General features: G+C 40.9%; 3 protein-coding genes across 5 annotated transcripts in view; 2 read left to right on the top strand and 1 right to left on the bottom strand.

The window, feature by feature from the left end:
* The first annotated feature begins 9,667 nt into the window (after positions 1-9,667).
* Positions 9,668-19,282, top strand: prep (prolyl endopeptidase). Of its 2 annotated transcripts, none has more exons than XM_029425999.1 (14): positions 9,668-9,903; positions 10,260-10,334; positions 13,596-13,729; positions 13,809-13,939; positions 14,537-14,746; positions 15,090-15,211; positions 15,296-15,401; positions 15,736-15,927; positions 16,047-16,244; positions 16,553-16,656; positions 17,266-17,497; positions 17,596-17,727; positions 17,898-18,054; positions 18,187-19,282. In XM_029425999.1, exons 1-14 carry the CDS (start codon positions 9,766-9,768, stop codon positions 18,479-18,481), a joined length of 2,226 nt encoding a protein of 741 aa, XP_029281859.1. In that variant the 5' UTR covers positions 9,668-9,765; the 3' UTR covers positions 18,482-19,282. The 2 variants fall into 2 exon arrangements, with proteins under 2 accessions (XP_029281859.1, XP_029281858.1); XM_029425998.1 differs by lacking the exons at positions 9,668-9,903; positions 10,260-10,334 and adding exons at positions 12,529-12,764; positions 13,121-13,195.
* A 9,428-nt stretch (positions 19,283-28,710) lies between these two features.
* On the top strand, positions 28,711-43,309 carry lin28b (lin-28 homolog B (C. elegans)). The gene is made up of 4 exons (XM_029425610.1): positions 28,711-28,822; positions 29,541-29,731; positions 40,206-40,393; positions 42,974-43,309. Exons 1-4 carry the CDS (start codon positions 28,813-28,815, stop codon positions 43,284-43,286), a joined length of 702 nt encoding a protein of 233 aa, XP_029281470.1. The 5' UTR covers positions 28,711-28,812; the 3' UTR covers positions 43,287-43,309.
* Positions 43,310-54,921: 11,612 nt separating this feature from the next.
* LOC115028855 (glutamate receptor ionotropic, kainate 2-like) overlaps positions 54,922-69,626 on the bottom strand; it is a 54,171-nt gene continuing 39,466 nt past the window's right edge. For both annotated transcript variants that reach the window (XM_029462737.1, XM_029462739.1), the window contains exons 12-16: positions 66,005-66,123; positions 64,984-65,201; positions 63,912-64,137; positions 60,292-60,542; positions 54,922-57,724 (exon numbers count right to left, since the gene is read on the bottom strand). In XM_029462737.1, coding sequence (XP_029318597.1) covers positions 57,560-57,724; positions 60,292-60,542; positions 63,912-64,137; positions 64,984-65,201; positions 66,005-66,123 — 979 coding nt within the window. In that variant the 3' untranslated portion in view covers positions 54,922-57,559. The remainder of the gene's footprint in view (positions 57,725-60,291; positions 60,543-63,911; positions 64,138-64,983; positions 65,202-66,004; positions 66,124-69,626) is intronic.

Raw genomic sequence — 69,626 nt, 5'->3', positions numbered from 1 at the left:
GACTTGTGTCCAGCTGTCCCTCTGTACTGCTCCGTGGGGGTGAGATTCAGATTATGTTGATACTTGTGTCATGCTGTAAGTTTATCTGCAGCCCCGGCTTTCACTCCGATCTGCTCCCCCTTGTTCTTTTCTCCAAAAGCAACATTTAACTTGGCAAGCCGCCAAACCACCGGCTTAAGAATTGTCAGAATTTTCAGACTCGTCATCCACGCGCTTGACACGCGACACACTGCAAACGACTCATAAGTGCATTCGCCATACACTCATACACTTTTGATTTACTTTACCCCCTTAAGGAAAGTTCATGCTTTACCATGTGTCAAGTGGATTCTGTTGCTCATAGACTCTCCTTCGTCTCTGTGCTGTTTTGTCCTTCCTTTCATGCTTCCTGTCCCACTCATCACACCTGACCAAGCTGCTAATTACGGCTGCCGACATGAGCCACCATGTAATTTAAAATCCACTTCTCTCTCGCTGTTTCGCTGTTTCTCTTTGCCTTGAGTCATCTCATTCATCACCTTCTATTCACCTCTCCTCTCCTTCATCTCCTCCTCTTCCTCTGTCATGCCTCTTTATCTGAACCTTCTCTGTACCACATATATTACTCATATACTCTGTGAATGATTTGAATAAGAACGTGAACTTTTCCTTATGAGTCGAGCAGAGACCGAGATTGCGCTCAGAATTCTGTTTGTGTGTAGGCGGATGCTTTTGAGCGTGGGTATATATTAGTTGGTAGTTGGCTTGGACCACCTGATATTTCACATGACATTCTTAGAATGACAAGATAATGAACGTATTGAGACATGAAAATGACCGCCCAAAAAGAAGAGTATAAGGAAATGTGACCGACTATGTGGGACAAAAAAACATTAAGACATTAAGTGTTTCAGGTAGCATTGTAGAAAATGAAAGAAAAGAAAGTTGCAACACAGGATGTGCGACACGAGCAACACCCAGATCTTTCTGAAAATGTGGAGATTACAGTGTCACATTGACAGCTACAGATATTAGCTGTATGCTTGATAGCAGCAGATGCACATTTGTACCAGTCACACAAATACTTTTAGTTTGTCCAGTTTTTGATTTACCGGCCTTCACAGATACTTATGTGGCGCTCACGACATTAAAAAAAAACGACATTTATTTAAGTATTTAGACGATGTGCCTGAATGATCCACAGATCTCACCCACAACAGGTTTCGGTGGAACTTCTTTCTACCCAAGAAATAGTCCCTCAGAAAACTGTAATCCACAGTGTGCTCTTTGGAATATTAATGGCAGAGGGAGCAATATTTATAGCTATATATATATATATAGTTATAGAATAAATGTGGTTGCTGTAAACGCCATGAATTAAATTCCACATTCCTCCATTGTGCTGAGATGAAGGGATATCTCAGAAATTGTGCAAATAAAACTAAAGCGATCTGTATGGTTGGGCATCACTAAAGGAAAGTAAGAATGTGCTGTTTGTATGTTGGGTGAACGTTTGCTTTAATAATAACTTATAACGAAAGGAAAGTCAGCATTTTATAGTTGGCAGAAGATACAGTTAGTCAACAGTAAATGTCAATAAACCAGAATACAGAGAGGTGCTTTCACACAGACTAGCGCTGCCTTAGGGGCCTCTGTAAACGGCCTTGCTGTCTTAAACCCTATAATTTTGATGCTTGAGTATGTACCTGCCTAGGGTCATTTCTCACAGCGGGACTAAAGGCGACCACTCCTTCCCAGTGGTTGAGGACAATGATCTTCGGCAAAGATGGCTGACGCTGAGCCCATTTTATAACCCATTACAGCTGAAATGTTTGACGCCGCCTCTGCCTCTTCTTTCCTGAAAGGATTTATGGCTGAGTGGAAATATTTCGCATTCTAACACGACTTTATGTCACAGCCCCCTAATCTCAAGCATGTCACCCTCACTTGTTCCCTGCCACGCTGCGCTGTTATCAACCTGTCAGCCCCGTCAGCCTCCCCGTCCATTTCATATGACTTTAACCGATATCCTTTACCCTGCACTCTGTTCAGCTTGTGGTTGGAGAAATCACCCAAACACATGTTTATTGACATGACAGGAGACATATGAACTTAACGAATGTGGTTTGAACAGAAAAACAGTGACGTAACTTTTCTCTCTCCATCTTTTTATCCCTCCTGTTTTCCACTTTAGGTGTCAATGTGAAAAAATGTCAGCGGCGCATCACAGCCACCACCCACCGTGCCTACCAACCATCGTCCCTCAACCGATGGATGATCTCCTGTTGACAGGCCAAGGGTTATTATCGTGGTTTCAGGGCTAAGAGGAATGCTACTACACTTCACAACAGATGTCTTTTTAAATCCCGACAAAACCACCCACAGAGATGAGGAGAAAACGCTATCACTGTACTCAGCTGACCCACAGTGCAGACTGTCTGTAACCTGTGAATGAGAGGTAATGTCCAACGCAGACACACATGGATTTACAAAGACAACACCTGCACAGGCAGTTTTTCCATGGAGCCAAGAAAGGATTGGATTCCCAAGAAAAGATTTACATTTATATTTCCAAACGGTATAATGCTAATCTGATCCCAACGAATGTAATCAAGTCATTCTCCTTGAGTATCGCTTTTTCATAGTTTCATTTGAGACCTACGCCACCTCTTCAGGTTTAAAATGAGATGAAACAAAAATCCAGCATTAGACCCTTTTATTGACTTGTGTGCACAGAATCTGAAAGCTTAAATCCTGTTTATTTCCTCCCTAATTTTGCGAAAAATGAAATACATCATCATACAACTACATATACTATAAGCATAATATGTGATCAATATCAATATCATACACTAAAACACTAAAACTGCATATTCATATTTAAAACACATGTAAGAAAGTACACACATTAGATTGCCTGATAATTGGAACCACCGCCCTGAACTCAACCCACTGTGGTTGATTTCATCATATCGTAAAAAAACAAAAACATAACTTCTAGGTATTTGGTCTCATGTGAAGTGCTTCCTTTTCCCCCACACACTTGCTTTCAGTTCTAGCAACACTGATGTAAACGTTCTACTATTCCTTTTAACTGACCTTAACAAATACTGCTGAGAATCGCATACAACACATGCAGGATGTGTCTCCTTTTTATCAGCTGGACTTTTCTCAAATATATGAAGGTTGTTCCCGCTAAAAGAAAACCAGATTGACTGACTTCTAAAGGAGGACGTGTCAGAACCCCAGGAGCCACACCTGACTGTATTAAAAGGCTCCTCGCATTGTTTTGCCTTCCTCTTGATTACTAAGGCAGACTGTAATAATGACCAGCAGTGAGACGCACCATCCGGGAAGGATGCACACAAACTCTTACTCACACAAACACACTCTCTTGCATGTCCTGCAAAGCTTAAGACGCTTAACGCAAGTGAATGATTTTATGTGTTTCTTCCTTTGAGAATTCCTGTGTTTAAGTATCTGTCTGTCTGTGTCTCTGTCCATTTGTCTCTCGGGAGCAGCTAGCTGATTCAGCTCAGTCAGCCTTGGGTAGCTTTCTGTTCTCAGATTCCTGCCATATTTCTGGATGGACAACCGAACAAACAGAGGTGAACCTGATCCATGCTGTCACACTGTGGCATGGGGTAGAGTTTCCGCGTGTTAACCTAAGAGTTACTGCCAGATGAAGAAAGGAGCTCTCTTGAGAATCTCTTCTTCTAGGAACTTCTCTCTGGGGTCTTCAGCATCTTTATAGTCTCCTGGAGTAGAGCTCTTCTTCGACTAGTCTCTCCGAGGATAGGAGAGGGGGGAGAAGGGTAAGGCGCTGGCGAGCGAGAGAGAGAAAGCGTAGGCTGTCTCCTCTCTCTCTCTCTCTCTCTCTCCTCTCTCTCTCTCTCTCTCTCTCTCTCTCTCTCTCGCTCACACGCACACACGCTCACACACACACACACACACACACACACACACACACACACACACACACACACACACACACACACAAGCTCCTCCCTGATATCCGAAAAAAAAGACACAGACAGAAAGACATGCAATATGCTTGCATATTTAATTTTTACTGAAATGGATCACCCGGATAGTTCTTTCTTCGTGTTCTTTAAATAAATCATTTCAGAAAAGAAATGAAGTAAAAACCTGTTGAGAAAAGCAGCATCACTGCATCAATCACGATGGCAAATGCTATCAGCATCACGTACGAGTGTGAAGTTTACTCTATGAGTAGGCCTACTTTAAATGCTCAAAAGAAGTAGTTGGGATTTTGGGGACTTTTTCTTGCAGGTTGCTACTGCTCACATGATCTGTAGGCTACTGTAGATACAGCTTAGTTTAGCATGAAGACTGGAAGCTTAGCTTTCCCCCTGCTTTCAGTCTTTATGCTAAGCTAAGCTAGCTGTCCCCTGGCTGCAGCTTCCTAAGAAATGGACAAATATGAGAGTGTAGTACATTTACTATGTACCGTAGCACATTTCCCAAATGTTCTAACTATTCCTTCAATATATAGACGCTGCATTAATGGACGTGTCACGTGCAATATTGCAATTTCCTCATTGAGTACGAGCACAATAGGAGCACAATGCAGTGTGTTTATATGGTTTGAGTCGACTCCTCAGGAATGGAGTCCATTATAAAAGGGGAACTTTACTACCACTCAGTGACAACATCAATGACATAACCAGGTGCCACTGTGTCTGTCTGCACGTCCCAGTCTGTGTCTAATACTCTTACACACTCATGCACAGACGCACACTCTCTCTATTTAAGGACCAGTCAGACAGCACTGTCCTCCACCTGTCTCCAGAGTTACCTGCCCCAGTCATTAGCAGGGTCCCAGATACCCACTGTAAGTGCACATGTCAACAGTAAAATGATAGGGCATTCACACACACATATTTGTTTTGCTTTTAAAAGGGTAATATCCGTCTGCACGCAAGCGATAAGTTCATTTTCTCCGCCTTCTGTTCTTTTATTTTTTTTGACAAACCCAGAAAACAAAGCAGGTGAGGTTCAAAGACACAGCAGAGAAAAAGACATGAAGAGAGGAGATGTGTAGGGATGATGGACACACATTGGTGTCTTTGTGTAATGACAAGGGGAAACTCCTGTTTTTCAGCCCTGTTTCTCGTGTCAGTGCGGACTTCACCTGATTACAACCCAGTGTCATTAGATCTCAGCTTTGTTCTCATACTTAGCTCGCTCTTGCCTAACTAATCAAGACAAGAAAGTCTGTTTCTATGTGACAGTCTTTTGGCAAGACTTGAGATTAGAGCTTAGCGGGAAGAAGTGTCCGGACAAGTTTGACGAGGAGGAAGTCTAAGTCTAAATTGCTTCGACCGAAAGATAAAGATCTATTTTTCAGACAATAGCTTTTATGTGTGTTGAAATTACCATAGGTTTACTATCAGTATGAATATGTCACGGTGCATGCGCAAGTAATCAAATACGCTCTACACCTGAAAGTTGTGTTTTTGTAAAACTCTCCTTTTATCCTCGCATCTTTCACCAAGTTGTCTTAGTGTAACCTGAGTGCTTTCTTTCCCTTTTCAACATGATCAGCACAAACAATGACAAACTTCCCTTCTCCTCAGGGGGATTGACTCGGTCTTATTGACGCTCTTATCATATGTTTTTTCTGCTGAAAGAACTTATGACTGTACGTCTGAATAGATACTGACAGAACCTTATTAGTTGTGGAATCGCTGCCATCCTGAAACGGACAGAAATGAAGTCACAGGTGGACAACATTGGACTTGTTTGCACAAATTAATGGCTGTTCTTTTGTCAATGATCAGCACATGATATTAGTCACCGTGTTTTTCCTTTCAATGCAACTGGCACGGCCTCAAACATGAAGCGACTTTACCTTAGTGAGCAAACGTGCTTTATGCCTGATGACAAACGCATTTAGCATTTCCTATAATTTGTTCACCAATCACATCCGTCTTCCGTGCGTGCTGTAATTTCCCTGACTGGATCCTCAATAACATCCTGTTGTCTGAGGACATCTGAGGGGGCAGGTTGGACTGACCCTCCACCACATCACACACAGGACAGAGCAGAGACTATTATCCTGGCCCCGGCTAATGACAGCCGAATGAGAGAAACAGGCAGGAAGCTGTCCCCTGTGATCTCTGTATTTAAAAGCGTCCTTATTATTGCTTGTGTATTGTTTTGTCGCGTTGGGATCCCTTTGGACTACTATTATTAAGTTCAAGGACCGTGACTGTGACAGTAGACTTTTTGCTGGTGAGATATCGTAAAGGAGCATAGACATCCTTTATTGCTGATTATGCCGTTTGTGATGAAAAATAAAATCGATATAACCCGTTGCACATTATTATAAGAATTTGTCACATTAACTTGCACTGAGCAGGCTTGTGTCCGCATTATATGAGACCCAGTCTCCCTGTTACTATAAACAAACAAACCAATATTGCAGGAGGTTCAATCAGTCATTATCTCATAATTCATCGTAATGTTAACCAGAGTAACCCTAGGTTGTACCCACACAGAGATTTGGCCAAAAGGTAGAACAAGAACAGTTGTTACCCAAGTCATAAATAACATTTATAACACAAATCACCCTACGGCGCACGACACACAATTTAGTTTGCTAGCTAACTACGTTATCTGGTAATGTTAGCTAAGTAGGCTATAGATGCTACCTAACTATCTGTGTTTGTAAGCACTGCGTTTACATAAAAAAATCACTCCAGCAAATGACATCGCTGCATGTTAAGGCGGGACCAAAGCCAACAAACACCGATATAAACTTTATTTCTTATCAAGTTGGAACATGAGGGATCATGTATAGACATGCTAGAGAGAGAAGTAGCAGTAGTGTAAAATATGGAAACAGAGAATGATATTATTTACCATATAACATGAAGTAAGTATCAAGTGTAATATAAGTTATACTGCTTCTAAGGTGTGTGCATTTGTAGGTTGACATTGGATTAAACTCAAAGAGGAAATAAATAATTATCAAAAGTGAAGGTGCTGCTCGCCACCATGATTTACTTTTGATTATTATTAGATTGATTTCCTGGTTGAGTCTGAACAGCGAAACCAGAAGTGAAGGTATTAAGAAGCTGATGTGTCACAAAAGTCTGATGGATATAAGAATGTGATAAAGTGAACGTGCGCGGCTTTGCAAGAAAGAAATTCTCTGTGCATGTAAAAGATGCTATTGATTGACCAGCAGAGCATATCGGTTCATCTTTGCACGTAGTTATTCAAATCTCGTGATGTTAGAATTTGAATGATTTGTCTACTAATCATCAACGGTTAACATGATCAACATTTTCCTTTTTGCTTTATACACCTCTAACAAAATGCACTGGTTCACAGGAGCCGCTCAGAGCAAGGCCATAGAGATTTATGAATGAGTTAACCTTGTGGTAACCCTGTGCAGTGAAACACAACAGGTGGTCATCCTCCTTTGTCCCCGGCAACATAGACAGGTGCTTCCGACTATGGTGGAAGGATCACTGTTGACTCTGGACAAAGGAGGAAAACAGAGGAACAAGAAGGTCGAATTCATGCATGGCCACTTCCAGACTAGTCCAGCTCTATGTCAAACACACAAATGCATAAACCCACCCACTCTATGAGAATAAAAAGTCCATATTTCAATACAAACACAAACACGCTCATTCAAACTGTCAGGGGTTTTTTTTTCTCTCCCCGGTTTGTTCGGGAAACAGAGGCGTCAGAGGACAATAGTTCTGTGACCCATATCTGAGCCTGACTTAGGCAAACAGGAAGAGATCCCCTTTGCAAAGAGGGGTATTCCTGACTCCAGCTTAAGGAAGGGAAGAAGAATGGAGTAGTGGGGGAAGGAGAGACTATCCGTTGACCCAAAACATACACCTACAAACATTTCTGATACCAAAAGACCATTAAATGTACAGATGCAACTAACGATTATTTTCATTATTGTGTTGATGTTTCCTTTTTTAGATTAATCAATTAAAAGTCCAAAACACAAAGATATTTAGTTTAATATGTTATATAACATAGAAAGAAGCAGGAAACTCCATATTTGAGAGGCTGAACACAGCATTTTCTGCCATTTTTAATTTTATTTATATAGTTGGGGCGATTATTTGTCTGTCGATTGACTAATCGATTAATCGACAGTTTTTTGCAACTTTAATCGGATGAGACCAAAATCTCTAATTCCCCAGCGCAGAAGAAAAACATATATCGACCTGAGTTCAGCAATGACGCACACGTCCCTCTAAACTATTGTCTTCACAAAGAAAAACATAGCACACGTTTCCGGTTTTTCGTCTACCTGCACGTAGCTCGTCTATTACTCCACTTTCACTGTGCATTCACCCATGGGAGGTGATAACCGTCGCGTCTTCCTCTGAAATCTAGCTCAGCGGCGTGACGCCTCTGACACGCTTCAAGTCCTCAAATCTGAAAGTAACAACACTGATTGTATCATTGGATCATCTGACTGTATGATCAGTCGTGGCATCCAAACAATGTGTTTCCTCTTTGACTGAAACACTGCTGTGTAATTAAACCTGCCTCAAGACTCTTATCTGCATAGCTGTAGAATGACTTACAGTCACAATGCGATGTCACAGATGATTAAAACACATTTAACAAGATGTCTGTATGTAAATATTTAATAATATATACTGGAAACATATTTTAAAAAGAAGATAACATTAAACAAATACAACTAAAGATCACAGATATCCATTTTTGGAGAAACTCATCTCTTAAAATAATACATTCACTTGGATCCACTCATTTCCTCGAGTTACACGTTACCTCAGTGGGCTTTATCTCATGCTATCAGTCATTGTGTAAGAGTAGGTGCCAGTGATAATGATGGTCAAATCAGGACTGATTGATTAAGTAAGAAGAGGAAGGAAGGGAGGGAGGGGAGGATGATGAGCAGAAAGAAAGAAGAGTGAAGGGTTGACCCCTAAACTCCTCTGTCACGTAGATAAGAGTGGTGATGGAGATTCCCAGTGGACCCAGATAACCTTTAACTAAAGGTGCAACGTCACCATTTGCAACTTCACTATATTCTCTGTATGATTAGATTTCTTGGGGGGAAAATAGGGTCATCGTTGTGTCACACAAACGTTTGCTTTATTGTCTTGATACAGCTATATTATAATTGTTCTAAGAAAAACTAAAAACAAACTGTAAAAAAGAGAAAAAAGTGTCATTCTGACCTTTAGTTAATTATACCAATTTTGTTTTCCAAAGAAATGTCAACCTCCAGTTTGGCTTGGATTAACCGAAGTACCATAAAGTTATCCTGCACACAACGATATAAACTGCGGCAACATCATGCAAAACCGTCATTTTAATAACTTATTTATAATTGTATTATAGACTAATTGAATGTGTGACTTATTGCAACAAGCCTGTATACATATTAACAAAAGAATGCTAAATGAGTTTAATATTACAGCAGTGCTCGTCGCTTATTTTAGCTTCAACTCAGAGTACTTTAAAACTTTTAATTCTTTTTATGAAACTCATCTTAACTGTGATGCACAGGTTAAATTAAATTATCCAGATTAATTTAAAAGTTTTAGCCTCATTTCCACATAGTTGATCAATTTAGTCAATGCAAATGTGCATTATTCAGCCATTATCTATGTTCTGTTCTCGTCTTCTGCCAGTAGAGGGCGCAATAACATTTGGTCTGACCCCTCAGCTCCCTCAGTTCTTCAAAGTGCTCGTTGACTGTGTGTAAGCAGGGCATCTCTCTGCCAAAAGCTCCAGCGCCTTAGGTTGATGTTTTACAGGATCCAGAGTATCATTTCAAAACCACTATTTCAGTCTCTGAGGCAGCCCTTTCTGTTACGAAATTCCCGAAAACTGACCTCCAAAATGTCTTTCCAGTATCCACAGGCTTACCGTGACGATGCAGTTGTAAGTAAAAGTGGCTAGCTACCTAGCCTAGTGCTAACAAGCCGGGATGCTTAATCATCATGCTTTTTCATTCATTGGAGTGAGCGTGTGCTTTGTTAGCATGCTAGTTAGCTTAGCATGCTCTGACAACCCAGGCTGACTTTGTTGACAAATGTCTGGGCAAGTTGTACCCAGTTATCCGTGACCTACTCAAGTCTTCATATTAAACTCATTAGTAGCTAACATTTTAACAACGTTACTAACCTCCCTGATAATACCAGCTTGGTAGCATAAGTCTATTTTTGTTGTTGCCACACCTAACGTTAGCTAGCTGCTTCAGATTTTAACCGCTGTCATTGCTGTTTCACCTGGCTCAGGTGGACGGATATCACGGCTGCAAAGTACCAGATCCATACAGCTGGCTGGAGGACCCGGACAGTGAGAAGACACAGGTAATCCTTATTCATGTGTATCGCCATATTTAGCTAGAATGACAGTTTGTTACTTACTGAGGACACGTTTGATTTTCTATTTCTATTTTTTTCCCCCACTGATATTTAGTTAATCTGGTGTTTTATCATTTCTTAGTCACTCTTGCCATTATGTTAACAACATATTGTTGCTGGGTGTGTTATGCTATTACTCATCAAGGCACTCATAACCACCAGTTGTATTGATATCACGAAGAACCCTATTTACTCAGTGATCCGAATCACTTTGCTGAGTAAAACCTGGAACATGATGTCGAAACATCTTTTTCTGGTTTTTAATCACGACACAACTGTTTCTTGGAACTGACCCCAGAGATTATAACGCATTGATGTGTAACACCTCTGTGTCTTCTTCCACCAGGCCTTCGTCACCAAAAGACCATTAAATGTACAGATGCAACTAACGATTATTTTCATTATTGTGTTGATGTTTCCTTTTTTAGATTAATCAATTAAAGTCCAAAACACAAAGATATTTAGTTTAATATGTTATATAACATAGAAAGAAGCAGGAAACTCCATATTTGAGAGGCTGAACACAGCATTTTCTGCCATTTTAATTTTATTTATATAGTTGGGGCGATTATTTGTCTGTCGATTGACTAATCGATTAATCGACAGTTTTTTGCAACTTTAATCGGATGAGACCAAAATCTCTAATTCCCCAGCGCAGAAGAAAAACATATATCGACCTGAGTTCAGCAATGACGCACACGTCCCTCTAAACTATTGTCTTCACAAAGAAAAACATAGCACACGTTTCCGGTTTTTCGTCTACCTGCACGTAGCTCGTCTATTACTCCACTTTCACTGTGCATTCACCCATGGGAGGTGATAACCGTCGCGTCTTCCTCTGAAATCTAGCTCAGCGGCGTGACGCCTCTGACACGCTTCAAGTCCTCAAATCTGAAAGTAACAACACTGATTGTATCATTGGATCATCTGACTGTATGATCAGTCGTGGCATCCAAACAATGTGTTTCCTCTTTGACTGAAACACTGCTGTGTAATTAAACCTGCCTCAAGACTCTTATCTGCATAGCTGTAGAATGACTTACAGTCACAATGCGATGTCACAGATGATTAAAACACATTTAACAAGATGTCTGTATGTAAATATTTAATAATATATACTGGAAACATATTTTAAAAAGAAGATAACATTAAACAAATACAACTAAAGATCACAGATATCCATTTTTGGAGAAACTCATCTCTTAAAATAATACATTCACTTGGATCCACTCATTTCCTCGAGTTACACGTTACCTCAGTGGGCTTTATCTCATGCTATCAGTCATTGTGTAAGAGTAGGTGCCAGTGATAATGATGGTCAAATCAGGACTGATTGATTAAGTAAGAAGAGGAAGGAAGGGAGGGAGGGGAGGATGATGAGCAGAAAGAAAGAAGAGTGAAGGGTTGACCCCTAAACTCCTCTGTCACGTAGATAAGAGTGGTGATGGAGATTCCCAGTGGACCCAGATAACCTTTAACTAAAGGTGCAACGTCACCATTTGCAACTTCACTATATTCTCTGTATGATTAGATTTCTTGGGGGGAAAATAGGGTCATCGTTGTGTCACACAAACGTTTGCTTTATTGTCTTGTTACAGCTATATTATAATTGTTCTAAGAAAAACTAAAAACAAACTGTAAAAAAGAGAAAAAAGTGTCATTCTGACCTTTAGTTAATTATACCAATTTTGTTTTCCAAAGAAATGTCAACCTCCAGTTTGGCTTGGATTAACCGAAGTACCATAAAGTTATCCTGCACACAACGATATAAACTGCGGCAACATCATGCAAAACCGTCATTTTAATAACTTATTTATAATTGTATTATAGACTAATTGAATGTGTGACTTATTGCAACAAGCCTGTATACATATTAACAAAAGAATGCTAAATGAGTTTAATATTACAGCAGTGCTCGTCGCTTATTTTAGCTTCAACTCAGAGTACTTTAAAACTTTGAATTCTTTTTATGAAACTCATCTTAACTGTGATGCACAGGTTAAATTAAATTATCCAGATTAATTTAAAAGTTTTAGCCTCATTTCCACATAGTTGATCAATTTAGTCAATGCAAATGTGCATTATTCAGCCATTATCTATGTTCTGTTCTCGTCTTCTGCCAGTAGAGGGCGCAATAACATTTGGTCTGACCCCTCAGCTCCCTCAGTTCTTCAAAGTGCTCGTTGACTGTGTGTAAGCAGGGCATCTCTCTGCCAAAAGCTCCAGCGCCTTAGGTTGATGTTTTACAGGATCCAGAGTATCATTTCAAAACCACTATTTCAGTCTCTGAGGCAGCCCTTTCTGTTACGAAATTCCCGAAAACTGACCTCCAAAATGTCTTTCCAGTATCCACAGGCTTACCGTGACGATGCAGTTGTAAGTAAAAGTGGCTAGCTACCTAGCCTAGTGCTAACAAGCCGGGATGCTTAATCATCATGCTTTTTCATTCATTGGAGTGAGCGTGTGCTTTGTTAGCATGCTAGTTAGCTTAGCATGCTCTGACAACCCAGGCTGACTTTGTTGACAAATGTCTGGGCAAGTTGTACCCAGTTATCCGTGACCTACTCAAGTCTTCATATTAAACTCATTAGTAGCTAACATTTTAACAACGTTACTAACCTCCCTGATAATACCAGCTTGGTAGCATAAGTCTATTTTTGTTGTTGCCACACCTAACGTTAGCTAGCTGCTTCAGATTTTAACCGCTGTCATTGCTGTTTCACCTGGCTCAGGTGGACGGATATCACGGCTGCAAAGTACCAGATCCATACAGCTGGCTGGAGGACCCGGACAGTGAGAAGACACAGGTAATCCTTATTCATGTGTATCGCCATATTTAGCTAGAATGACAGTTTGTTACTTACTGAGGACACGTTTGATTTTCTATTTCTATTTTTTTCCCCCACTGATATTTAGTTAATCTGGTGTTTTATCATTTCTTAGTCACTCTTGCCATTATGTTAACAACATATTGTTGCTGGGTGTGTTATGCTATTACTCATCAAGGCACTCATAACCACCAGTTGTATTGATATCACGAAGAACCCTATTTACTCAGTGATCCGAATCACTTTGCTGAGTAAAACCTGGAACATGATGTCGAAACATCTTTTTCTGGTTTTTAATCACGACACAACTGTTTCTTGGAACTGACCCCAGAGATTATAACGCATTGATGTGTAACACCTCTGTGTCTTCTTCCACCAGGCCTTCGTCACTGCTCAGAACCAGCTCACGTTGCCATATCTAGAGCAGTGTGAGGTGCGAGACCTGTTCAAGGAGCGCATGACTGAGCTGTATGATTACCCCAAGTACAGCTGTCCCTTCAAGAGAGGGAACAGGTGAGCCACGACACATCTGTGGAGCACATATCTGTGAGGATCTTGTGAACATTTATAATTCCTCTCTTTTTATTTTCAGGTACTTTCACTTCTACAACACGGGCCTCCAAAACCAGAGTGTGATGTACCTGCAGGAGAGCCTGGATGCTGAGCCCACAGTCTTCTTAGATCCAAACACATTTTCTGATGATGGGACTGTTGCCCTGCGAGGTATCAACAAAGCAATGTATTTTATTACTGGGTTTATTGTTCTATAAATGATCAGGCTTTTTGGACATCTTTAGTGTTTCTGCTCTTCTGGATATTTGCTCTTTGAATAGTAATTACATTATACTAATCTTCACAGTATGCATTTCCTCATCTCATAAATCATCTCAAGACTCAATTTGACAGTTTGGCTTTGTCTTAATTAGTTTATCCGTTCTTTTATTTGTACTTTTATCCATTATTTCACTTTATTTTTACCTGTTGACTGTGATTTTGTATTTGAGTTTTTCTTTTATTAGTTATATTTGTTTTGAGACACTTAAAGTATAGTTTTAAAGGCTATATAAATAAAAAATGTATTGTTATTATTTCTATTATTGTTATTATTATTACTTATTTTATTGCACGTCCTGCATTTCACTGCAATGCCTTTGCCGAATGCACTGGCACAGATTGCCAGAATAGTTTCTTGATATGGAAATAACGACAGGACTTTCAGTCTGTGACGTCTTTATGTCCTGAAGTGTGCTGCTATTTATAGCATCAACATTTACAGCTGTCTTTGTTAATGTTCTGTTTCTGTTCCTCTGAATATTCAAGGCTACGCATTCTCTGAGGACGGGGAGTACCTGGCGTACGGCACCAGTGCCAGTGGTTCGGACTGGGTGGAGATCCGCTTCCTGCGGGTTGAAGGCGCCAAGCCTCTGGAGGACCGCCTGGAGCGAGTCAAGTTTAGCTGCATGTCCTGGACTCACGATGGGAAGGGACTTTTCTACAACTCCTACCCTCAGCAGAAGGGCAAGAGTGATGGTGAGGTCAAGGCGGTGTTCGCCTAAACTTTGCTGAAGCTGCCACAACTCCCTCCCCCTCAGAGCTAAAAACATAAATAAAAATAATTGTGTGTGTGTATATGAACTAATTGGTAAAGCTCATTACTTGAAACAAACATTTGAGACTAAAGATAAATATAGAAAAAGGTGATTTGCTGTTTGTTATTTTGTTTTTACGTGCGTCTCTTTGCTGTGATGTATCATTGTTGTTTCTGCAATCCACGCCCCCACCCACTTCACGTCTCCTTACCGCTCCATCAGAAGTGCTGTGTTTTTGCAACCACTAGGGGGCGATACTGAGAGTAAAATGTTCTGTCTCATAGGTACTGAGACCTCCACCAACCTGCACCAGAAGTTATACTTCCATGTTCTGGGGACTCCGCAGTCTGAGGACGTGCTGTGCGCCGAATTCCCCGAGCACCCCAAATGGATGGGTGGAGCTGAGGTTGAAAAACAAATGACAAATGAAGAAGCGTGCGTGTGTTAATTGATATTCAGGGAGGGTTTAGTGATTGTGTGCATCTTGCAGGTATCAGATGATGGACGCTACTTGCTGCTGTCCATCAGGGAAGGTTGTGATCCGGTCAACAGACTTTGGTATTGTGACCTTCAGATCACTCCGCAGGGTATTACAGGTATGTTACACTTTGTGTTTTTATCTTCTTGATGTGTGAGCCTGGCCTGCTGTAATGTTTGTGTGTTGTAATCAGCATTTTCAATTGGTATTTACCATTACCAGGTAACTATTGTAAGATTGATGGGTTTATAAGAGTTATACTTTTATACTGGAAATAAAACTGAGATGACTGGACGGCAAATGTAGTCCGTGTCTGTCTGTAAAAAAAAAAAAAAAAAATGTTTGTGTCGCCTCGCTATTAACTCCAACAAGCACTAATTAGTTTGTTATATGGTCTGTTAAAGTTCAGTGATCTCATTATAGGACTAAAATACTCCTCCTCTTATGTTAAGGACTTTTGCCATGGGTGAAGCTCATCGACAACTTTGACGCCGAGTACGAGTACGTGACCAACGAGGGCACGTTGTTCACATTCAAGACCAACCTGGACGCCCCACGTTACCGCCTCATCAACATCGACTTTGCCTCTCCAGCTCAGAGCAACTGGAAAGAGCTGATCCCTCAACACGACAAGGATGTTATTGGTGAGTTGCTGCAACTCTCGTGTTTGAAGAAATACTAGGAATGGCTGTTAAAACGTGTTTTGATGTCACCGCCTCGACTCCTTATCCGCTCTCTGCCCCGGGCCTTATCTCCCATGCAGTGTTCGCCACCTGTACGCACTCCAGCTACCTGTTTGTGTGTTTCCTCCACGACGTGAAGAATGTGTTGAAAATGTACCGCCTGAGCTCGGGGGAGGAGCTGAGGACCTTCCCTCTGGACGTCGGCTCCGTGGTGGGTTTCACGGGACGGAAGAGGGACTCTGAGATCTTCTACTATTTCACCTCCTTCCTCTCCCCAGGTACGAGGTCGCCGGATACATAGTGTTATGTTATTCAAGAATTGAAAGGCTTGTGTAGTAATTGTGGATGTTTGTTGTTGTGGAAACACTTTTTTAGTTTTAAAGAGTTTCGACATTAAGTTCTGCAAAGTGCTTCAGGGTGACCTACGAGCAACGAGCTGAAGACACGTGCAACTCTAAAGCCAGTGGGCCGTTAAGTGTGCTTTGGAATTGATATTGTCTCTTGCTGCAGTGCATCTGGTTTGATTTCTGGGTTATATTTAGTATAGAGCAGATGAGATGACAGCTTATTCTTCTCTTGCATGCAGCCATCATTTACCACTGCGACCTGACTAAGGACCCGCTGCAGCCGCACATCTTCAGAGAGGTCACCGTCAAAGGCTTCAGCCCCTCGGACTACCAGACCACCCAGGTAACCAGAACATTTTCAGTGTTGCACTATTTCTATGTATGTTCTCTTCTCTTCTCCCCTCTTTTCATTTCCTTTGATAACTAAAGCACTCTGTGTAGCTGCTTTTGAAAGTCAGAAACGTTGACGTCTGTTTATGCTTGAATGTCTGAATGTGCCCGTTCTTAAAGCCAGCGTATAACGGCCATTAATCACATTGTGGAGGGAAAAATCAGCTGATGTTTGTACTGGACTGTTGAAACTGATTTTCAATTTATTTTCGAACAAAGCAAAGGCAGTTGAGCTTCTGTAAGTACGGCGACTCTGAGTCAGATTAATTGCTACGTTCTTACTGAGGACAGAGACTCCAGAAATGACATTGTAAAAGTGAACATGAGCACAGAGGACACACCTTTTTTATACGAGAGTGTCTTCGTCCTCTCCCGTCTTCTGACTCGAGGACAAGACGAAGATTCAAGAACAGCTAAAGTCTCATGCGCACCCACCACTGAGAACATCTTTTTGTGCCATACTCACTGCTCCCATACGTGCCTAAGAATCCCTCTTATTACCTGGCTCTGTTTCAAGCCTCTTGTGTTCCTGACGGTGGTTCTTCCTCTGTGCCGTTGCCAGATCTTCTATCCCTCCAAGGATGGCACTGAAATCCCCATGTTCATCGTTCACAAGAAAGGCATCAAATTGGACGGCTCCCATCCAGGTTTTCTATACGGCTACGGTGGCTTTAACATCTCCATCACGCCAAGCTACAGCGTCTCCCGTCTCATCTTTGTCGGACATCTGGGGGGAGTCCTGGCCGTTGCCAACATCCGAGGAGGAGGAGAGTACGGGGAGACCTGGCACAAAGGTGCGCCGAATTGTGCTCGTACCTCTCGTTTGTTGTTTAAGATCAACAGCATCGCAAACTCCTCTTTTACATACTTCCTGTGTTCTTCCCTTTCTTAGCTGGCATGTTGGCCAACAAGCAGAACTGCTTCACAGACTTCCAGTGTGCAGCCGAATATCTCGTCAAGGAGGGTTACACTTCTCCTTCCAAGCTGACTATTAATGGAGGCTCCAACGGTGGCCTGCTTGTAGGTATGTACGCTGTTGGCTCTTTTTCTCAGATAGAATAAGAAGTTTCACGCCGGAGGTGGAAAAGGGTTCCCTTGCTATAGACGGTATATATTCAAATGAAGCCTCTTGACGGCTTTAGCTGCACAGTTATCGGCCCCTGGTTTGTCCTGACTGTGTGTATCCCGTCCCAGCGGCCTGCGTGAACCAGCGGCCCGAGCTGTTCGGCTGCGCCGTTGCTCAGGTCGGCGTCATGGACATGCTGAAATTCCACAAGTTCACCATCGGCCACGCCTGGACCACAGACTTTGGCTGTTCTGAAGACAAAGGGCAGTATGATTGTCTCATGAAGTAAGTGCTCTGTTAATTTGGCCATTTCACAGACAAAATGAGAATATAATCTGCAGATTTATTCCATAAACTAAGGCGTTTGTTGTGTAAAGTCCTAACCAACATACGTGGTTTATATTTCCTCTTTGCCAGATACTCCCCGCTCCATAACATCCGCATCCCAGAAGGCAACGGGGTGCAGTACCCTGCGGTCCTCCTCCTGACCGGGGACCACGACGACCGGGTGGTGCCTCTCCACTCCCTCAAATACATCGCCACCCTGCAGCACATCGTGGGCCGCAGCACCAAGCAGACAAACCCTCTGTTCATCCTCGTGGACACAAAGTCTGGCCACGGCGCCGGCAAACCCACCAGTAAGGTCATCCAGGAGGTGGCTGACACCTACGCCTTCATCGCTCGCTGTCTCAACATCTCCTGGGTCAAATAAGATGCGGCTCGTATTAAAGTGTGTGTGTGTTTTTTGTTTTCTTCCTTTTCACTCCAAATCCTCTTATTGGAATCCTGTTCATAGCAGCTGTTCACACGTTCTGTGTAACTTCACACGTTCTGTGTAACTTCACACCAACGCAGTACCGGATCTTTTCACTCACGTTTACCCGGCTACCATTACAACATGTTACAACCCCCTCTCCCCCCCCCCCCCCTCCCTCAGTGTGATGCTGTGACAGACTCATCAGGGTCTGCACCTGCACACAACTATAAGCCAACAGGCAGCACCTCAAAGCTAACGTACCCTCTCCTGTAGGCCATGTTTGTAGTCCTAACGAAACACAGAATGACTACGCTATCAGGTGTGTAAAGGGAAGGGGGTACCGTCACCGTTACAGTAATCAGCCAATCAGCAGTTAGTCATGAGGTACAAGTGGGGACAAAAAACTTTATTTGGAGATAATTTCTACATCCTCTGCACGCTTCAACATGGTGCATATTATTTATTTTACGTTTGTGCACAGAATGGAAGCTGTGGGATGTTGAGTGACTCCAGCATGTACAAGTAAAGTGCAAATGATGACACCGCAAGCCCACTGTGTGTGTGTGTGTGTGTGTGTGTGTGTGTGTGTGTGTGTGTGTGTGTGTGTGAGAGAGTGTGTGTGTGTGTTCAAATGTCAGTCCCCACATTGTTTTCAGACTGATGATTTCTACCTCTTGACATGTGCTGATTGTTTGCCTTTTTAAAGGGAACAAAACACAATGCCACAACTACAATAAACAACTTTTTAAACAGTGATTTATCGTGCCCATTTATTCTGTCAAAAGGATCCTTTAACGAGCTTAATTACAAAATGAGAGAAAGAGAGAGAGACTATGATAACAGACATAATTACGTTTTTTTGCTGTTTCATACAACGTGAAGAATTAAACTGCATATGAATGACAACACAAATGGTAGATTTAATAAATATAGTAATAAGTAACATGAGCCACATTTTATCTCATGATTATCTTCGACTGTAGAACAAGGTGTTTCTTGAGCTTTAAAATATATATAAGAATATTTTCAATCCGTTTAAATTGTATTTGCTTCATCCAAAAACGTTTGTATCGTAAGACTTTTAAAGGTTGTTCGCAGACAACAGTGTGAAGTGAGAGCAACAGCAGCTGCACGTGTCGGGTGCCACCAGGGGGCAGTCACTCTGAAAAAGACCAACACGTGCAAGCAGGAGCAGAAAATGAGGGTGGTCTGACAGAGGGCCCCATGTGGATTACTCAGCATACATGTTTCGTGTTCAAGAACTTCTCTGATGTCCCACTTTCATGTTTATGGAGGACATTTTATAGTGCCGTTACTTTTGAAAGACTCAACAAATTGCATGTTACCAACCTGATGTTTTCTCCTCCGAACTCACTTCAGGGTGGGAATTAAATTCACCCCCCCCCCCCCCCCAAAAAAAAAAGAAGCAAAAGACTTTGAACATGTATGTTATTTCCTTAATTTACATTATAAAATGCATAACTTTTTTTTTTTATAGCACAAATTGAACATTAAAATACAATTAAAGGCTGTAACTGCACAGGATTTAAAAAAAAAAGTAATTAGAAAACTGTACAATTTGAACAGTCACGTTTGTACTCAATTTATTTCCTTATGTTAAGACTTTTTCTTTAAATACAACATTTCGATGACTTGAGGCCAGTGAGAAAAGGCTGTTCGGCCTCGACAGCTGTGGAAAACATGAACCTTGAAAAGAGAGTCCAAGCTAAACATCCTTAGATTCTTACAATTAACACAACATTGCATAACATAACCTTTGACATAACATGAAATACATTTTTACACACATTCTTCCCAGTAAAGCTTTATAAAATAAAGGTATAAGTCCTTGTTGATTCAATCCAAGACAAGTTAAATGCACATAAATCTTTTTTTAATTTCTTTTGCATTTTGAGGGAAATTTATTCAGGTTACTGAAAATGATAAAGGTTAAAATGCTTGATTTATTTCCACAAACATCTAGATAAAAGTGGAATGTGTTCATATTAATGAATGTTCTGAGATTGGGATTTATAAGAAATCAGCTTCTGTGCAAGAAACCTGAATCCAGAAACAGGAATGCAATTTTTATTTTGTACTTACTTAGGACCAACCGTAAGTGAACTAAATGTTAAAAATGTAAAAATGAAAAAAACGTAGGATTTGACTTGGATTTACTAAAACATTCTAATAATACTAATAATTATAATATTGTCTAATAATTTAACAGAGTTTGAGAACAAAATGTGACAGGCGACCCTAATACATAACTTAACTACTGTGTAGTTTGATGACTTCCTTGACAAGTATGTATAAATACGAATAAAGAGGATAATCAGCCAAATCTCCCTTTAATCATCTCACAACTAAACATAGGCAAGTTATGTACTGTATGTGCGTGCGTGCGTGCACGAGCATGGTAGAACAATGAACCACCAGAGGGCGCATGAAAAGTCCTGTAAAACCCTGTAGTAGGCTTAGGGCCTACATCCTGCAGAATGATGTGCAGACTTTTAAAAAGCAAACCTTATTTCACAAAGCTGTTTGGCATGAACGTACCAAACAACTGTCTTTGTTCCGTATGTTACGGACTTCACATACCTTATTATAACATTATACATTCTAAAATATAACTTTTTAACACATTTGATATGTATCCCGTCCTAAAAAGTCTCGTGAAACTGCTGAAACGGGTCCTAATTTCTGATTGGCTGAAACATTTGAAGACGTTCTAAAATACCCAATGAGCACACACCTGTGACCATACTGAAATATTAATCCGCCAACCGGAAACCGCCGCTCAGCCACCACTCGGGAACTATACTACTCGGCGGAGGAGCAATAATGAATTAACTGCACGTCAATATTATTGCTATGATTGTATTTATTTATTTTTTTTCTGTAGTTGAAAGCTGCACTCTGAGATGATAAGAGGAGCAAATACTCAACAGCACCAAACGTATCTTTATTTATTTATTTAAATGATTTTGTTTTCTCTTCTCTTTCTCCCTCACATGGTAGCTGAGCGGGCTCTTTACTCCTGCTTATTGAAAGATCCCGAAATATTTAAATGTATTTAAAATTATTAAAAAAGATAGGGGAGGGGTGGAAGTTATAGCTGAGCCCTTAGATTTACACTGGCTTAATTCCCTGGTGTACTTCTTTTTATTTTTTAAAGTAAATAATGTATTGAAATAATAATAATAATTTATATATTTGTTCAATGTCTAGATCATTTCATGTTATATGTTTGAATCATACCTCTGTAAAGGTACATTGACATTCAAAGCATTTATCTATCTATATATATATATATATATATATATATATATATATATATATATATATATATATATATATATATATATATATATATCTGTTACAGTGGAATGCAGAATGGTGCAGGTGATTGTCTGTAGAGAGCCGATGGATGGCGCTATTTATTTCAATCTTCTCTCTCTCTCTTCCCTCTCTCATATCGATTTCCATTCACTGGTCTGAGAACAGTTGACTTGTGCTGCTGCTCAGTGATAACACCAGGCTGAGTGAGTGAGAAGCAGACGTCAGAGCAGTAGGGAAGGTTTGGGGGTTGCTAATTTATAGTATCACATTATAAGGTATGAGACATTCTGGATGACTGTTGTGTGTGTAATCAGGTCAAATGACTTATGGGCATGCTTTCAGGGAGATCTCAAATGTTTTCATGGCTTTGAATAGTTGAATGCTGCTTGTCAACAAGTTGGATGGGGGGTTGTGAAGTATGGATCTTTATCAACAAGAGAGAAAGAGGTGGGGGAAGGCTGTGGGAGCATGATGGGGGAGGCCAAGAATGCCACATGGTTTGAAGAGCCATGATAAAGCTCTGAGGCATTGCAAGGAGATTGGGTTCGAATTTACCAGCGATCTATCATTAGCTTTTTTTTTTACAGAGCTTCTTTTACAGCTTCTCCCTCTGATTCATCTTGTGAGGAAGTCTTTCTCATACATGCAACCATGTTGAGAGCAGTAGATTGAGCAACACTGCCTCTGAGCTCAGAAGTCGCCCCTTTTTTGTGAGAGATTGTGAGCTGACAATGAAAAATGAAAAATGTCACTCATCTGTGGAGCATTTCGCAGAAGATTCTTCAGATGTGTGCCACGGGCTCCCGACAATCTGTTGGTGACACGTTTAAAAAACAAATCTGCCTGCCCTCTGCTGCAGCTTATGTTACAGTGTCACTATAAAATATTCATCCATGGAAAAACTCTTTGATTTCAGCCGGTCACTTGGCTTCATACGCCAGGTTTAAGTCAGCCTAAACATGTAATTCAAACTAGAGCGTCTGCAGAATTCAACTCCAGCAGGCTGAAACCTCTACTTTCCTCCACGTTTGCTCCACCAAAAAAAAGAGACACCGGGAGAAACATTTGGTCTGCCTGTGCCATCTCATTCATTCACGGAGGGGAAGAAAAAAAAAAAGGAGGATGTCCGCTCCCTCTCCGACAGGTGAGTCATTTCAAGAAAACTCTCTAAAAAAACTCGTTTGTTTTAACTTTAAATGTCCCCAAAAAGCAGTGGATGTGGCGTTTGGTTTGCAGCTAAGCTCACCCCCGTGTGAAGCTGTAGAACCTGCTTTTCACTGACCTGAAATGACCGGCTTTCAGCAACATGAGAAAGAGATATATGGGCTCTTTTAATCAAACTCATTCAATAAAGTTATGAATTTAAAGATGTGTGCACATGCCCAGATTGAAGCCGATGATTTAAGAACAAATGGGCACATATAAATCAAAACTATAAAGACCATATAAGGGAATTAAAAGCAGAAATTGAATGGAAACAGTAAAACAAACCATATCGATCACTGCCAACTTAAACTCATTATAGGAATATTATAAGGATATTAGCTTTATCTTTCGTTAAGGAATTCATCGATCATCAGATCAGAAGTCTGTTCACAGGCTATATGTGATCAACAAATGGAACACTTTGGAAATGTTCAATTAGCCTAAGAAGAAGCAAATAAAGTCCAAAAGTCATACTGACCCGCAGGATCCGAGCAGAATTTAGTTTTTTTTAAATAAACCGTGAATTGTGAGAAGTGTAAGCGGATATTTTGTCCCATTGTGCGCAGTTTTTGGCGCACCGGCTGCAGAGGCGCTTCTTCCACAAACCTCCCCCCTCTGTCTGACGTCACCGATATTTCATTCACATATTTTCACCCTGTTTACTCCTGTTGGAGGAGACTTTTTCGGATTGAAAAATACTTTACTCCACGTGATTTACACCCCCAAAAAAGTTATTATTCGTAATTAGTCTCACTGTTGCCCACCTAAAACTGGACGGAAAAGCATCTTGCTGTTATTCAAGAGGTGGTAAAGAATAGTGTGGAGGCTCTTGAAAAATGTGTCGGATACAAAGTCTGAGGTAAAAACATTTATTCCGCCAACACACATATTACATCTGATTTTAAATGAAGCGTTGAATGCTACTTTTGTTAAATTAGGCGAGAAAGGTATAAGAAAATGTGCTACAGGCTTTTGCTTTTACTTTTGTGGTCAACTATGGAGCACATGGCACATGTGCGCTTTTGTGAGACTTGTTTAATTTTTTTCGTTGATTCAAAATATTCCTTAACGAAATATATAGATATTTAAAATGAAGAACTTAATTTAAATGCAAAAGAATGATCGTTTTATACTTATTTTACAGAGATAGAGGCAGAAATCTCCACCAATGTGATTTAAAACCAAGTGAAGTCAAACCACCCTGTGTTTAGAATATCAAATGAATACAAATTATTAAAACAATAATCACCTTTTTCATGTAAAACCTTTCACATGCACATACTTTGTAGTTCTTGAAAAAAAAAAGAAAAACCATCTGAGAGGAGATGACCTGCTTTGCCACCACTGCTTACACTTCCTTGTAAAAAGGATATAAAAAAGTGAAGGATTGGTGGCTGGAATGCATGAAGTAAACGACAAAAAAATAACCCCTTCACTAAAAGAGAAAGGAGACAAGGGGAGAGACAAACTCAATGAACCCTTTGAACTGCATTGACAGCAGCAGGGTAAAGGCAAATTTCCTCTGGGAGCCTTCAGGGTGATGAGTGGGGGTTGGGTGGGGTTAGCTGGGGTGATGCAGTCCAAAGTCTGCTCAGAAAGTTGGTATTCAAACAGCTCAGGAATCTGGCTGTACTCATGAGGTTAAATGCTCATAATTATCTGTTTTGGTCAAAATAACTTGCTGCCTAAATCTCAGGCTGGTTTCAGTTTGCTGTCATTTTCCTTATTGGCTGTAAGAGTACTTTCTAAACAACTGATTATGGCTAGATTGAATTGTAGGTAAAAAAAAAAAAAATCAACCTTATGTAGAGATCTATTTTTTAAAAGTTGAATAAAACGTATGAACTGCAGCAAACCACCACCTTATTATTAAGAGGAAACATGCTATTTTCCCCTCTTTTTCTAAAGTATTTAAGTTAAAAGTTTGATTGTGACTGACTGTGAATACGCCAGGAGAGTTTTAGCATTATATATGCCTAAAAAGTCTGATTTGTTGTATTTTATAAATATATTTAAATGTTATGAATAGACAAAAGCATACTACCTTCTGTCTTTATTATAAATCTATACGCAATGCAGTGCTAGATATTCATATTAACTCGTAAGGGTTTGCACATCTCTGTTCTTGTTCTAATTACAAAGGTATTTTTTTTGTATGATGACATATTAATCATAAATGGATAATATATTCTCTTACATTTACATTAAACTTAACATGAGGGCAAAATCTTATTGTAAACTTTGGGAAAATAGCTTACCCTTATATTAGGCAACTTTACATACAATTAGTATCGAAGTTAGTAATACACATTTCATCAAAATAAAGTTGTCATAACTGAATTTTAAAAATAGGCCATTTATTATGAGTACATTTTGCAGAACTTTCTAAAACAAAACGTCTCTTTTTGTTCATGGACTTTTCTCCACAAGTATTGAACTGGGAAAACAAAGATTGATCTGAAGCTCAAACAAGTATGAAAACAATCTTATCCTGCAGCCTAAAGACAGAAAAGTATGATTATTATTATAATATTGTTGTTGATTATAAGACCTGTTCATCTTTAAAAATAGGCTATGATACAAATATGATTTCCTATCTTTTTGCAGAACTTAATATGGAAAGAACTTACTCTTTTTAAAAGCATTTCTCCACAAATAGATTTTTAAATCAAGCGTATCCTGCAGCATAAAGGCAAATTTAAAGATTCTTGGTTGTGATTATATTATAAGACTGATGTACAATAAATAAAGTGGTGACTTAGTGTTGATTATAAGTGAAACATATAACGTTTGTTTTAAAATAAGCTGATTCATGGCTATGTTACACATATGAGTTCCCTATTTATTTGCAAAGCTTTATATGAAAGATTGCTATTTTGTTCTGTGTACTCTTCCCCACACCGACTCAAAAACAGTGTGAGAAAGATTGATGTGATGAGTTTGAAAACAATATTTCCCTGCAGCATAAGGTTAAATAAAAAGTGGCTTGAGTAACATTTAAATGTATTGTTCATTATAAGAAAAAAACAACAACGTCATTCAAAGAAGTTCATTCCTTTTTGCAAAACTTCAAACGAAAAGTAACAGTTTTTAACTGTTCTCCACAAATAAAAAGATGGAAAAAGGTCTGAAAGTATGAAAAAACAATCTTACCCTGCGACATAAGGACAAATAAAAGCGAGGCCAAAATAAAACTTCTAGTTGGTGTTGATTATGAAAAAAAAAAAAAAATCTAAACTAATTAATTAATTTTAAGGAAGTGTTCAATCAAAACACCCTGTCCTCATTTAATTAACATACATTTGAGATGTTTCCCCTTCACACAAACATATTTCTCTCAGCCACATTAAGGTGTTCACGTTGAGTTAAGGTGTCTTTAAATCTCCACTAATCTCTGTTTTTGGTATTTCAGTTGCTTCCTTTGACTAACAGGCACACCCAAAGCCACCCATATCTAAACTATTCCTCGTCATTAGCTTGCACACATGTCAGTGAGCAGCACTACGGGGATTTCCACTGACTTGTCCTAATCAGAAAAGTCCTGTCAGGATATGAGTGAGTGGATAACATCTGACACTGGTATCCAAGCCTGTGACCCAAACAGTAATTCTATGGCCAAACTGCGGAGGCCTCCTCTACAAGCATCTTCAAAAACAGGCCCTTTTTGCGCGGGGGCTGGGATGGATGGGTTGGGGGTAGGAGTAAAGCTCGTGAATTCCGGAGGGTGGGCTCTTTCGCCCTGGTGGGTGGAGATGGGCTTGTTGTTGTCTCATTCCTCCAACGCATTTTTCTTCTTTGCTCATACCCGGGAATAACCCCACAGAGTAGGGCAGATGTGAGATAAGAAGGGAAGTTTCTCAATGGACGTAGTATTTTTCAGGCTTGTTGTTATCGATCTGCTGTGTGGCCTTCAGGGACTGCATGGACGAATACTTCTGTAGTGTTTGTCCAATGTTGGATATGCAGTGAGACTTGTGTTGGAATTTAAACATTTGATTTGATCCAAGTTTAATTATTGTGTAATAAAAGAAACAGGGTTTTATTGTTAGAATTATTTATTTATTAAAGAAATCAGCACCAATCAAGTAATATGTATCTAATGGACACAAGTTATATATATATATGAAGATTAAAAAGTATTTTTTTTAAAAGTTATTAACTTTATGAATGAAGTATTACTAAAAATGCATTTTTTTTACTTTACTTTTAGGATTACTTCGAACTTTTAAACTCAGAGCAACACAACTTGTCTTCACACGTTTTTATTTGCTGTATCTTTAATATTTCCTAATGCAGAAGAGAATCAAGCACATGGCTGATGCCTTTACCACAAACCTATCAAGCGTTTAATCATCATTGTGTACGTCACTTTTAAGTATCTCTGAAAAGCTTCTGCAAAGTGCCCGTTGGCCTGAGGGTTGACTTTCTACTGACAACTGAACACATCAGTTTTCAGGTTTGTTTTTCTGGGTTTTCCAGTCACATTCCAAAGCTGTGAGTTCAGCTCTCCTCTGGTGCCCACTATGATGCTGGGAGGTAACTGGTCGTGTGTTAGGAACATGAGCTCAAAAACAACATGTCCATGCATGGAAAGCATAGAAAATGAGCATCACATTATTGTTCTATATTGTTATAAGTTATTTTGGTCTCAGGAAATATAGGGAATTTAAGTCCCTGGGTGGGGTTGGGTGGTCTATTTAACTGAAATCAAAATTAGACATTAAAAACCAGGATTCTATTATTATTATTATTATTATTATTATTATTATTATTATTATTATTATTATTATTATTATAAAGAGCCTGGGACATAAGTTCTTTGTTTGCAATGTGATGTTTTATTTAAGACATTAAGGTCTTGTCTGACAAATGTTTTCCCACTGCAATACATTGCTTATTATTACTGTCTTATAAATCCATGTAGGCTGGAAATGAGTATGTACATCTATAACTAACTAACGAACATGCAAGTAAATATGCATATATATATATATATATATATATATATATATATATATATATATATATATATATATATATATATACCCACAAACTTGCTGATGCTTTTGCTTAATTCTTGCCTTACATTTCATGTTTATTTCGCCATGTTTTCTTTTGTCCTGCTGCTATGACCAGCCAATTACCCCAAAAGGAATCATTCAAATTGAATTGAATCCCATCTAATCTAATCTCAGACTATAATAACTATAGCTACACCATCATGACAGGCTACAGCTTTATCACCAAGAAACCACCGTATTAAACGGTACAACCCTGTGGATGTTCGAGGTTATTATTAACACAGACTAAATTATAAATCACACAACCGGGGTGTATTCTGCTTGTGGTTGCGAGTCCGAGTCCCCTCTTCCCTGGAATCGCAGGGCAGAAATTAGCAGCAAGAAAGCATGTAATTGACAAAGTCACGTGTTCTCACTACGGGAACGGGCACAGCCAGCTCGAGAGCGAATGAGAGTGAAGGGAGAGAGAGAGAGAGGGAGAGAGAGAGAGAGAGAGAAAGAGGGAGAGCAGTGCAGAGGTGGTGAGAGTGAGGAAGGGATTGAAGGGAAGGAGAGACATGACACAAATATCAAAAGGCAGAAAGCACGCCGTACCATGCGAGCTAAATTGGTGACCGATGGGATCGAGGATGTCGGATTAATGGTGACTACCGCAGCCCGTTTTCGCAGAGGAAGCTTCTCTATTGCAACTTGGGCGCAGAGGGTCCGCGGGGAAACATGGCCGAAGGTTATTCTGCAATTATTTTCTATTTTCTGCTCTTAGTTGTTCCTCCCTATCTGCTCGCGCGAAGAGGCTGGAGGAGGGTGGAGAGGAGGGGGGGGGGGGGGGCAAGGTGCAACATGAATGTTGTTCCAAACCTTTAAAAAAAAAAACCCCGACCCGAACCGTCCCTGCCGAGCACCGTGTCTCACCATGTTTCGCTGCATTAAGATATATGCATTGTTGGAGCGAATATGCTGCTCTGCCCACCAGTAAAGCTCGAGGAACCATGTGTACACCTGCCTTCTGGGTCCCATAGCATGCAGCGCCACTGTGCGAGCGGGCTGTAAGATGCACGAGACAAATCCTCCGCAAGTTACACCAACTGAGCACGCCTGTGCACGAGCCCCAGTTCATCTGTCAGGGAGTAACAAACAACTTTTTGAGGGAATGTTTGCGTTGATGCACACAAGCACCACGCGCCCTCCTGGTCGCTTGTGTGATGTCGAAAATAGTAGTGTAGGAAATTTCTACTGGCCCTGAACTTCACATAGCCCATGTTTGCAAGTGGAGGGGATTCCCCCCACGCTTCTTCTTGAAGAAGTTTTTTTTTTTTTTTTTTTTTTTTTTAAACTCAACAGAGCCCATTAAACTTATAGAAACCTTTTTTTATGCGCACAGGGAAGTAACCATCCTGTGTCTCCGAGCCTGTAAAATGTTTTAACTTGCTTCCTGTGTGTTTCAGGAGGTCCGGGTAAAGGTGGCGGAGAAGACCCCGCCAAGTCCACCGAGCAGGAGGACCGGACTCGACCTCAGATCCTGTCGGGATCGGGCTTCTGCAAATGGTTCAACGTCCGGATGGGCTTTGGATTTATCTCAGTGACCAGCAGTGAAGGGAGCCCCGTCGACCCCCCTCTGGATGTTTTCGTCCACCAAGTAAGTTGACGCCAAAAAAACCCACAGAGGAATAAACATCTGCGCTGTAGTGATGTGCTTTGGATTAGTTTTTGTTCTAAAGCGATTAATGATTAATTAGTTTTATTTCCTTTTCCAACAATTTCCCTGTCAACTTCAAATCCCCTCTTGTTCCCCGAAGACCCCCTTTATTTTTTATTTTTACATTTCTCCTCAGAGCGCCAGTTACATTGTATCATCCGGATGTTTTGCATTGCCCAACATGTTACTGTGTAATCACACGTTGTCCACGGGCTTGAATAAAACACACGTTAAGTTTCCTCTTTAAGCCACATGTGTCCAATCTCCCCCCTCCCTCGCTTCCCTCTGCAGTGTAAAGGGAAGGGAAGAAATGTCGTGTGGCTATGACACGGTTAGTTTCACACTTGGCTCTAATGGACAGCCAGCTAACATGTCGGAAAGCATGTTTTAAATAAGTCAAAGTGCACCCTCACGCTGCTCTGGGAGGCGTTTTTGCTCCCCTTTTGCTGTTGTTGTGTGCGTGTGTTTGAAACATGCACTTTACATTTGGCCTGTTTTCCACCGCATGTGTTGATTTATTGTACATGGAGTTAATTTCTGAGGCTTTTGTTTTTTTTCCTCCACTTATTCTGCAGCACACAAAGAGCCTCCATTCTTTCAGCTCATCTTTCCCCTGTGTTTAATCACCCCCCCCCCCCCCCCCATCCGTTTAATTTTTATCAGTCCTATAAAGTGGCTTTAAAATACTCTGGGACAGAGGATGAGCATTTTCACCATTTCACGTGACACCCTCCCCTAGAGGTGTCTTTATTGTGGACTCACAGGATGTTGTGCTGGACTGGTGTTGAAGAGGGGAGGGGGCACATTTAGGGGTCAGATGTCAGAGGTGATGTAGTGGTGAATAAAAAAAGGGTTAGGGTAAATTAGGGTTTCATAGAGGCATTAATTCATTTATTTATCAGCCCTTGTGGAACTGCAATAACTTTTGATGGTATGTTTAATAAAAAATAAAAATTGTATCCCGTCTTAAAATAGCAAGCAAAAAGAGTTTGGTATGAGATTTTGTTAACCTATTTGTTGTGCCTCCAGTGGGACAGTTTGCAGTGATGCAATGAGGTCTTTTAATACTGCTTTATTTAACATTTCTCTATGAATTCTGTTGCATTCACCTCCCTTTTTTATTTAGTTATATATATTTCAGTCATGGACATAATGTTCTTGACCCATGATTTGCATCTCGTGTTCATTATAAATGTACCGTTAATCTATATAAAGTTATTTATTTATTTTTAAATAATTTATTATGGCAGTAAAATCAATTTAGATTTAGCCGTCTGATCTAAAATAATTAAGATTCTGCAGTGAACTTGGTGCTTAAAGAAAATCACATTTTGAGTGTATTATGTTGAAGCAATATGTTTGCACTTACTCCATCTGTCTCCATAGTCATGTCATGGATTATCATTTGTGTAGGCCTCCACCAAATAATGCACGTTTTAAAATCAGCTTCTATTTGTGTGTGTGTGTGTGTGTGTGTGTGTGTGTGTGTGTGGATCCAGTTTTTGATTCACCAGTGTGTATATTTGAAAAGAAGGGAGAGGCTCAGGAAAGTGCATATTGCAGTAGCAGTGTTTTTGATTGATACTTTGGTATTGTGGCTCCATCGACTTGAATGCGCTGTATCTATCTATCTATCTATCTATCTACACACTCAAGGCTTCTGCTCCAATTTCCCCGCTAGGCCGGAGATGTTTTAGAAGTGGATCAGGCCAGCACGAGAGAAGGAAGGTGTAGTCTGGGAATACAGCCTGAAGAGCTGATCAAAAGTCAAATAAACGCTGCTAGTTTGTAATCTATAGGACGGGGGGGCAGGCTGGGGTGCCATGTAGGCGTCTGTGGGATATAGTCTAGTGAGGTATGATAATACAGGTGGTGGAGATGAAAATGGTTGCAATTATTAACTGTCACTCTCTGCTCTAGATAATGGTTTTCTTAAATGACGCTCCGTTTTTTCCAAAGCAAGTTGTTTCCACTAAAACCTTTTTCATAGAATAATAATATCTAGCATACAATGAATATGTTTACACTAGTGCATTCCCCCCTCCCCCCCCCCCCACTGTTTCCAAGCATACAGCTGTCATTTAGCACAAAGAGCAAACAATAAGCATTCATAAGCACATTGTCATATTGGATGCAAAATACCCCAGTGTTTCCATAGACACTCATTAAATCAGTCACTCTTCTTCTCTTCTTCTCTTCTTCTTCTCTTCTTCTCTTCTTCTCTTCTTCTCTTCTTCTTCTGATTATCCCTCCGTCTCTGTGTGTCTGCTGTCAGCCTGCAGGGATGTGGACGTATTGATGCTGTTTCCAAGGTGTTAAGGAAATGCTCAGATTGCACATTGAATTCAAATCCTGCAGGTTATTTTATATCTCGCTACAGTATCTGAACTGTATATATATATATATATATATATATATATATATATATATATATATATATATATATATCACTGTTGAAATCCATGACGCACAAAGCAGGGCTGCAACTAACGATTATTTTCATTGTCGATTAATCTTCCAGATTCATCGTTTGAGCTATAAAATGTATGTTTTTTTAAAGTCAATTTTTGGTTTCTTCAAAATCCAAGGTGAACTCTTTTTAAATGTCTTGTCTTGTCAGCCAAAAAGCCAAAGATATTCGATTCATCAAAAATATTTTTCTGTCGATCGAGTGTCAATCGTTGCAGCTCTATCACAAAGAGCAGACTTTTATTATACAAGGTGTTGAGAGAGAGAGAGTTTGGTTTGACTAAAAGGTCAAGGTTATATTTTATGCATTTATGACACAAGGTTAGCTGTCAATTGATGTAAAAAACAAAAAAGACAATAGTGAAACCATTGCAGATTTATTCCTGCACAACACTTCCCCTGTATGTACGAGAGGCAGAGAGAGAGAGGCAGAGGTAGAGAGAGAGAGAGAGAGAGGTAGAGGTAGAGAGAGAGGTAGAGAGAGAGGTAGAGAGAGAGAGAGAGAGAGGTAGAGAGAGAGAGGAGAGGTAGAGAGAGAGGTAGAGGAGAGAGGTAGAGAGAGAGAAGAGAGAGAGAGAGAGAGAGAGAGAGAGGTAGAGGAGAGGAAGGAGAGAGGGTACGTAGAGAGAGTTCGGGGGAGGTAGGAGAGAGGTAAGAGAGAGAGTAGTAGAGAGAGTGACTTCTCGAGAGGTAGAGAGAGAGAGAGAGGTAAAGAGAGCGCGCGCTCTCGGCGGAGTCTCGCGGCTCTCTTTTTGTTCGTCTGAGCGCGAGCGAAGAGGAGAGAGAGCGAGAGAGCGAGTTTTCCTAGCAGAGGGAAAGAGGAGGGATGTGGGAAAATAAGTGTTGGTGGTGTGCGGGGAGGGTGGGGGTGTGCTAGTGGTAGCCGAAGAGGAAAACATGAGTGAGAGGTTGGAAAAAGACGAGTGAGTGAAAGAGCAGGAGGTAAGAGAGGGAGGGTGAGAGTGTATGTGTGAGTCAGCGAGAGGGTCCCCGCCCCGACCACGAGTTCTCTTCCTGGGAGGCCTCTTCATCACGGCTCCTATCTGATCACTTCCTTTTTGGAAGGTGTGTGTGTGTGTGTGTGTGTGTGTGTGTGTGAGCGAGCGAGCGAGCGAGAGAGAGAGAGAGAGAGTAATTAAGCTTCTTCACCCACTTTACCTCTCTGCTTAGTGATTCCACACACAACACTATTTCATTATCTCTGTTTGTCAACCCCTTCCCTACCTGGACCGAGTCTTTTTCTGTGTGTAAATGTGTGTGCGTGTGTGCGTGTGTGCGTGAGTTCCTGCTGGGACACGGGGGGTGCTCTCTCCTCGGGCATTCTTTTAAAAAGAGGAATTTCTTTAAAGACAAAAAGGCAGGAGGGTTGGGTGGGTGTGGCGGTGAGGTGGGGGGCTGCTTGCCCTTTGTCGGTAATCAGTTTGAAATGTTGAACAGTTTGCTGCTGCTGCTGCTGCTATTCTCCTGAAACCTCCAGAGTGTGTGTTCAATTTATGGAGCCCCCACGAGTGTGTGTGTGTGTGTGTGTGTGTGTGGTTCTTACTTTCTGCTCTTAACCACCAGGTTGTTGATGTCTACATGTGAAACGTTGTAAGATGTTTGAGGTTTTTGTGTGTGTGTGTGCGTACGTGTGTGTGTGTGTGTGCGCGCAAGAGAGAGAGAGAGAGAGAGAGAGAGAGAGAGAGAGAGAGAGAGAGAGAGAGAGAGAGAGAGAGAGAGAGAGAGAGAGTGTGTGTGTGTGTTTTGTGTAGCGAGGTTAAAGTGGGCCCCTAGTGAGATTAACCTCTGGTCCGTGTCACCGTTTGGCATGCAGGCCCCACCCATCTCTGCCTCCAGATAGCCAGTATCAGGCTTTGTCTCTCCTGCAGCCACACTACCCCCCCAATCCCCCCCACCACCCCCCCACCCCCACCTCACTCCACCTCCTCCTCCTCCTCCTCCTCCTCCACCAACCCACCCTTCTCTTCTGCACATCAAAAAACGCAAAAGAAGAAGAAAGAGTAGTCATGTGACTTCCTTTTGAGGAGCTGGCCACATACAGCGGAGATGATTGGTAATTGGAAAGGTGGCGGAGTAGAAAGCAGAGCAGGACTCAAAACAAGTCGCAGTTCACCTGAAATACAAAGAGAGCGCCTGCAGAGTGGAGGGTATGTTTGCGCCACACACATTTATTTATTTCATTTGATATAAAAAAAGAAATAATTCAACAATAAAACTAATGCAAACGTCTTTGAACAAAGCTCTAATTTAATTGATCCATTACTTTAAACAGACTCGTATGGTAACATAATAATTAAGATGCATTCATCATTTTCAGATTATTTTCTTGATTTTAATAGTTTTTTCCGATTTGCTTTTTTTTAAATCTCCAGTTTACTGTTTCATAAAAACAAATTGTCACATTTAAGAAGCGGGTACTAGAGAATATTTGGCATTTTTGCTTGAAAAATGACTGAAACTATTGATTATCAAAACAGTTGCGGATTTCTTTTTTAACGTTTCTCAACTATTCGATTAATTGACAAATCATTTCATCTCTAGAAGAAGCACACATTAATTTTGAAGCACATTTCGAGAACTGTTTGAAATGCATCAGTTCTGGATGTGAAACTGAGATCTACAGCCAACATTTAAAAAGGTGGAGAAATAAAAATACCTCAGCCACCTTTTCTCACATGCAACATTTATTTGGTCGCTAAACATAAGACTAAGACATAAGATAAGAAGATAATGTGTAAAAATGAGATCTACCACAGATCTGAAGTCAAGACAATCATCTAATAAGCACTATCCCACTTCAATGCTGTTTGACATGCCTATTGCTGATGCATTCAGGGCCAACATTTAATATGGAGGAGTAAAAAAAACGTCGTCCGCTGCAACAAAACCAATGAGAAAATGATGTTGCGTAATAAAAATAATATCATTCAAACGACTTTAAACTGAGACAGATGCAGTTTGCTATTTGTTCGGGTAAAAGTCAAGTGTCGGAAAATGTTTTTGCCTTTTTCAATAATTTCACGTGACTTCGCGTCACTTCAAATAGTTAATATCACGTTTTTGGGAAAGAACACAAAGCATTTGTGTAAAAGCAGATTTATAAGTGTTGCTGCTGTTTTGAACGACTCCAGTTATTAGCAAGCTGTGCGTTTTATCACCAGCCACCTCGGCGAGGTTCATTTCCCCTCTCGTGCTGATAAATGTAGCAAGATGATCTAGTGCTTCCTCCCTCAGATCAAATATTTGCTCCCGTCATAATCGGGGGTGGGGGGGGGGGGGTGTTGGATGTTGTTAATTTGAGGCAGGGGAAACATGAAGGCTTTTAAGTGTTTGATGGGGGTTGGGCAGGGTTCAAGGGTCAGGGCCACTAATGACAACGTGTTGAGGAGGGTTGGGGTGTCAGCGTCACGAGAGCGGCGGCTCTGTTGGTGGTTTTCAACCGGCATATTTGTGTGTCGTGTTTTTCCCTTCATCCAGCTTCCTCGCTGCTTTCTCCCTTTTTGTCTTTCTTCTTTTGGTTTATATGCGTCCTGTTGGCTTATGTCCATCTGAGCTGATCTGGCCCAGCTTTGTCCACTTAGCATTTCCTGTGTGTAAAAAGCTACTTAATGGCACCACGCCACATGGTGACCGCCATCTCCCTCCACGCTCACCCCTACACACCCCCTTTCCCTCTCGATACGAGCACGATCGGCTCTGCGTGGGCCACCTCTGATTTAAAGCATCCCATAATTAGCCATTCCCTAGCCGGTGGTCGCCACGGAGAGAGGCTGGTGGAGGATGGTGGGTCTCCTCTATTCGCTTCCCCATCCCCTCACGTTACAGCTTCCTGTATTGATTGCTCGGCCCTGTGATGGCGAGGGCCTGGTTGATGAAAAGGAAGGCTATTTCTATACAGGATGTTGGAGTCCGTATTGATCGCTCACTCCTTCCTTCCTACACACGCACACACACACATGCACACGCACACACAGAGCGCTATAGGAAGATATTTATTACATATAAGGAAGCTCGTAAGCATAATCAAGCTATTTCTGAGTACGTCGGTGTCCATTTTGTTGGCTCAGTTTCTCCACTTTTTAGGATGACAGTAGCTGCTGGTGGCTGTGAGTTAAAGCGCTGAGAGCTGGTGTGGTCCACCAGTCGGGCTGGGCGGGGGGGGGGGTGGGGTTGCTGGGATGGTTATACTACTGACCCCCGGATTTCTGCTGCTGACCTGTGCGGTTCCTGATCAAATGGGGGTTTTGTTCCTGGGCTCCCCCCTAGGTCCAGCCACTGATCAGGAGTTGCTCCTCCATTGGAGCTGAACAGAATGCGCTGGAGGCATTTCCATGAACCTCCCCCCCCCCCCCCCCCCCCAACTCCCTCCCTCATCCACCGCCCCCCTGCTCCAGGCCACTCCTCCATTTTGTGTTCTCCCTCTCTCTCTCTCTCTCTTTCTTTCTCTCTTTGACGTTCTCTCGTTCTCCCCGGCCGTGCCCTTTCCTGACCTCTGAGCTTAAACTGAAACGGGTCAGGACACCCGCCAGGTCACTGGAGAGGAGGGGACTCGGGTTACAGGTTCTGATTTGTGAAGTTTACATTTATTGTTTTTTTTTTCACACACGTTGACACATGCACACACCAGCACAGAGAACACACACACACACACACACACACACACACACACACACATGTAAATCCACATGCTGCGTTTTATTGTGGAGAGACTGAGCTGCTGCATGCTTCAGAAATTAAACTCATCTGAGATATGAAGACAGGGGTGTGATACCTTGTCTTATATGAAGGACGTGTGTGTGTGTGTGTGTGTGTGTGTGTTTTCCTGCATTTCTGCAGAACAAAAGGGGTTGTGTGGTTTCCTCACTGGTGCATTGTGGGCATTGACGGGGTTGAAGAGGGGGTAGGGTGCCGAGACAAACCACTCAACTTTGACCTGGAGAGACAAGCTGCCTGTGGACTGAAGACAGGAGAGGAACAGGAAGAGCACATGCGCCGCACGGTCGAGAGACGAGTCTGTGATTATTCATCATTATTCAGAATACATTGTTTTGCGGGGGATGGGCGCAATTCTTTTTTTTTTTTAATTCGCTTTCTGCTTATTTCTGCTGCGGGAATACCTTTCAGTCATTTGGATGGTCGAACGATGGTGATCATTAAATCAATTAAGGTTTTAATTTGAATGGTGCAAGGAGCTGACTGTTTGATTCCTTCATAAAGAAAGCCACTTTTCTTTATATGCATGTCGCTGCAGTTTTTTTGGTCAAATCTTGGACATCTTTTGCTTCTGCAGCACAGCAACTCCGCATTGATCTTTTTTTTTTTTTATTGTTTGCATAAAGCCACAAGCTCAGTTTGTGACTCGCCTCATCCTCTTTTATTCCACCTCTTCCATCGGTTGTGCAAAACCTCATTTCCATTCCCTGATCCTCGCCTTTTCCTCAAAGCCAAATCCAATACCTGAATGCCAAAAAAATAGACGAGTCCTTCATGAGCGATCGACTAGAATCAGTGTGGCCCTGACTGTAACCCTCGCTGACAGCAGCGAGAGACTCAGAAAGAACATCCGATAGGGAAAGAGATTCATTCATTCATTCATTCATCGAGCACCAGCAATTTCCCTTTTCTTATACATTGGGGAAATAAAAACTCTGGAGGAGGAATCACTTTTTTATTTTTATTTGTGCATGTTTAAATTGCTCTAATCCTGAACCACTATTTGCTTCTCGTGCTTGCTTCAGCTGTGCCTTTTTGAATTTAGCACCATTTGTAGCTTCTCCTATTTACTCAAGATAAATAAAAAAATGTAAAAAACAACTAAAATAAAACAAATTCATTACATACATAATGCTTTTTCTATTCTCTGTGCCTACTGTATATTTCATGGCCCTTCATAAACATTTGTAGTAGCAAAGTCTTACTTCAGTAGTGACAAGAATAAATTGTATTTTATTGCATATTTTCTTTTTAATCAAAAGTTTTATTCAAGCTTTTTTAAATATATGAAGTTTGTATTTCATATAAAACTTTTTAGATTAAAGTAAGCTATAGAGCTAACATACAACACTAACGAACTAAGTTGTTTATATTTTCAAAAATATTTATTTTAAATAAAATTGCTTGAAAAATTGCTTTGAAACTGATTTATTTAATATAAACTTGTGCGATAACAATATGTTTTAACATTCTCGGCCTATTCCACATTATTAGATTCAACGGCGTTTGAAGTTTTAGAATAAAAATGTTGCAGTTAGATTCAGACCGTGTGTATTCTGAATTTTAAAATATGTTCTAACTGATGTAAATATTATTATTTTAATTTGATTTTACTATGATTTATTTGATTTTATTATAAATGATGTTTAAAACACAAAGAGCTTCTTAATGAAACATGGTTTAAACGACAATTAAAACATTTTTTAAGATAAGTTTTGTTAGACATAAACAACAAAACTCTTATGTAATCCGTAATTTACCCCAATCTTACACTTTACATCTACATACTTACAATACATCTGTATTAGATTGAACAGATATCCATCGGAGTGCAGTGAGCTCAGACACTTCTTCGTTTGAAATACATTTACATCTTTTGTCACTTTCTCTCACTGCTTTATACATGCTCTTCCATATTCATTTATCACCACTAATGGAGCACCTATAGAGCTCATTTAACTTCCTGTAACTGCAGTCGTTGACAGAAATTAAAAGAAGAAACAAAAACGCTGCTGAGCGCATTTTCTCTCCTTCCTGTAGAGTCTCGCATTTGATTCCCTCTGATCATCTGTTCCTATCACTACCTCTTTCTCCTACACATCCGGCAATGCACAGATAGCCTGTGTGTTATTTATAGGCCCTGATGTATAGCAGGTTGTAGGTTTGCTCTGCACACTGCACGCTCAGTGTGGGTGAGTGTTTACCTACGCAGAGATCTGCAGGGCTCGCTGCGATTCGTGAAGGTCACGCATACAGTGCCTATCTGCTGTCCATTCTGTGCCATCAACCACACACAAATCATCGTCCAGTGGTTATGTAGTAGCTAAATCAATAATGCCGATCATGTAGATAAGATGGATGTGTGTTGAGACAGAAAATGACTGCAAGGGTGCGACGTACTCGTCTTTTCTCCCTGCAGAAAGAATAGGAAGTGGTGCCTCCTGTGAAAAGTAGATAAAGGGAGTAAAGCAAGGACGCCGTGTGTGAGATAAGTCTCTCTGTGTACAGACTGCCATGGCAGTTGGTGCAAACCACAGACGAGTCAATCCACCATGTTTCGAATGATGTCTTTCCGGCATGCGAATAAGCGTCGATTCTTCTGCGACAAATATTAAGTGTTGTGGTCGGGGACCTGAAAATGCTCTCAGGCAGCTGTTTTAATATTTTAAGTGATAAATGAGCTCTGGTGGGTGTAGACTTGCGTAACATTAGTGCCGCGCTTTGTACTGTGCGGACAGAAATGAAGAACCAAGGCATTGAATTGTGTCTTTTCATTGAAAAGTGACCTCTTCTCCTTTTAAGACAGGCTCTCTACATTTGTAACGCATACATTCTTTGTCAGATTGCTTTATCTCTTTCTATGAGCCAGTCAAGGTAAAGTACATCTTGATACCACTGTGTGTGTGTGTGTGTGTGTGTGTGTGTGTGTGTGTGTGTGTGTGTGTGTGTGTGAACCCTTTTTAAAGATGACACATTGGAGAGATTTTAAGTGTCTTCACAAAGCTTCGAAATTATTATACAAAAATCATGCACGGATTTTCTGATTTTGACGGGATGTGCATTGTAAGAGCCAAAATATGTCCACACAGAAACGGGTGTGACTTCCTGGTCTGATACCGACTCAAACGCAGACCCTTGTGTATTGCAGGCATTATCATATTCTTTCAAAGAATTCATTGAGCTATAAGTGCCTTCCACTTTTAAATGGATAATTGCTTTCTTCTCCCAACAGAGCAAACTGGTGATGGAGGGCTTCCGCAGCTTAAAGGAGGGCGAGCAGGTGGAGTTCACCTATAAGAAGTCCTCGAAGGGGCTGGAGTCCCTGCGGGTGACTGGACCTGGTGGGGGACCCTGCGCAGGCAGCGAGAGGAGACCCAAAATGAAGGTCCCACTCCAGAAACGCAAACCAAAGGGAGACCGGTGAGTGATACAATCTGAAACATGAAAAATTAAAAAAGGAATGATTTTTTTTTTTATACATAAATCTAAAATACAACAAATTGCTTGTCAAATGTTGAAGAATTAAGGAAATGATTTCCAACTTTTGTTTATTAAACAATTAAAAATGAACACAAATAGAATTCTAATGACATTTTAAAGTGTGTGTGTGCATTATCGCAGTCTTTCAAGATGTAAGAAAACGACATATTTGTGTGCGTGTCTGCAGGAATGTAACGATTCAGACGCGCCCGTCGGCTTCATCTAACCGAAGCTGAATATATGTCTGTGTTGGGAGCTTGCATTGAGAAAGAAGCAGGGCTGCTGCCTATAGCAGACGGAGACGCACGCTATATGTACATCTCACTGCAGTGAGCTGTTTGTGAGTGGGCTGAGATTATAGATTAAATCTATTCAATCTGCCTGAGTACATGCCTGTTGCTATGGTTATTGTGCACAATAATAAGGAATTGAATAGGGCACTTTGCTCCCCTTTGCCGCTATTTTAAATCAATTTGCCGGCTTTTACATTAGCGACGGCATTAGCACAGGGATGGATTGGGCTTATATGCATCTCAATGCGGCGGCAGCTCAATCAATTGTTTTGTCCTCAGTAAAATCCTGAAGGGTGCTTTGCTCAAATCTGTCACAGGGAGCCATACGGAGCTCCTTGAAAGCGCCTGGTGGTTTAAGCAGAGGAGGCTGTTCCTCCTGACGACGGAGAACGATGTATAGCAAACGCTGCCGTGTGTATCTGTCGTAGGGCGGCGTCACATGACCTCAAGGCTGCATTTACATTCGAAAAAGTCCACGTCTGCCACCCGTGTTATGTTGCTGCATCACAGCTGCTTCAGCGGAACAGGCCCGTGTCGTCCCCGTTCTTTTAATAAGGTGTGAAAAGAAAAGCTTTGGTCAGAAAGGAGGATCTGGGAGAGAAGGCTCCCTGATAGTTTTACACCGCTGAATAATTCAGTTTACGTGGGATAATTGATCAAGTGTTAGGTCAAGTGTCTCTACCTTCCACTAAGGTGGTGGCAAGGTGGTGTTGGATTCAGAGATGGCAGGTAAGATGTCTGTGATGTCATCTGAGTCTCTTGTGAGCGCGCTCAGTGCGAGCGGCTCCTGTGGCAGTCGCGCTGCTCTGACCCCTGCTGGTCACTCTGTTGTGCAACCGCCTACAGCGCGGTGCATTCTTTGCACCGGCGCTCTGTGGTTCTCAGCGCTTTTAAGGCGTTTGATGTAAGAATTACGTTGAAAATATTCGGCTGTGGTGGAAATAATAGCTGAAGATATTAATATTGACTACAGTGAAAAAACAAAAACACTGTCTAAAGAAAATGTCTGTCTGTCTCTTTATATACCATATCGTTAATAATGTGATTAACCATAAATACAAGGTTTTTAAAAAAAAAATAGTTTTTATAGTATACACTATTCAATTAAAATTGAAAAACTTTAGACAAAGAAAAATTTAATTGTCTGAAAACACAATTATTTTTTCCATAAATGTTAAAAATGTTTATATTTTAAAGCCTTTATATTAATTTAGCTGAGATTAAGCTCTTTGTTTCATAATTAGCCGCTGTATAATCTGACACATAAAAGGACCATTTTTGAATGAACTTTTAATATAATAAACATAAAAATATACCCTTAATTGTACTAATTCATAATCGTTAATAGCTTTGGATTTGATGTATGATGTATTTATGGTTATGGCTGTTAATTTAAATGATGCCATTGAAACCATTTTTTATAATGTTAATCCAGGTTGTGAGCATCTTTAAAGCTGACTCATTTATAATCTATTCCCCAAATGTTGCTGTAATTTAAGAGGCATTGTTAAGAAGGTTAAATGTGAAATAATTCAGCTCCTGTTCCAAAGTAACCAAGACTGAAACAGCCTTCTTTAGAAAAAACCTGCCATGATTTTGTTTTCTTATGAAGTGGCAGCAATTTGCTAACCTGCTCGTTTAGTTAATTGTCTGTCAAACTGGATGCACTTAAAACAAAAAACAAAAAAACACTTTGAGAGTGAACCTTTGTTTCATGATCGTGGTTTCATCTTCTATCTAAAGACAACACGACTTTGTTTAAAGTCCCCACACAGTGATGTGTTACACTGTCTGCTATGAGAAACATGTCTAAAACATTGGATGTGCCAAGCGCTGAGCATTGCACAGCACATTAGCTGTGAAGAAAAGACACTGAAGCCCGATCAGTGACATTTAATATGATCATTTTACGCCTAAAATAGCAAAAAACTGTCCATTTGATTTGATGTGGTGTCAAAACGGTTGGTGGAATCCTGACGGGCTGAAATCTTGGCCACCGTTCGCTTTAAAAAAATGTATGCTCACTCTTTCAGCACCAAATTGCTTCTTGTCAAATGTAATAACGCCATGTAGTTTGGCATGCCACAAAGTGCTCCTCACATTTGATCCAGAGCGATGTCATGTGTCATACTGCCATCTAGTGGTGACTCCTAGTTGGAGCCCTTTGTTTCCCTTTTGTATACATCTGTCATCATCCCGTGCTCCTTGTCTCCTCGCTCTCCTGCAGCTGTTATAACTGTGGAGGTCTGGATCACCATGCCAAGGAGTGTGGCCTGCCCCCCCAGCCAAAGAAATGCCACTACTGCCAGAGCATCACGCACATGGTGGCTCAGTGTCCCCACAAGGCGCTGGCGCCCGCCACAGCCTCTCAGGACCAAAATGCGTCTACCTCGGCCTTCAGTCCAGGAACCGGGCCCTACCTCTGCCCCCCAGAGGAGGAGGAGCGCTCCGGCTCGTCTCCCCTCGAGGGCTCCTCCTCCTCCCCCGAGGAGCCCCACACACACCGCGGCCCCAGGACCCAGAGGTGGAGGAAATCCTGAAGACAGCCCATAGAGGTGAACCTTTTCACCGCTAACCCTTTGACCCTCATGTCTCCCCTTCAATCAAGGATACCTGAAGCCCCCCCCCCACCCTCATCTACCTCACACCTGTGAAAAAAAAAAAAAAAAAAAAAGGGAGGTCTTGATTTCTTTACTTTACTTTTTTTATTTTTCTAACCAGCGCAGCTATGGCAACGATCAACGGGGTACGGACATGCATGAATGTGTATGACTGACTTGCAGTCATCTGGTGCAGCTACGGCAACCGCCGCTGGAATGGTGACTGCAGGGATTGACTGTTTCTTTTTTTTTTCTTGTTTCAGTGCAGCTCAAGAGTGAAACAACGTGGTATGAATCTTGTTTTTCATTTTTATTTTTGTTTCCTTTTTCTTCTTCTTCTCTCTCCTTGGACCTAAGTGTTGGCCATTTCGAATGCTTTTTTTATGCCACACGTTTCTACCCCATTCCAAAAAAAAAATCACGTCGCATCCTTTTGCTACAAGCGGTAGCTCATTTTTAAGAAGGATTAGAAGACTTTTTAGAAGCTCGAGACCCTCTGAGCGATAATCCAGAGCCGTAAGATTGTTAGCTTGGTTTATGAAGATCTTTAGGGAAAACTTTATGCTTTCCCAAAAGGGGAATTTTTAAATGAAGGTGAGCGGCTTAACACATTCTCCATAATCTTGAAACACTCACTACAAACCTCTCCCTTGCATAAAATAGACCGGACCAACTGATTGTCACAGAGTGTGTTTGTGTGTGTGTGTGTGTGTGCACGTGCAAAGACTTGAGAGAGGGAACGAGAAAAGTGCGTGTTTGTATGCGTGTGTCGTGCATCACCGACAGAATGGCCTCTTCTCCAGGTGCGAGTCAACACTATTAACGTTTCACTTTCCTCTTAATAGACCAGCTTAGATAAAAACAGACATATAATCCAGCTAGATCATAGTTTAGAATCAAGGTAAGGAATCGATCATTAGACTTCCATTTTGGTTGATGCATAATTAGTTGAAAATAACATTACACTTTATAAATCATAGTATAAGTCATTAATATATATGTAAAGTCACAAGATATAATTGAAATTCTATTAACTTTAAGTAAAGCATATATAAGGAATTAGCTCTGACATAGGTGAATAGCCCTGTATATTGCATGGGATACTTTGTTGTTGTGTGAAAACTTGTAGCTCTCTCTCTATTTAACCGTTTTCATCCATGACGAATCCAAATTGACATTTTTTTTTACAATTCTTTCATTTACTCCACGCCGTCTCCTTTTTTCCATTAGTCAAAAATAGTCAGCAATCACCTCTGACTCAGCACAAAGACTCACCTTGTTTGATTATAGGTGCAGACCATTACAGTGTCAGCTGCTCTACTTGCTTATTAATACCTCACCAATTCTTCCTCTTGGAATCGAATGTCACAGAACGACAAGCTGTTTGCTCTCACGGCTGCGTTGCAAGTTAGATCGAACCACCTGTTCCTCTTCCATCTGTGCCTACCAGTTGTTAGTTAGCACCAGCCAGGCAATGCTCACTCCTTCCTTTTAGGATGAGAGGCTGTCACTGCTGCTGCTTCAGAAACACTGAAGAGAGAGCGAGAGGGAGGGAGAGAGAGAGAGAGAGAGAGAGAGAGAGAGAGAGAGAGAGAGAGAGAACAAGTGCTGCTTTTGGTATAACTTGAATCCAAGCATGGCTTTAGTGGCACTTATTTGTGACCGAACAACTCTTCTCTGACCATATTGAATGTGAAAAGAGCGTATCTGAAGTCGACTCTCCACAAAGTTCACGTCGGGTCACTTTGGAGTTGCATCTTAATGTTCTGACAAATCAAATGACTTTGTATGATGATATCAAACTAGCTTGTGTGTGTTTTTTTTTTTTAAAGCTCTAAGTAGACAACCAACGTTTGTTTTTTTTTGGTATATTTCTATACCAAAGAGTTTGGCTTTATGTTTTTGAAAGCATTTAAAGTTGAGACTTAAAGTTTTAAAAGTGCTTGCTATCCTTGCCCTTTCACAATAAGAGGGAGTTATTGCTGAAAGCGCAACACTCCGGTTATTGTTTTTTCTTTTCTTATGTACAGCTTTTTGAATGTGTGCGTGCGTTAAGAAAAAAAAATCTAATCTCAAAAAATGCAGCATGACAAGAAAAAAAAAAAGTGAATGACCAAACAACATAAGGAGCACAGCCCATGCTCGGATCTTAATGGAAACAACATCTTTTTGTATGATGTATTTGTACATTTTTACACACAATTCCTCTCAGGATGATGAACTGTTCTCAGGGAATTAACCAAAAAAAAGTGTATTTTGTTCTTTTGGGAATCATCCACTGACTGACTCGACAAACTCTGTTAAGCAATGGTGACGTATGTAACCGATTCATGTACTGATATTAGCAACTACCTCTTGAGTTATACATAGTTGTGAATTTCTTTTTGTTTTGTATATTTTTTGATGAGCTTGTATGATTAACTGTAGGTCTCTGTTGTACTGAGGTGTTGTGTTAGAAGTTCCCTAGTGTTGCCGCAGACTCCCCTGGTCTTCCTTCCCAGATTTAATGAGTTACTTTATTTTTTTTTACTGCAAAACCTTTTTTTTTTTTGTTTACAGCAAAAGCCTACCTCATATGCGCTGTTCCTCCACAAACTCCTTACCTCCTCCCAGACCCCCTTACCTCCTCCATGCAGTTAAATTGCCACTTGTCGCACTACAGTCACACCACATTCTCAACAGCTCGTCACTCGTGACTCCAAATATCTTACAATCAAAGCCCTTTTTTCTTTTCTTTTTTTTTGGGAAGATTATACACAAGTTTTCAGAATGGGAGTGTTTGTCTCACACATCCAGGGTGACATGTGTGATACCGTCGGTATACACTCATCACTTCGCTGCAGACGGCCAGTGAGCTTATATAGACGCGTTAAATATGAACTATTTAACTTTCCAGTGCGAACACATTTTGAAAAGATATGGACTGTTGTTTTTAGCTTGTAAGTATTTTTTTTATCATAACCACTTCACGTGATGGGCTTAAGGTGGAGAAGAATAGGATTGTACTTCGCACAAGGAGTGCCTATCTCTGTTTCGTTTGTCTGACACTATTACCAAATAGTTATTTTCCTCTTTTTTTTGGGCTCCATGGTAACGGCCTTTGTCAGCCATTTTTACAGCCTCGGATAATCAGAAGTTGTGTGCTTTGGAGATGATGCCCCTTCTTGTTGCAAACTACATTTGTAGTTTAGAGCGGCATCGTTAACAGTTGAAAATCAGTAGATTTTGTACTAATGGGGACATTGCATAGACGTCATTAAAAAAAAAAAAAAAAAAAAAAAGCTTATGAAGATGAATATTGTTAAAAGTACTTTTTGTTTTTAAACTAACTCATGAGATCAAAGATTGATTGCATACGATCGCAGTATTACAGTTCACACTCAGATGTTGCAGTGGGCCTAGTTACGGACCTGAACTCTCGTTTACGCCAGTAATAAACAAATTACACAACCGTGGTAAAATATAGTGATATTATTGTTAGTAGCTTTATACTTTCTTCCAATCAATGTAACTACTGATTGATCTCTCGTTTATTATCCTGTTTAGTATTTGACACGGCCAAGAAAGCCTCTCGTACAAGAGAATAATCTCCTCAAGGTGGTGGTGATGAATCGGAGAGGTTTGTCAAGGCTGCATGTAGGATAACACATTTGTAGAATCATGTTATTAATATTTCCCACTTGTCTTTGGGAGTTTTGAATCAACGAGTCTCATCCTTGCAATCATCCAAAAAATGTTGCAGAGTGTTTTACTGAAGACCAAACATTGGTGAACCTGAATGTACCAGTTGTATCTCAGCAGAAGGTTCAAACAAGCAAAAAGCTTGTGGTCACATTTCTTCTTTTCTTTTTGGACCCCAATCCAAACACTTCATTGCGGCTTCTTCATTTTGAATTTACACCAATCTGAGAGTCAACACTGGTGAACTTCTGGTGTTAATGAAGAAATTAAACGGCAGATGTGGCGTTATGCAGTGTTCAAAGGCATTGTGGAGATTATATCACTCACGACACCTCGTTAACAAAGATTGTGATATTTATTGAGGAACTGGGAAAAATCAGATTCACCTTTTATTAATTTTTTTTAATTCTTTGTTTGAATCTTTTATTTCATTAAATGGATTTATGTAGGGTTGAAAGGATAATTCAGGCTTTGTGGTCACATGTTTTCTTTTGCCTCATTGGTCTATCTGAAAATAATATTATTCTAAGACAAATCGGGCATTAAACAAAAAACTACAGCTCCCATGAAAAATACTGCAAGTGTACTTAGCTTTCATACTTTCTATTTGTAATCGGCTGTCTAAAAACATTTAGTTATAACGTTTAGTTATAACACGTCTGAACTAGCCATGACCCCTCAGCTCGATCTCGACCTCCTCTGTCGAGCTGTGATGTTTAGCCTGAAAACGTTTAACTTAGTTTAACTTAAAACTGATGATGGAAATATTCATTCGAGTTCAAACAGCTTTGTTTTAAATTAACTTCAAAATGATAGGAAATACATTTACTTGCTTTCTGTCGGAGAGTTGGATGACGAGATCGATACCAGTCCCACTCTCCTGTCAGTTTTAAATATACCGGTTAGCTTAGCTTAGCTCAAAGACTGAAAGCAACCTACCAGCACCTCTGAAGCAGTAACAATGTGCGAACACGTTAGCAAATTAGTGACTATAACAGGTTCATTTGTGGAAATGTTCTATCTTGTTTAATTAGTAAACTTTAGAAGTGGCTAGCTGGCTAGCTGCCCCTGCTACAAGTCTCTGTGCTAAGCTAAACTAGGCTAACCGGCTGCTGACATAGCATTTAAGCATATTTCCCAAAATGTTGAACTTTTGTTTTAAGCCACTGTATTTTCAATGATAACTCATTTAAACATTGAACCGTTCAAACTCACTTGAGTTGAAATATTCATTGGGCAGCGATTTAATCCTAATTAAATGACAATAATAACTCAAATAATATAGTTGAAGTAAACATTTTGTTCACAGTGTCTACATCTTTTTCAGATGCTTAAGGAACGATCAATGTCCGAATGAAACCATGCCCCGCCTGGTCAAAAGACTACTCCACAACCCAAGATTAATAAGAAAATGACATGTAGACCAATATAACAAAGACCCCAAAACCCTGAATTATCCTTAACAATGTATCAACAGCCTCTAAGACAGACAGGATGTACTATGCCATGACAGGGAAACCTCAGCAGCCGCGCTCACTGCTCCCTCGTGTGGTTGTTTTGTAGGTTTGTTGCCTTTTGTCAGCTGCTCTGTGCTTTGCCTTGACTGGAGAAACAATGTATTCTAGGCGATGATCTTTTATGATGTTTATTTTTTTAACTGAACTGTATTATGTCGGATTCATGTTGTGTTTTATGTACATGAAATCATACTGGAACATCAGACCTCGAAAGGACCTATAAATCCAACCAAGGCAGTTTTAAAGTGCAGATACCTCCTTGTATTGACTAATAACCTCACATTTCTCATGTTTGTTTATGTTTTTTTACTCTCTGCATCGTGACCAGAGGGAGTCTTCTGTGCTCTCCTTCTCTGGAGTACGCCTAGAGCCAAGCACTGATTTGCTTTTGAATGGGGAAAAATGTTCTATGTGCATATCACTCATTATTTTAGCCCCAATGTAAGTGTACTGCCCTTTTTTTTTTTTTTTTTTTTTTTTCTGTGAATCTTGGATTGGATTTTAAAATAAGTCTTAAATGTTTTACTTGATTGGAAAATAAACTTATTATATTGGCATTAAAGTATGTATAATTTCCTACTAGACATTGAATGTTTGCTTGGATATTCTTTTCTGTGTAACTCTGTTTCTGTGAAATTCAATCTCATACTCATTCAATTGCATACACACTGTGTTAGTTTAGTATAGTATAGTATGTCATAAAAAAGTCAAGAAATTGTATGCCAATTAAAACTTTTAAAAAAAAGTCATAGTATGTCAGAAAAACACTGATAAAGTCATGAATAGTATTTCATAAAATTTCCATAAAAAAGAAAATAGGCACAGTATAATATATTATAAAAAGTTAATTAAAAAAGTCCTAGTATAGTATGCCATAAAAAGTCAAAAAATTGTATACCAATTAAAAAGTTTAAAAAAAGTAAATTAAAAAGGCATAGTATAGTATTTTATAAAAACGTCATAGTATATCTTGACTACTGTAACTCCCATCTGGCTGGTCGACCTTCATGGCCTTCCAACCTCTACAGCTCATGCAGAATGCAGCAGCCCGACTGCTAATTATTCTTCCCACGTTCTCCCACACTACACCGCTCCTCCGCTCCCTTCACTGGCTACCAGTGGTGGCCCGAATCTGCTTCAAGACTCTGGTGCTGGCCTACCGTGCTGTGAACGTATCAGCCCCTTCCTACATCCAGGCCACGGTCAAACCCCAGCTCGCTCACTTCGCTCTGCATCAGCCAATCGGCTCGCTACTCCCTCACTGCGAGCGGGACCCTGATACCCCTCTAATAAAACCTGCCTGTTTGCTATCCTGGCTCCAAAAAGGTGGAACGAGCTCGCCATTGATATATGACAAAGTCTTTACATCATTCCGTCACAGACTGAAAACCCATCTGTTTCGACTGCACCTTGGCCAATAATAATAATAAATTCTGTATATAGCACTTAAATAGGTTTGGCTTATTTGAAGCTAATGTACTTGCAAGGTTGTTGCTGTTCTGAGTTTGTATCCTCGTGGTTGTTTGCCCTTATTGTAAATCGCTATGGACAAAAGCGTCAGCTAAATGAAATGTAAGTATGTCATAAAAAATCCCATTAAAAACAGTACAGTATGTCATTAAATGTTTAAAACAATGTCTTAAAAAGTCAGTAAATGATGCAATAAAAAAAGGTTATAGTATTAAAATGTAAAAATATGTCATGATAACTCAAAGTCATAAAAATGTCATAAAAAGTGATCGAAAGAAAAAGAAGCAGTATTGTATGTAAAATAAAAGTCATAGATGTCCTAAACAAAAGTCAAAAAATTCCATAGTATAGTATGTCATAAACAAGTTCACTAAAATGTTTATAGTATAGTATGACATTAAAAGGTTATAGAAACAATAAATGTCCTAAATAATTCCATAAAAAATATACAGTATACTATGTCAGCAAATGTTTTATGAAAGATGTCATAAAAAAGTCATAGTTTGTCTTAAACAAGTCTTAAAAAGGGATAAAATAGTATTTAAAAAATACTAAAAAATGTCATACATACAAAACATATCATAGTATAGTATAAAATGTTGTGAAAAGGGCTATAAAAAAACATAAAATCATACATACATACATAAAAAGTCACAATATATTATGTCATGAAAAATGTCAGTTTACCACAAACAATGTTTAAGATAATGCCAAAGTATAGTATGTCATAATAAATGTCATAGCATAATATGCCATAAAAAAAGTCATAGTATAGTATTCCATAACAATTACATTAAAAGGTCAGAGAAGAGTAAACATGTCAAAGTATGGACCTTCAGCTCTCTGGCAATAGAAACAGTAAGATGCATCACACAGCCCACCTGTCACCGAAACACAAAGTAAGTGATGACAAAATGGATTTCTTTATTCTACTACTTTAATCTTCTTCTTCTTCTTCTTCACTAGGGGGCACCCTTGTGCCGCTGTATCACTGCTCCCCCTCAGGCCCATGAAGGACACAGCCAACAAATTAATCACCTCAACACATCTGACTCACCAAAGAAGCTGGTGTTTCTTCACAACCCTCTCTCTATTCTCCTGCTCCTCTTTAATGGCCTAGCGCCTTTCTTTTTTATATCCAGCTGTCTCCCTTACAGTCTCTCTGCTAAGCACATCCAGGCTTGAGGGAGTCCATTAAAAGAACGCTCCTTGTTTACAGTTTCCCTTTGTTACCCACCATCATTTTCTTATACAGCGCCTCCTTTTTTTCAAACACAATCTCTGGAGATGACTTCCTCAAGGTCAGCTATTTTTATGGCATGTGATATTGGCGGTATCACAGGGAGGCAGTGATAAGAACAATACAAGGGAGGGAGGGAGGATGGAGAGTACTAAAGGATAAATATCTCTGGGCCATGGCTGCACACAGTGCATTGTGTGTTTTTAGGATGTCACAGGCCGTATGCAGGCCTGCAGAGAGGAGAGGAGTACATTTCTTCTTTCTATTTATTGTCCTATTGCTCATTCCTAAACTGTATGTTGACCTTTGTAGCAATCGCCTCTAGGCTGTATGCTTTAACCTTTCCAGTGAGATAGAGAGGGCCCCTGCACTGGGAATACAACATAAATCACAACTGCTCTCTGTTAGTGCGACAGACAAAAACCCACAGTGGCATGCAGGCACCGTTAAAACCTTTGTCCTTTCTTGCAAAACTCTCCGCGTCCCCCCCAAAAGACGCACACGTACGCATGCAGATGGCCATGCTTCCATAAAGATGTTTACAGCATCAGCATCACTGGGCTATTATTTCTACAAGTGCACCTTGAATTATTCATCCTTAATTAAAATGCACTATGAGTAATGATGGCGTGATGGAGAGTGTTTTTGGGTATGCTTTTTTTTTTGGTTGTTGAGTAAAACACCGGGGTCATTAACAGTCATTTGTGGTCTATTTTGTATGATCAACCATGCTCCAGAGAAAGACAGAAGAAAAAAAAAATCCCATTTACTTTCTGTGCATTGGGAATTCATGTTGAAAGAGATCAAAGGGGACAGACAAAGAGATGAGCGAATCGACATCTTCTCGTCTCCATTTGGTTCCCTGTGAGAGGAGGAAAATTACTTTAAAGCTTCTGCCTTGATGAAAGAAATGGGCGTTGTGCCTGATGTATTCATCCAGAGGTGGAATCAACAGTATGAATGACTCAAATGCAGAGAGAGTGAACATTTGTTTGAGACAACATAATGGAGGATTTCGGTGAGGTAAGAGAGTGCTATTTGACAGCGGTGCACAAAACAGCGATTCCTCTGTCAGGAGATGTGACGGCTTCAACACTCAACACTGTTATTTCTGGTGTGTGCATTAAAAAGAAAGCGCAGCAGATGTCATCAGATAGTGAGCTCATTTGCGGTATCCGTCTGGGGTTTTTTCTTTTATCAGACGGAGCACCCTGAAGATGTTTGTCGTGGAAAATGTGATTCAAAGTCATATTGAGCCACAACCCCCTGTTTCCCCACAGGACAAGTGCAGGGCGGGTCATGTAAATGAAATAGCCTCCGAACGTCCCGTTAGTTTGTCTCACCTCGACTCTAAGACACAACCAGCGCTATCATTTTTCTGACAGAGCTGTCAAAAGCATTGAGCTCACCATCCTAGTTACACATAAAGCAAATAGAAATGAAAACATTGTCAGTGAAAAGACTCATGGGGTAACGGATACGCCAGGAGCAGGGTGAATCACTTAGCAAGCTGTGCTCCTCCATTTTGCAGCTGCCACCCACCGCAACACATCTGCCAGTGGGAGGAAAAAAACAAAAAAAACATTCAGATAGAAAACCACATCCAAACAAATTACTACATGACACAAAAGATCACTTCTTCAAATTGAAATTCGTTTGCAGTCGAAACGGGGGTTTGTCCCCCTGGGCACAAGTGTGTGTGTGTGTGTGTGTGAGTGTGCATGCGTGCGTGTGTGTGTGGAAACCCACATACAGGTGGCCAATGGTGGAGACTGTGCATACAAATACACACGCTCACACACACACACACACACACACACACACACACACACACACACACACAGATAATACACTTAGCTCCAGTAAGAGTAAGACCATTACATTTCTTCGTGTGGGGCCAATGGCTCTCCCCAGTACACCCACCTGTGATATCTCTGGGCAGACACATGCCACAGCTAACGCATAGCAAATCATCCCTTTTCAAGCAACCATGCCCACCCAGCTCAGACAGTTTACTGCGATTCCCCCTTTTATTGCTGTTCCCCAGGATTTTATATTATACATGCTGATCTCCACAGAAAGGAGTCAAAGCTCATTCCTAGAGCCGAAATGTCTACAGAAGGGGAATCATCTACCGCAGGCTGAGCATATTCACCAAAACTAGCTTAGTTGATATGAGCCACATGGAAACAAATCATTCAATTATTTACACACACACACACGAGGCCAGGGATCACATATTTATTTTAGGGAGGTGTGTATCACATAGTGTTCAATTATTAAGTCTTTCTGCCTCTTTGTTTGAAAGCAACAAGTGATTTCGCAGTCTGCACTTTTACTTTGACCTGAAACAGAAGGACTGTATTTAGCAACACATTATTTATTTGAAATGATATCGTTGTCATTATTCACACATTGTGATATCATGGCCTCTAATCACATCTATACGGACAAAACTAAGGGAGTTTGCATCCATGCTAGCAGTGCTTTCAGCTAAATGCTAACATCAGTATGCTAACATGCGCACAACGACAATGCTAATAGGATGGTGTTTAGTGTAGCATGTTATGGCACGATAACATTTACAAATTAGCACTAAACACTAAAGTTTCCTCCGGTTGAGGCTGATGTGATAAGATTTACAGGTATTTAGTCAAACCTATAAATACAGTTTAAACTATATTGAAAACTCGGACGATGGATGTATTTATAACATTGTATATCATCATATCGCCCGCCGCTACTATATGTGATGACTTTACAAGTGCATGTACTGCTACTTGTTTAAAGGGAAAAAGATTGGATTTATGTGGTTTTTTATCTGGGATCCTGAATTATTAAAAGCTCTGGGAAATGAGCAGAGGAATACATTTCCTCCTTCACAGAACCTTCCCTGGCAGGTGCTATTAGCCTATAATATCTGTATGACAAACCAAAGTCACATTCAGAAAGCAATTTTCAGTCCACAACGCAATCTCAGCCATTAATTGACTAATGAACAAGATGTTATCCAAGGATACCTTTCCAATGACCACTTAGCAAAAGAAGGAAGAGGACTTAATATGATGGAAATAAGTGTGACAGACTAAACGGTCCCATCTGAACGCACTGACGCATGCTCTGACCTTCCTTGTCAATCTGGAGGGCAGACAGGGTGGCCATTTATGTTGTGGCGGCAGAGCTCGGGCTGCAGAAACAGTTTTCATCATCACTCCCAGAAAACCGTGTCAGAAACCCATGATCTGTCTGACTGCCCGCCTGCCGCCAGCCGCCTGTGGGAGGGAAACAACAATAAACAATGAGGAATCAGAGAGTCAGGAGGCGTGGAACATTTTCTTTGACCTTTTTCGTCAGACTGTGCAGTCTCCTGTGTATCATTGTGAATTCTATACTTAGGGTCATCTGTATTTCTGGGCTCTCAGATGGGTGTTTCAAAAAAAGTGTGTGACACGCAGCCTGATGCTTACAATCTCCATTTCAGTAACACTTGAGCAATTACCTAATGTGTTCCTTTAATCAATTAGAAGAGGCTGACATTTCCCAATACTGTAAGCCCTAATAGCTCATCATTATGCTTCATGGCATCAGTGAAATGATTTACCAAAACATATTCTGTCTTCAGTTCATTTGTTGCCAAAAGAGTGTGAACAAAAAAAAAAGGCGAAACTACAATTATGACATTTTTTTAATGACATTATTTGTAAAACTTTGCATCGATGTCAAATTCCATGAGATCATATTTGATTTTCAACAGGACAGCCAAAGCCTTTGGAGTCGTTTTTAATAAATGTTTCAAGGTATTCAATCACTTCACCTCGCACCACTAGATTTAGCTGCAAGGAAAATGACAAGCAACACTGGTAGAACGCCAACGAGTTTCAGGATTTATGTCCTCCCTGTCGACTCTCATAATGTGTATATGTGGTTGTTTTAAATAAGTCCATGACTAAATCCATTCATGTACAGCAGAGATGTCATCACTAGCATTGTGACCTCGTGTGGGTTTACTTTTCTTTTTGTCTCTGAAATCCCTGGAATAACAGATCCAATGTTTAATTGGGTGGTGTAAGAAGACAGGGGCAGTGAAGAAGTAACCTACCAAGTATGCTTGTCATTTCACAACATGGCACAGAGTTAACAGACAAGAAGTGTCGTGGGGCCAAATGTGATTGTGTCAGAATCTGGAGACAATTAGTGGATAAATGATCTGGTCCGCCCACACGATATCATCAGCAACACTCCCCCCCCCCCCTGGGTCGCTCAAGTCTCCTTCAGGGACCATGAGTGAATCATTGAACCAAGGTGAGACATTTACTATGGTAACATACAGGAAGTGCCTCGAAGCTGCTTATTATTCCCACACCACATTTACTGCAGTTGTACTGTTACATACATTCACAGGTCGCCCGTCACTGAGGTTCAAAATTCATTCCTGGCTTTGGGAACAGAAGTTGAGAAAACAATCACCCTTACTTAGTAACTGCTCTGGAGCTTTTTGATGATATCACATGATCTTCTTCAGGCAGATAAGAGTTGGAACCGTGGATTTGACATTTTTCTCTTTTTTATTTGACATCCATGATGGCTTGGGAAGTTGACTATGATAATTAGAAGTTGACAGATGAAGACCATGTGATATGATAAAAAGCTCCAGACCAGCTAGTAAATGGACCTTGTGTTAAGATTGTTTTATTCATAGCCAATTATTGATTTTCACCGCCTGTCCACAATGCAAAGATCTACATTTTATTTTGTCAATAATGGAGTTTTCAAAGTCTTATTTTCTAAAACAGAATCTGTCAGTGCTGTGGGATTATTCCAAACCTTTTCTTTTCAATCAAATCACCCAGATTCAATAACATTTGTCATCTTCCTCTTAAGTAAGACTTATTTTTAAACTGTTTGCAGTCTACTAAGGGCTCAAGTGTAGCCTGGTAACTACAGTTGTGTTTATTTTTAACACAAGCAAACATTTGCATGTTTTACTACGTCTTTCACGGTGACTCATCACAGCTACAGATAGTCCAACACACACACACACACACACACACACACACACACACACACACACACACACACGCACAGAAGCTCCAATTTCCAGAATGAGTCAACGCATTTCCTACTTTGAGCACCAATTAGTTTACAGTTTCATTGTTCTTACCCAACCAAAAAAAAAACACCACATTGTCCCCAGACAGTATGTACAGCTGGCCCCATGATACTGACAGACAAAAGACTGAATCTCTGATTGATGAGAGAAATGAACCCTACACAGCAGAGTTTGAAGCCCCACAGCCACCGGTTGATAGAATTTGAGGGCTGGTTGAGAGTTGGTATCTGCTACATATTTTTGTCCACAGGAGGGGCTACCATGATACAAAGTACTACAAAACTTCTTGTTCTTGTACAAAAACAAACACTTTTGTAGAAATCCTGCATTTTTAAACAACAACTGATACAGAGTGAAAACTGCAGACTGCGTGTAAGGACGGATATGAATAAGAACGTTGACAGTATACATTGCTTGTAGAGGCTTTGAACATAATCATAGGCATGGTAGAAAGTTCTTCACGATGGCAGAACTTTGGCACGAGAAAGGCGTTACAGAAGAAAACGATGAGTATTCGACAAGGTCAGCAAAGATGATTCCAAACTAAATATCACTTTTATACATCGGTTCATAGCAAACCATTTGGCACTGACTACCGTTCCCTTTGTTGCTGTGAGATCAGGGTTTATTTAAATCATTTGAAAAGGAACTCAAGCCACTGAAGGGAGGGACCGATGGGGTCAAACACACATGGAGGTAAGACAAAAGGGCATTGACATCAACAGAAAAACTACATCTGGTGTTACTGTCACAATAGAGTTTTCCCTTCTGCACAGGTTTAAAGTGTGTCAGATGAGAGTGTGTGTGTGTGTGTGTGTGTGTGTGTGTGTGTGTGTGTGTGTGTGTGTGCATATATGTGTCATGTGTATATGAGTGTATTTAAGTCCACTTCTAGTGTGGACCAGACTTATGTTTTGAACTAAACCTGCTTGGATCCCTTTTTTCAATTTACATTAATTTTTTTAAGTCCTTCCTTTCCAGCTCCCTTCAAAAAGTGAACGTCACAGTGAGGTGACACTGCTCAGGTATCTATATTTCCACAGGAAACATCCGTCTGCATAAGCAAGTGGGGTTCAAAAGGAATCCTGTTTCGACTGCTAACCTCAGTCTGCGGTTAAGTCAGCGTTATTTTGACCCCCGTCTCCCCTCCATGGTTTTAATCGAGGGGTGTGTTTTCGGGGGCGATGCTCGGCGTTCATGCCATGGTTTCCTTTCCGGGGAGTCTCCTGTCGTTGAACGTGTGCATGTTAATGACTTCCTCTGTCTTAACGATGACGGGCGGCTGAGGCTTCTGTTTGAGGCGGCGTTGGCACTTCAGAGAGACACGCAGCTCATCCATCATGGCGCTGCAGAATGATCGCTGCAGAAGGCAAACAGGAAAGAGGGTAAAGTGTTAGCTGGCACCACGCTGTTCGCCACACTGCTTGAAGCTACGCAACTCTAATGCGCAAAATAAAACCATTAGCAAATATTGGCTTTTTAAAAAAAATGACAGAATATTGGCGAGACATGAGGTTCATTGCCGATATGTATTGTGTGATAGCGATTCCAGCCCACACAACTGATACAACACGTTACAGTAGGCATTAATTGGCAACATTTTGGTATGTCTTCGTGTCCATGATGGACTAATTTCTATTGTTTTAATGTATTTTTCTTTAAAAGAAAATGATGTGTTTGAATCCCTTGTGTTTTGTCCTTTTTTTTTTTACAATATTGCTTCTGTGTTTCTATCACATAAAAATACACCTTAAAAGTATGTGGACACCCAAACATTACCCCTATATGTTGAACAAGCATACAAACAGTTCCAGACCACAATTATGTAGACATACTTTTGGCCCAATTATGTCAGGTTAAGTCAAAATCACAAAAACGGACAAAGGGCTTTACAATCTGTACAGCTTATAATGCCCTCTATCTTTAGACCCACGGTTTGCATGAGAAAGAATTGAATGCGTAGTCTCTTTATGCTATTACGCCGTATCATCAACAAGCTGAACATGAGGTAAGAACAAAAGTAACATGGATGGAGCAGCAATTGATGAGACATTGACATTTTGGAAAATAAATTCATTCTTAACGGTGTAAAACATCTTTATTTGATTCCTGCACATTATTTTTTTGGAAAAGCCGGCACTTCATTTAAAAAGGTTTGAAGTCTCCTGCCAAGAACTAAAGAGAAACATTCAACACTTGCAATGTTTGGCGTGCAAAGCAGACAAACTGAGAAGATGCTGAATAAAGGACATAATATCCACTACAGAAGATTAAATCCAAAAATATTGCTACCTTCTTCTAAAGCATCAATCACCCCCCCCCCCCACCCCTCACAGAGCGACACGTGTTATGTAACATCCGCAATATGAGCCTCTGTTGTCCCCGTATTATGTATGTGGTTCAAATCCTATAAAATGTCAGTATGCTTGTGCATCAACGTTGCCAAGAGAAATTCCCACATATCCACTCTATGATTATGCTAAATCTAATTCAAATTCTTAGAGGGTAGGAGGAGAGAAGATTTGAAAGAGAAAAAGGCAGAGCAGTAACGTATGAAGCTATTATTTTTTCTGTTTGTGTGTGTGTGTGTGTGTGTGTGTGGGTGTGTGAGATGGATATCTGTAGGTGGCTTATGCACCAGGTATTTTTTCCTTTTTGTTTTTCCTCTTCCATATATTTGTCTGGCGCATGAATGAGATATTTTGTATACTCGAGAAGATGAGTGATTACGGAATTAGAGAGGGGCAGGGGTGAGAGAGAAAGAGGGAAAAGAAGGCGAGTGAAGGGGGTAAAAAAAAAAAAAAAGCTGGAGATGTCAGGGCGGAGGAGGTTGGCAGGGAAAGAAAATGGAGAAGAGAGGCTTCTTGTCTGCATGTAAATCACTAGCACCTTGGCAGCCTTGAGATTGTGGAATTTGCAAATTATCTGAATATTGCGACCCAGTCTTGCGGCTCTTGATTAATGATAGCCGAGATGAGCTCTGAAACATATGCAGACTGTTAAAAAAAAGAAGAAATGAAGCCAGAAACTAATTACTGTTGCAATAAAGTTACATGCTGCTGCACTGTGCTAATTCTGTAGACGTAAATAATTAAAACACGCTATCAAAAGGACTTTCACAATTATCTGGAAACATCATTGAACGAGTTAAAGAGCACTAAAATACACACTCCACACTGTGAGATGAATCATGTGCACTCAGTACTAAAATAGAGCGCAGATAGAACGGTCTGAAATATATTCAGTCTCTTGCTAGAAAGAAACATAACCAGAGGGGGGGGGGGGGCAAGTATGCAGCACTGTGTGATTGGTGACTGTCTTGGGATTCAGACAAATCTCGAGATCAAAGGATAAGTTAAAACACTTCTAATAAATAACACTCACATGCTGTTTTTGATCGCTGTGATAATTCCTCTTTAACACTGGCCGCGCAGAGAACAATGCTTTGTACATTTCAGGCTGATATGAGTTCGACAAATCAAGTAGGTACCAACTAAAAAAGTACACAATTATGTCATTTTATTATCATTACACCCTCCTCCGCTGCAGCGCGGCGAGGAAACTAATGTCGTGCTTCAGAGACTTTGTAAAACACACTCTTGATTTGACTAACTCAGAGGCTGAAACCTCACGTAGCTTCAGCCTCAGGGATCTCTTCACGGTCAGTATGGACAGGAAGAACAATTACAGCGACCAATGGCTCCGCACGCTGTGTGTGTGGGCCTGTGAGCATTGTGTCATCCCCAACTCATCCCCAAACCTGCAAACACATGCAAACTGACCAGATGTATGTTGTGTCATTTCTCACTTTTACAGTTTAGATGACCTTAAAATGTTCTGCACTTCCCGATGGAAACAACAAATCTTTAAGATAAAGACGTTACATGACGGAAGCTTTAATTCTTAACACACGTAAGGCTCCGGTACCTTCTCCAGCTGGGCGTTCTGATTGGATTTGTAAAGCACCTCCCCGACAGCCACAAACACCGACAGCACCAGTCCTGCGGCCAGCACTATGAAGATCCCTCCGATGTTCTGCACCCCGAGAGCGCTGGCCTCTTTGCTCTCCTCCTCGGGACAGCCGTTGCCTCTCCACCACTTCTCCTTCATCATGTGCAGCTTCCCTTCTTCCTGCAGCTGCAGAATAGCTATCGTGATCTTGTCTCTGTACGGAGAGCCTGCGAGGAGATAACATGAGATTAGCGAGCATGGATAACATCAAGATTTGAAGTTAGTGTTAGTGTACGTGTACAACTATTGGTGGAGGGTGTGTGAAACACGCTCTGGCCTCCATTTGCTCATATAACCTGTCAAGTTATTGTTGGCTGCTCAGCGGGAGTCCTTCTTCAAATCCCACTAATCCCTATATTCACAGAGTGATTCCAAAATTCTCACTCCTCTCTGCAGTGTGTGAATTATAATACACAGGGAGTTGGCAACACAGACTTGGCTTTGTGTGGCGGAGCTGCTGTTGATTCGGACGAATTAGCTGCAGTTTGCACACGCTTTCATATTTCATAAATGCTGCGTATAAACAGGAAACACAGAGACGCACCAGTGTCTACATTACATGGGTTCATACGTGTTTGGGATTAAATGTGAGATAGGGTAGCTCTATCTGTGTGTGTGTGTGTTTTATGGATGTTAATGTCATGATGAGTACCCAAATCCACAGATAGTGGGAAGACGCCAGAATTAGCAACATGGCATTAAGGCTCAGCGGGTGCTGGCTTGATCAAAGGAGGAGTAATCATCGCAGAGTACCCGAGTGGGGTCGCGTTCCTCTGCCATCCGCAGCGTGTGTGACACAACACGCGGTCGATCGAGGCGCAGCGCACACTCTCTTGCCCAAACCAGGCCAGGGAAGATTAATACATACTGTGGGCGTTAATGTTTCATTTATAAACTGGTTGAAAAGCTTGTTAGCGTATTTATATGATTATAGAACTCATGCATAATGAAGCCTGTTTGTACATTTCCATTTCATGTGCTTATTCAGAGAGACTTAAAAGAGATGAAACAGAAGTAAAATGTTGCATTTTTTATAATCCCGACATAATAGAAATAATTGTACAAACATGGGAACATTTTGTGCAAAAACTGGAGGTGGGGGGTGTGTGTGTATGTGGGGGGGGGGGGGGGGGGGGGTGAACTAAGCATGGCCCCAGGTAGCAGGTAGCATCACTTTGTCTGTCGCTCTCCTACAGTTTTGCCTGTCAGCCCCTTTAAATGATTCCCTCTGTGTCTCATCTATCATCTATCTATTGCCATCCATCATCCTTTCATCTCCACCTCTCTGTGTATTAAGACTGACAAAGGGGACATAAATACAAAAACTGAAAATTACGCAAAGTACCGCTGAGTTTTGAAGAACACATCAGTGTTTGCTTTGATCGTAAATAGCCCATTCTTTTGTGCGAGTGTACCCGAGGTATGAGTATGAGCTTAATAAGACATTATAGTGCGCACTGTACATTACATCCATTCTGCACGGTACATATGTGCCGCTGTGAGTGTGCAGTCGTGTATATGCTAAGCATGTGAAAAGCATATGCTTGCTTCATTTGAAGATGAGAAATCTATCAAGTATTCAAGTCCCCTGATTCTGGCTCCCCTCATATTTCAAATGATTAATGATGGCCTAACAAAGCAGGCCTTGGATAAATGCTAATAGGATGGGTCCTTAGAGAGGAGGATATGGAGCACGGCGCCGGGGCAAATGGAAAAGCTCTGTGCTTGACACACTGTGCATACACAACTACCTGACAGATGTTCAACACGAGAGGACATCCATCACTCCCACACTGTCTGGCCTCAAGTATTAATGCGATCACAGTTTAAATCGATAGTCGTAGATGACGCATTTTAGGTTTTGGGAACAGGATGTGTGAAAACCGCACTAAAAGGTTAAGACGTATTGCACGGCTCGCTCTGCTTTATTGCTGTAACAGCCCTACAGGGAATGAGCTGCTAAACAGTGTTGAGTAGGGCAAAAGTTATTGGCTAGAGGTTGACATGAAGGCTGAGGTCTTCATGGTGTTTGAGACAAGAACACACACCTGATTTATTTTTATTCCTATTCTTCCAGGATGGACTGCTGGCATAAAAACAAAACTCACTTTAAATTAATGAAGCAATTAAGCATCTCAAGGCTTCTTCTTTTAGAGAAGAAACATTTTAGAGGCTGCGATCAACTTTGTTTCTGAAATATTGAGCAATGAACATCAGAATTAAACATTGAGGGCAGTAAAGACTTTGAAAGCGGACATCTTTAATTGTTATTTTTCTATGCATTAAAATACTCAACCACTTATCGCTAAAATAAAGCGATTTGGGGTATATTCTGTGGTCACCACGTGCATGGAAATAGGGCTGAGCCACATTCTGAATCTGTGTGGACATCTCAAGGGCATCAGTGTAAGCACTTCTGCACTTATGGAGCCACAGAGGGACTATATTTCACAGCATCACCTCAGCTTTGTTACAGCCACGGCAATCATGGCATCCCTGCAGATCTATAACTGCCCCATACTCATCAGCAGTAGCCGTGTCCAGATGTGGATGGCCAGAATTAATCCTCCATATTTTGATGGCCTTCATATCACTGATGATATATGTGGCTGTTACAGCTGCTTGCAGTGCTCTCCGTGGCCTCTTCATGACCAATGTAACCTCTGTGACAAGAGGATTGGAGCTATCACCAGCTTTCTGCTAGGGCACCCTGGAGTCAGGGTCGTAAGCTGCATGTTTATTAACCCCGACAAAGACTGCTTTATATGCAACACAACACAACCTCATCATAGGATAACGGCACTTTACAATGTCAGAATGTGATTTTATGACAGGAGACGGGTTAAATAAGCGGCTGTGAAAAGTTCTTTAGTGCTCGTTTTACTCCCTGTGAATTGCTTTGTTGTTGTGCTTTAATGCTCAGACACAATTCACACGGTGTCAAGGAAGTCGCAGCGAATCGCACAGGATTGACTTTCGGGGGGGGGGGTTTGCTTTCTGTGATTGTTTCACTGTCTTGCACTCGGCATCAGAAATCCTTTAGTCGTCTTACAGCGGTGGAAATCTACAGCGTTACAACAGCAAAGGGACAGTGTTGTAATGCTTTGCTGCCTTCACTGTCTTATGTGACTGCAAAGTAGGCTAAGAAACAGTATTGGGATTGTTAAACGCCAGGTTTGCGTCCCACTACTCTGTAAATAACCCTGTGAGAAAACCCACCCTCGCTACGGCAGTGCCCGAACGGCGCCTGTTTTTTTTCGAGGTCCCCGGGCGCATTTTAACCTTATCCATAAATTCAACCTCTTCAGCCATTCGCTTTTCATTAAGATAAACCTTTCGCACCTCGCGCTGTTGAACCATTACAACCATGACCGCATCAATAAAGGTCAACCTTTTTCGTTCTCAGAGCTTATCAATCATCAACGCTATATACCTTTTATCTATCAAATGGTATCTGCAGTATCTCTCTCTGACTTAAACGTTTTCAACAACACATCAGGCAGCACGTGAGCGTATAGAGGTTGAAGGTCATTTACCCATAGGTGTTCCCACTCCGTACGCTTTGGAGTCTATGAGGCCTCCGATCTGTGTGAGGTTGCAGTTGCGCTGGGTGACAAACTCGATGGTGGTGGACTCCATGAGGAAGGCGTAGTCGGAGGTCAGGACGCGCTGGATGCCCTCATCCATGTTCTTGACCATCACAGTTTGCCTCCTGCTGTTCATGAACTCCCACATCTTGTCGTAGGTGGAGATTTTAGTTTTCTGCAAGATACAAGAAGATGAATGAGTTTGGTGGCTTTTTTAAAGTTATATTACCTAAGATTGACAGGAACGTCCGTGAAACGTTTTTGAGATTTGTTCAATTAAATGATCATGATATCATTTAAAAAATATATTTCAAAGGCTTCCTATAATTCTTCCATAAAAAAAAAAAAAGAAAAATCCATAATTCATAGATTATCTAATCTAACACATCTATACATATTAGAATCTGCAAATATGTATAATACATGAATATAAAATAATAAATAAATAACTTTCTTGTGTTGTTCTTTCACATAACTAAGTTTAAAAGTGTAAAACAAATTGGAACCAAGGGACATATAGACAAGTAGCGGTCCCAGGAATATTCTCTATCTTGTAATTGGTCGTTGGCAGGAAAACAAATGAGAACCTCTGATTTAGGGCCAACATTTTTCTGCATTACATTTTGTATATACATTTTTAAACAATAGTTTTGATTGTTTATCCTTGAAATCCTTTGCTGGATTCAAATGGCCTACCTTCACAAGAGGGTTTCACATGCGTGTATATAATCCAGCGTTTATGTGTTCAACTGGTCCTCACTGTTTGCTGTTCACTCACAACATCGTATCAAAGCTGTATGAAGTTACCACTAACGCTATGATTATTCCTTAAATAACGTCAGCTGCAAAGTAAACAGATACAACAATTGCTTTTGTGTTGTATTTACGACACAAAGTAGCCTCTAAAAGAGTGTTTGCTGAAGTAAATCTGAAGAAATCTGAATTTTCTATCTATTTAATAGCTGAGAGAGGAAGATTCCTCATAAAAACAGCCTATAAACACCCTGGCAGACGCAGCTACCTTGAAGAAGGTCATGGTGGCACCGTCCTCCACCACCCCGTACAGGATTTTAGTTTGCTTGGCCAGGTCGTCGGCCGAGTCTATGGGCGACTCCATCCTCTCCACAGTGAGGAAGGCCGCCAAGTTGGCCGTGTATGAGGAAATGATGATGAGGGTGAAGAACCACCAGATGCCTCCCACTATTCGAGTCGACAGCGCCTTGGGCATGAGCTCTGAGCCTGGTGTGAGGGAGGCATTGTGTATTTTAACATGTAAGAAAATAACTACATTAAATCAGTTCCTTTGTAAAAAAACAGTCCAACTTGTTTCAAGAGTTTCAAGTTTTTCAGCTCAGGCAGATGCACCTCTCGCTTCAAGAGGAATCACTTGAGAGTGCTCACTAAACAAGATGATTGTTGGATTTCAAACGAGAGAAATGATTGTTTGCATAACCAAACACATTCAGTATCGATCGTTCAGAACAGCGTGGAGAAGTGACAGGCTGTTTGGGCAAGAGTGCCATGTACCCAAGGTAACCTCACATCCTGTCTCCACATCCCACTGGGCTCTCGGTGCTGATGGACCAAGGGCAAGAGGAGAAGACACTGGGTATTATAGTAGTATCATTACTATGTTAAGGAGCGCACTAATAGACTGTATATTATTTGAATAAATCTCAGTAGACACGCTTCTTAAGCGGCTTTTGATAAAAAGCATTTCGTCAAATTGTAATCTCTACTTCAAGGGTAGTTTAATTGTACTCAAGTGGTATTCAAATATATCCCTCTCACATGAATATATCTCATATATAAATATATTCTATGTATTATATTCTATATAATATGTTGTTAAGAGCTAAATTGGTTAAATTAAATAAACATTACATGCACATTTACTCTAAATTCTGTCTTCCTAGCAGTGGACCCCCAGAGGTTCCTCTCTGTTGCCGCCGGCTAGCAAAACAGCCCAACCCCGAGAGACAGTGGGATATAAAGAGCTCCAAGTCGACAGAGCAACAGCAGCTACAGGCTGAGGCAACTACCTTGCTGCATGAGAGCCCCAACTCCAAACCAGAAACTATTGAGCAGCGTAAAATTGTTTTCCACTACATCCGAGTCTGGGTTGCATGGGTGCGGGTTGTACCACTCGTATGGGCTAAACCTACAAAAGGAGAGAAAACAGAGAGAGACATGTCAGCACATGGCGAAGAACAGTGTGTTCCTTCGCTGCAGATTAAACGGCACATCTTTTAAAAACAAAGGGAATGTAAATGTGTGGGAATCTTGTGCTGTGGCCTCGGGGTCAGAGCTTCTGCAGAGACCAAAGCAAATCATTCTGGCTTTCGCCGAGATCAACGTATCGGCATATTCAAATGCCATCAGTTTATTGTGAGAACAGATCAATAGCCTGGGATAACACTGTCGCTGGTGATAATGTCCCAGTGCGTGATGATCTTTGGAGCTCATTTGGATTCACTGACTCAGGAGCTCTTTATGCGTTTCCCCCCAGCATCTACCATCAGCATTACTCTGCGGCTGCCACATCCTCCTCACACCCCCAACGAGGATCTGTTTTCCAACAGCCGTCTCTGTTCTTCCACTCCCTTAGCTAATTTCCCTTATTTCTCTCACTCCCCCTCACACCTTCATCTCTTTTCCCATCCTGTACCATTCACCTCCCCCGACAACCTACACTTTATTTCCCCCGTTTGCCTTACTTCCCCTTTGAACTTCCCCCTTTTACCCCCCAGCCTCCCGCTGCCTGCCTCAGCTGATTGTCAGTGTCTTTAGGTTAGTTGTGGACATTTCTCATTTATTATCCTAAGCAAAAGTGGCATGGCATTAGCACAGGGCGATTGGGTTAGTGTTAAGAATCAGGAACTGATTGGGTTTGTGCTGAAGTGGGTGATAGCGGGAACATTGCTTATGCAGAGTTGAGGGGCCCATCAGGTAAAGGCTGTTTAGCAGCTTTACCCCCAACATGCCGCATGTTAATAAGCAGCCGCGGCCGAGTCTTAAAGGTTCATTCTGCGTAGAAATGTGACGCCATTTGTCAGCTGCAGCTTTGTCGGGACGCACAGGGACATATATGCTGTAAATATATATATATAGTCCGTATTTACATTACAATAGAGCAGCATTTCACATTATCAAACCAAATGTTATATGACAGCAGTTTTATGGCATCACTATTTGCCACAGAGACGACATGATTGCTGTATATCGATATGCAGAACTGTCATCTCGTCTCTCCTTGTTGCTGAAGCCGCCTAATTAACAGCCTTATTTGACAAGAATCGTGAAAGTGGCATCATTTCTGTCATATTGCTCTTCCTTTACAGATATTTTCTATGCCGTCCCCTTGAGAATCATGTACGTGGACACGGCCGTGATGACACTCCATATTTCTTCCTGTCAACCTCGTCAGGATGTCGGAATTTGGGGGAATGTCAATGAGCTCCGTCTCCTCGGAACCACAGGCATCTGAAACTACACAATGGCCTTGTGAAGCTGTGCAGAATGCAGCGTGTACGCTCGCATGAACTCGTGCATGCTTTTATGGCTGCGCGCGTCAAGCCTCTGGCGCATGACTGTTTGTGCATGTGCCTTCTTAGTTGTGTGGGTGTGCATTTCTCTGTGGTAGCAACTGTGCATTCGCATTTGCATTTGCTCAATCAAATTCATCCCGAGTCAAAATGTTTTCTGTGAGGATTTATTTATTAGATATTACATGGAGCTGCAGCCAGGGGCCAATTGTGAGTGAGATCCCATATGTGCCATAGGTGAGGTAGTGTACATCTGTGTAAATCTATAACTCGCAATTGATTGGATTGCGTTTGTCCCTCTCAGTGTCTACATGTGTATTCTGTATGCACCAGGCCAGACGGCTCCTCTGTATGACCTTTGCCTGCAGGCGGCCCATATTCCTGCGGGCCGTGTTTTGCACACCGATCACTAGGAAGAAAGGGACGTGCAACATGCGGACGTAAGGTCACCTCCTCACACTGAGCACGAGGGACATGTCGAATAGCACGCAGAATTCTAAAAAGATTCCCCCCCCCCCTCCGCTGTTACTCTTCTCCTTCATCCGTCCCTGGCCACAATAACACAACACGCTCCCTCCATTAACTGTCTGCTGGATTCAATTACTCTGGCTGGCATTATAGATCTGCTGCCTTTCTTCTCTCAGGCCAAATGAAGAGGGCTGCGTTTGGGAGTGTTAAAATCACAAGCTTGCCAAACTGTGACATCCTGTGATTACATGTAAACATTTTATAATGCAATTTATATTCTCCATTCTTCCCGACAGGTTGGACATTTTCTGCACTGGAAAAGGTTTTTGCAATCTGAGTGAATACCATTTCTTTGTTATTATTATTAAAAGACAGGAATCAATTCAACCACAAACAGCTGGAAGAAACCACTGAGTGAAATGAGATAGCTTATTTAGTCAGAAAGCAATTGCAGTACGTGTGTGTGTGTGTGTGTGTGTGTGTGTGTGTGTGTGTGTGTGGGAAGCATTTTAAAGATGTGAATCCCTGGTGAGATTGAGGTGTTTAGTGTCTTATTGTGCAAAACCAGAACTCCATAAACTCGCTCCACTCACTCTATTTGCAGGGGATTAAAGAAAATAATGTACTCTGCGTTTAGGGGATTGACCAATCAATCGGCGGCCGTGTAATCAATAACACAATTATGAGAGAACGAGCTGAGCTAACCGAAGGAGAAAGCACTGTACTTCAGATTTGAACTTTTTTTGATCACATGCTGTGAGGACAAGCACTATTTATTGCCTCGGTGTGCGAAGAGAGGCACAATGCACGCGTGCAGACAAGAGAGTTATAATTTAATAAAAGTACAGAGGCCATTTCAATACAAGCGGAAGAATATCAATATAATTGCATGCTAATCACTTACCCTGACCAGCCGTGGAAAACAAAGAGCTACGGATATAATTTGCATATTCTGAACTAACTTAGGTGACAGTTGCTGCTTTCCTCTCATGTGATCATTGTGCCGGTAACATTCGATGAAGTGTGCATTAAACCCAAACCTCTCGGGATGAAAGCAGAATAAGAGGAGCCCTGGGGTTAACACACATCTTTCTACATCGGTCATGCATTGAGGGTTTTTAGGGGGTTTAGGGTTCATCAAGATACTTGTAAGAGTTTAACTTTTACTTTGTCAGTGTTGTGCAGTACTTGTACATTTCATACAGTAGATTAAGAGATATATAACGGGTAGCTGGTTTAACAGCTGCTGATGCTTGTGCAAATATGCCTTAAATTGTGTTAGCAGTCAGCTGATTTTAATGACCACGCCAGTGTGTTTCCCTTGTTTCAGCTCATTTGCTGTAAGGTACAGCAGGTAATGAAATCAGAGACATCTAATCTTCTTTTACTATCTTCTTCTCATCTAAGCTACTTTATCAATGCATGATAATGACACTAAAACAATTATTAGGTAAACTTCTCTGCATGGTGAGTTCAAGCTGAGATTTGCTGTTTTAATATATAAAACAGTCTACAGCTGTATTTTAAAGCAATGATAGTCCCACTCTGACAAAAATAAAGAATTTAAAAACCACACTATGCTTTGGGAAATGATCAACTGTAGTGTAAAGTAAAAGCAAAGATGTAAAAACACTGGTATGGTCCTTTAAAG

This window comes from Cottoperca gobio, chromosome 24, assembly GCF_900634415.1.
Source record: "Cottoperca gobio chromosome 24, fCotGob3.1, whole genome shotgun sequence".
In the NCBI taxonomy this organism is placed as follows: domain Eukaryota; kingdom Metazoa; phylum Chordata; class Actinopteri; order Perciformes; family Bovichtidae; genus Cottoperca; species Cottoperca gobio.
This window is presented reverse-complemented; position numbering and strand designations above follow the sequence as displayed.

Excerpts from the sequence above, each read along its gene's own strand:
- lin28b (XM_029425610.1), top strand. Across the intron at positions 29,732-40,205 it reads TGGATGTTTTCGTCCACCAA|AGCAAACTGGTGATGGAGGG; the intron begins GTAAGTTGACGC and ends TTCTCCCAACAG. Across the intron at positions 40,394-42,973 it reads CGCAAACCAAAGGGAGACCG|CTGTTATAACTGTGGAGGTC; the intron begins GTGAGTGATACA and ends GCTCTCCTGCAG.
- prep (XM_029425999.1), top strand. The coding sequence starts at position 9,766 with ATGTTTTACAGGATCCAGAGTATCATTTCAAAACCACTATTTCAGTCT. Across the intron at positions 15,928-16,046 it reads ACACGACAAGGATGTTATTG|TGTTCGCCACCTGTACGCAC; the intron begins GTGAGTTGCTGC and ends TCTCCCATGCAG. Across the intron at positions 16,657-17,265 it reads CGGACTACCAGACCACCCAG|ATCTTCTATCCCTCCAAGGA; the intron begins GTAACCAGAACA and ends TGCCGTTGCCAG.